We start from the raw sequence: 72,089 nt of genomic DNA on the forward strand, positions 1-72,089 counted from the left end.
ATGATGATAAAAATAATAATAATAACAATAATAATAATAATAATAATAATAATAATAATAATAATAATAATAATAATAATAATAATAATAATAATAATAATAATAATAATAATAATAATAATAATAATAATAATAGATAATAATAAAAAGCGACCGGGGTGGGGGCATTTTACAGACGGTCGAATGGGGGCGATTATATATAGCTGGCCTATAACAATTTTAGGCCCTAATTAAGCCTGCTTGAATTTCGGGAGAGGGCGATCGCGAGTGGGTAAAAGAGACATAGAAGAGTAAAAAAAAGAAAGAAAAAAAATCGCATTGCTATCTTTCCTATTTATAGGCTAAGGCCCGGGAGGGGGGGGGGCGACCGCGCCCTCGCCCTATTATCCACTCATACACGGTTGCACATAATCTAAATCCAGTATGAAATATGCTCAGCAATTTGCCAAAACATGCTGATCTCACGCTGATCTACCAGTGATAGGGTAGAGTGTGGGAGTTATTGTGTTGTTTATATCCCAGGATATATATGTCCACGATCTATTTATATACTCCTCATTAACATACACCCTTGAAAAGCAATAATGAAACCCGACACATGCCCACCTATGACCCTGTGACTCAGAAAAGCGACACCGCGCCCCATTGGTCACTTAGATATGGTAATTTTGTTTGTCTGACGTATTGTCCAATCAGCTTCTTTGTCATTGAAATTACCCTATTATACTCGGAACCTCGGAACCTGTCGACGGTGAGTGAAATGCCGAATAATATTTTCTGATAAATTTTAGGGGTTAAACGTGCTACAGCTCGACGAGCTGCTTGGTGGCACTTATTGATGGATTATTTTCACGAAAAAAGCATGATATGATGTAGATTTTTTTGTACTTTTTCTGTAGTGTAGAATATTGCCTTTCTGATGCACTTACGCACTTGTTCCCATTGACTCTGTGTAGAAACATACGGAGCCGTAAATAACACAAGAAGCCTATGCTTAGGATTTTTTTCAATCCGAAAATCCGACAATGATGTCGATGTTCTCACCCTCGAATTCTGTCCAAAATGTTGAAAATATGTATGTAATGTTCTTATATGTTGTAATTGAGATGAATATAATATCGCTGTTTGCTTTTCGTCGGTTTAAGCGGGGAAAATAATGGATGATAACCTCAAATTTATGTGTGCGAAATATAAAGAGTGTCAAAATCTTTCGTGTTGGAGCGGATGCCAAAGGTTTACCAGGCGGCCAGTGTCGGGCCGCAGACAGTGCTGTGTCCGCTCGTTTAAGTTAGTTGGGCTCGACCTATTGAATGCGTACACTGCAAGTGCAACAGTGCATGCATCATAACCGGACAGTTTCTGCAATGGCACTGCACTGGTGGCAGTCATGGCAGTAGTTTCACACAGTCGTGTCTCACTGACAAGTGAATGTGGCAGTGAGGCTGTGTAAACTTTTCACTCTTTTTAATATTTTTTAAACTCCTGATATGGGCCCCTTTCAAACTTGTTTGTTGTGCTGAACATGCTGAATTAATGTTGAAATCTAGTCATGGTTAAATTGATTCTTTGACTTTGTGCATTTTTTTTTGTAGAATGATTTTCTGTTTGAAACATCGGTTTCCATCAATGCAAAAGCTGGTTTCTGGGGTGGTATTCGGAAAATTATTTTTTAAAAAGTAAAATAAAAATTATCTTGTAACTTCTCTTGGTGAGATACGAATGTGTGTAGGCCCTACAAAGTTCTGAAATGGAAAAAAGTTTAATTGTTCTCTGGACAATACATTAAATTTCACCATGCAGGAACTAAATGTTAGATCTAACGTAAGGCCCATAATATTATCAAAAAAAAATTTAAAGAAATTTGAGGCAATAATATAATCAGATAATAGTATACCCGGTTGTTGTGTGTCCGGACAGGTTGTGTGTCCGAACGATCAATTTTAGAAAGTCTTTTTTGGAAAAGTTTTTGGAAAAAAATACAAGCAAAGTTTCATCAATTTTTAGTACAAAATGTTAGAAAATATATAGAACAAAATAGAAGATGATTGCAACTATTGAATTCATATTTTTAGTGTAATCCAAAGACAAAGAAGGCTTCAAAAATATAAAGTGTCCGGACACCCGACCCCCCATCCTAATATAAGCCACTAATTTTATTATGGTAGTATATCATGGTCTGTAGATTCAACCATATCAACAACAATATTTTCTTTAATGAATTCAATGAATTTTACCAACTATCTACACAAACGAATGAGGCCCTATAGATGCAATTATTGCTGAGATCAATTTTCTTGCAATATTCTGATCTCACCATTCTTGGCATGTGAATGTTTTTGATCACTTGAAAAATAAACGGATCGTATTTGGAATGTGTTTTCCCTGTGGAAAAAAAATTGGAAAATCAACAATATTGCTGATCTGTTTTTTAAATTTTTTTAAAACTTGTTATTTTGAGAAATTTCATAATGAAAATAATTGTTTATAGCTCCATAATTTTCATCATCTTTCTATTCAAATTCCTCGGGGAATGTTCAATGTCTGAGTTTGCTCAATCTCAACTATGCCTCTTCGCGATTAATCTTGAGATAAAAAAAAATACCCCATCTTCACCAGTGCAAGAAGAGCGATTTGTGTTTGAGCTAGGCATTGATGCACGCTATGAATAAATAATTCTGAGTTGAATCTAGAGTGCGTAGACCTGCACCTGCGAATTAGCAGGATAATTCGCAAATTTAAAGTTGACTTAATAAGTAAGATTTGCAATCTCAATATTAATCCAGCAAACTATCCTTATGATTGCATCTCCATTACATACATGTATAATCTTGAGATTGTTCAGATCAGATAATATGTTGGATCAGGGGGGCGTTTCATAAAAGGACTTGTCGGACATTTTATCCGACAAGTCCTGTTTTATCCGACAGTTACCATAGTAACAATGCTTCTCAGCCAATAAAAAGCAAGGAAAGTTGTCAGGTCTGACAACTTGTCGGACAGAAATGTTGATGAAACGCTCCCAAGAGCCATAATTTGGCACACATATATTTAATTTATCTTCTGAGACCAAATCTGTGACTTCCAGGTAGGGTTCTGAACTTGCACAATATCAAAGGAGAATGAAACCATTGGAACAAGATAGCTTGTGTGAAAACAGAAAAATCAAAGAAACAGATCAACAAAAGTTTGAGAAAAATCGGACAAATAATGACAAAGTTATGAGCATTTGAATATTGCGATCACTAATGCTATGGAGATAGCAAATTGGCAATGCGACAAAGATGTGTGATGTCACTTGTGAACAACTCTCCCATTACTTTAGTATATATTTCACTTGAATTGCCTCTTGTATCACATCTATCCATAGATCATGTGTTCTTTCTACATGAGGGCATGTAATACATATTTTTTAAGAATACATCTTGGATAAAGAGTTTGTATCATCATTAGAAAAAGTAAAAGAGACATTTTGAGGGTATTTTATAGTCCACCAAAGGGAAAGTTGTTCATCAGTGACATCACACATCCTTGTCGCATTGCCAATGGGAGGATCTCCATAGCATTAGTGATTGCAATATTCAAATGCTCATAACTTTCTCATTATTTGTCCGATTTTTCTCAAACTTTCTTTATTCTTATTCTTTGATTTTTCTGTTTCTACACAAGCCTCTTTGTTCCAAAGGTTTCATTCCCCTTTAAAGTGTTCCAGTATGTCAGACTCAAATTTGCTCAAAAATATGAATTCATGTACAAATCCAATGCAAATTATATTTGTAGCCAGTATTCACAAATGTTACCTATTTTTATACTTTCATGGTGTTGGCAAAATTTGTAAAATGATGAACATTCATTTTCAGTTATACCATGGTCACATTTGTTCTACGGCGGCCGTACGGGGAGTCAAAACCAGCCGTTTTAACATTTTTGTACCAGCTAAATGTAGGTGGTTTGAATAAAAATGAATAAAACGGCTGTTTTCGACTTGCCGTACGGCCGCCGTAGAGCAAATGTGACCATGCCATGGTATTAATATTGCAAGTTTAAGTTGCAACACCATGAAAGTAACATAAAACAACCTTTCAGAGACAAGAAAGAGGTGAATATTCTTCATATTTATGAGAGGTTCCAACTAAAAACAATTTTAATGATATGAAAAATAGATGGCCATTTCATGGATTTAAAGATGAAACTTTTTGTGAATTTTTTTTTGGTCAAGTCTCCTGCTTGTTAAACCTTATTAATAGCTTTAAACGTTTTTCAAAATAAACCTTGTCTCAGGTCTGCGTCATAGTTTTTAAATACACTGCAAGATAGGCATACAGTGCAAGATAGGCCTACACTGCACGGTACCATTTTTTTAATACATGCATATATGCAGTGTGAAATTCAGCAACTCATTTGGAAGGGTTCTTTTTTGTCCAGAACCATCTAATGTTCGTCAAAATAGGAAAACAAAGTTTTGCTATTGACTGTCACTTGAATGGCTTTTATATATTTTGACTTTGCTCTTATTCAAAAACAATTCTGTCAATGAAAGCACGCTCCATGCCTGCAGTGACATATACTGGTGTCTCAATGCCCATGTAAACTTTTGCAGAACTGGCTGAGTTAGAATTGACCCCCTCCATAAAAACTTTGTCTGCAAAAAAAATGGTTTGTATATATGTGTGCCTTTCATGAAAAATTCAGGGCCACGTCTTACAAAGAGTTACGATTGATCCAATCAATCACAACTATGGAAAGCTAGCAACATCATCTAAAATATGTTTTTCTTCAAAATATTTTTGAGATCTACATTTATGATGTATTCATTGTTTTCATGACAATTCATAATGCTTCTCTTTGTTTTCAAAGCTTATTGTGCAAATTTCCGATAGAAAAAAGTTATGATTCTAGTGGATTTCCATACATGTAGACTTGAGGTTGTTTGGATCAAGGACGTAAAGTCTCTTTGTAAGATGGGTCCCTGAATGAAAAAAATAATTTTATTTTGTTACAGAATTTACATGTGGAGTAAGAGAAAGAATCAAGAAACATGATGCTGGCCGGGGCTGCCGGATGATCACAAGATTCCGCCAAAGTGGCTTTTCAGGTAAAGATAAAGTTCAATTTTCATCATCCCTGTATACGTTACATGCCATCTAATGTTAAAGGTGAAGTTTACCTTTACCCTGAGGAAAAGTTTCTTGTAAAAACAGCAGAAAAAAAAATATTGGTGAAGGTTTGAGGAAAATCCATGAAGGATGAAAAAGTTAGAATTTCAAGTTTTTGGTTTGTGACGTCATATATCAGCAGATGCCACATCCAAGTATGTTACGTAAAAATACATGAATTCGATTTTTTTTATTGGTTCATGATGTCAAAAAGTATTGTGAAATGATTTGTCTTCTGATACATTGATACATGTACATGTTTGCTGAAGGTTATATGCCATTCATTGATATATTTTTTTTAATATTCCAGATACAGATCATACATGTATACAGGAAGCTGCTTGCATATGACGTTACAAATCAAAACATTTCAATTCTAATTAATATTTAAATCTTTGCTGGATTCTCAAAACTTTACGGTCAGCAATTTTTCTTGTTTTTTCTGTTATTTTAAAACAAAACTTTGTCAGGATGAACTTCCCCTTTAACCTTTTTGCAGTCCTTGATTTTGATTGGCTGTTGAGAAACATTTCGTTGGTAGATCAATTGGATGACAAGGTTGCCATTAAATGTTATGCAACGGGCTCCAGAAGCCCATCTAACAAAGAGTTGTGATTGATCCGATCAATCGCAACTATGAAAAGCCAGCAAAGTCAACATATGAAATGCATGTTTGTTATAAAAAAATCTAGATAATCATAATGAATGCATATTATATATCCATTGATTTCTTGACAATTTGGTGTGATCTCCTTTGTTTACAAAGGACATTTTGCAAATTTCCTGCAGAAAAAAAATTATGACACTGATGGATTTTCATAGAGTTGCGAGGGATTGGATCATGTAACTCTTTATAAGACACTGCCCAGAAGTGTCTCTTATTTGACAGTCATGTTTATGAAAACCTATTTTATTGGTAGTATAATTCAGTGTATATATTTTTTTCTACAGCCATTTCAGGACATGGATGATGGTAGATGCCTACTTGACGTGATAGAGTAAGTCCTCTCAATTCAATTTCAGAGATGTTGTGGCTCAGTGGATAAGTCTCTGGACTTTGAACCACAAGGTCTGGGGTTCGAATCCCACTGCAGCACTTGTGTCCTTTAGGAAGGTGTTTACCTTCATATGCCTCTCTCCACCCAGGTGTAATAAATGGGTACCTGGTAGGAATACATATTTTGAATGCTCGAGCGCCAGATAAGAGTAGCCGTGCTTAAGCGGGGCTATGCAACACTTTAAACATTAAAGTGCTGTGTTGCATATTATTATTATGATTACTGTATTATGATATCGAGTGCTGTCTGATTATCTTTTTTTTTAAAGAGCAGTATTCTCATCCTAAATTTGATTGGACTATGAGTCTTGACTCGGGGCAGGCCTAGATTTGATGCACTGATCTTTCCCGAAATTATTGAAAATATGAATGATATACATGTACACCACTAATATGGGATGTATATAGTTCATCAATTAGTAGGGACATTGACTTTCTAAAATTTTACAAAAAGAAATTACCGGTATTGTCTTTCCTATTTCTAAATTTTGGTGAACTTGTAACTTGATCTAAAATGGAAATTCCATTTGCAGTAGAAAATACAGCAAAACATGAATTTCCTTTTTCAAAGGTATTTTTAGTAAATTTTTAAATGAGAGTGAAGAACCAAATGTATTTGTCCATTTGATTTTACTGGGAAGTAGAAAATCACTGCTCTGAAATCGGAATTAAAACTTTTGTTAAGTAAAGATGGTAATTGAAGATAAATTGTCTTTGTACTGTAAAGTTGGAATTCTTTCCTTTCTCAATGCATTTGAATAGAAATGTTTGTATCTTGCTTGAGCACACTGCTAAAGTGGATTTACCTGTTACCTATCCTCCAGATGCCTAGTAGCACATTGGGCCTCCACCAAACATCTCCACCTTTGCCTATCAGAGGCAGCTGTGCTGGCTTCTGTCCATGTCCTCCATCCAGCCAGGGTCCTTTCTTTTTCCAATGTTCGCGGCCAAGTTGTTTTGGGCCTGTCCCTTTTCCTTTTCCCTTGTGCCTGTCCCTTTTCCTTTTCCCTTCTTGTGCCCAGGTCAGTGCTGTGTTACAGATGCTTGCAGATTCCCCCCTTATATTGTGTGCCCAATAAATTTTTATCTTCTCATTATTGTAGTGCTCAGTTTCTCCATTTTGGTCTTGTCTGAGAGCTCTTCATTGCTTATGTTTTCTTGTCATTTTATGTTCATTATTCTTCTTAAACTCTTCGTCTGGAAAGTATCGAGTTTCCTTTCATCTCCTTTTCATTTGTCATTTTCCATGTTTCAGATCTGTATATTGACACTGAGATTACCATAAGCTAAGTTTTGTTGATCGCTTGATTTTATTTAATACTGTTCCATATTTTGTTTGAGTATCAGGCCCCGTTTCCATGCCTGTATTTCTCTTTGTTCCATATCTTATCAATAAGTTTTTTAAATAATAATTGGCATTTATAATATAGCGCTTTATCATTCTACAAAGTCCTGTTTAAAGCGCTTCACAATTATTATTACTCGGTCACTGGATTCATAGCATTCCAAGCAGCCTGTTAAAACGCAAACCTGCTATTAAACAAACCACAATGACGGTTGTTGATGCCTTGCCAAAGGGTGCTAGGCCATGGTGGGATTCAAACACACGACCCTCTGATTACAAGGCGAAAGTCAGAACCGCTACACCACGGCACTTCCACTTTTTACTTTGTCTGAAAGTTCAATACTTCATGGGGTTCGGCTGTAATTGAATCAATTCCAGAGTGGATTTAGTGCATTCTAAATCATATCTTTTTTTTTTCTTTCAGTGACCCTGATGCATTGACATCATTTCTTGACAAACAAGATGAGTTTAGACTGGATAGTGCTGACTTGGAGGTAAGATCCTTTTCATGAAATGATTTGTCAGTGATTAATACCTCAGTCAAATTTCCTGTACGGTGAGTCGAAAACAGCCATTATAACATTTTTTGTACCAGCTAAATATTTGAGTGGTTTGGATAGAATGAGATAAAATGGTTGTTTTCGACAGCCAGCTACATATGGGTGGTTTGAATAAAACAAGATAAATCGGTTGTTTTCGACTCGCCATATGGCGGTCGTAGAAGAAATGTGACTGAGGACTGAGGTATAACTTATAGATAAAAAAAATAATGGATGGAGTTTAGTGTCTGCTGCTGTCGCACACAACCTTGAAGCTATAGGAAACGTACTCTGTGAAACTTTGCGTACCAAATTTGATTGGCATTTTTGGTTGTATTTAAGACCAAAGTAAGTAAATTGAAAAATATGCTACAAAAAAGGCTTGTTGCATTCCTTCACGTATATAATTTTGTGGAGCTCAATAAATCGCTCTCCTTATTTTTTTGAGGAGCTCAATTGAGCTCCTCGGAATTGCTCTCCATGAGGAGTTCAAATCAATTCATTACCATACATGTATGATAATTAGTAGATTTTTCTTAACGTTGTATATGCAATAGCTGTGTTAGCTATGAATTAATCTGTGGTGAAACTAGGCCTGGGTCACGTAAATACGTTTACAGGATGTCGTAAGCACTCCTAAAAAAAAAAAAAAATTGCTAAAATTTCACATTTTACATCCATAAAATGGCCTTTTTTCCATAATTCCTTGAAATTACTTTGATTTAGTTGAAAAATATCAGAGAAATGAAGAATATTCACATCTTTCCCGACTCTGATTTGAACTTACCTCGGTAAATTTTGTAGTCCCACATGTAGACTTTCATGGTGTTGCCATGAAAATCTACATATGGGACTACATGGGACTGCAATATTTACCGAATTTAAATTAAAATCAGAGTCGGGAAAGAGATGAATATTCTTAATTTTTCTGATAATTTTCAACTAAATCAAAGTAATTTCAAGAAATTATGGAAAAAAGAAGGCCATTCATGGATTTAAAGATGTGAAATGTGAAATTTTAGCAATTTTTTGTCTCACCTGCATAGCAGAGTGAGACTATAGGCGCCGCTTTTCCGACGGCGGCGGCGTCAACATCAAATCTTAACCTGAGGTTAAGTTTTTGAAATGACATAACTTAGAAAGTATATGGACCTAGTTCATGAAGCTTGGCCATAAGGTTGATCAAGTATTACTGAACATCCTATCAGAGTTTCATGTCACATGACCAAGGTCAAAGGTCATTTAGGGTCAATGAACTTAGACCATGTTGGAGGAATCAACATCAAAATCTTAACCTGAGGTTAAGTTTTTGAAATGACATCATAACTTGGAAAGTATATGGACCTAGTTCATGAAACTTGGACATAAGGTTAATCAAGTATCACTGAACATCCTGCATGATTTTTATGTCACATGACCAAGGTCAAAGGTCATTTAGGGTCAATGAACTTTGGCCGAATTGGGGGTATCTGTTGAATTACCATCATAACTTTGAAAGTTTATGGATCTGATTCATGAAACTTGGACATTAGAGTAATCAAGTATCACTGAACATCCTGTGCGCATTTCAGGTCACATGACCAAGGTCAAAGGTCAATGAACTTTGGCCGAATTGGGTGTATCTGTTGAATTACCATCATAACTTTGAAAGTTTATGGATCTGATTCATGAAACTTGGACATAAGAGTAATCAAGTATCACTGAACATCCTGTGCGAGTTTCAGGTCACATGATTAAGGTCAAAGGTCATGTAAGGTCAATGAACTTTGGCCATGTTGGGTTTTTTTTGTTGAATAACCATCATATCTCTGTAAGTTTATTGGTCTAGTTCATAAAAAGTGGACATAATAGTAACCATGTATCACTGAACATCTTGTGCGAGTTAGAGTAGTTTTCAAAGTCAGCACTGCTGCTATATTGAAATGCGTGATGCAGGTGAGACGGCCAGAGGCATTCCACTTGTTTATCTATTCAAAAAAATTTTTTTTAGGAGCGCGATCTTTTGCTTTCCTTATTTTTTTAGGAGCGCGGTAATCACGCGCTCCTAAAAATGAAGGTCTGTTGTTGTGTAGCAGTCTTTAAAGGATGTGGAGCAAATTGTGATGCGATACCAGGGCCCCATCTTACAACGATTACGATTGATCCAATCAATCGTAACTCTATGGAAATCCATCAGTGTAATAATTATTTCTTGCACAATATCTTTTGTAAACAAAGAGAAGCATAGTGAACTTTCAAGAAAACAATGAATGCATGAATATACATCATAGTTAGAAAATATTTTGAACAAACACTCGTAATAGATGTTGACGTTGCTGGCCGTCCATAGTTACATTTGATCAGATCAATCACAACTCTTTGTAAGACGGGGCCCAGGAGAATTATTTCCTGTATCAGTAACTGTATATTGGGCTATACCAACATGTAAGAATTAACATGTAAGAGAATAAGTGTGGAGATTTCTGTATGTTTGACCTTTTGGAGTACTTTTTAAAAGTGTTTTTGGTGGTCTTAAAGGAGTGTGTTGTTATATTCATTTTATATTTATATTGATTGATATGGATTAATTGTTATAAGCTATTGAAATCTTGGTATCTGATTGACTGAGAGCAAATTACATGTGAAAGTCACTGACCAAACTCCTCATGAAACGTTCTCCACTGTTGGCCAATGAAATTGAGATGGGGGTTTTATGAGTTTGCTGTCCAAACTCTGCACACAAGGAACTTTAGCCTAATGTCCAGGATATATATATTTTTTAATTTGGGGGTGCTGATTTAAGAACCTTTTGCATATATCTGCAACATTAGATAAGCTTCAAAGTTGCAGTAATTATTTTTCAGGGCTGTTCTGAGCATTTCGGGGTAAAATCACCTGAGCTCCAGTGTATTATTCAAGTTTTGTCTCACCTGCATAGCAGATTGAGACTATAGGCGCCGCTTTTACGACGGCGGGGATGATGCGGGTGGCAGCGTCAACACCAAATCTTAACTGAACGTTAAATTTTTGAAATGACAGCATAACTTAGAAAGTGGATCGACCTACATGTAGTTCATGAAACTTGGACATGAGGTTAATGAAGTATTACTGGACATCCTGCCTGAGTTTCAGGTCACATGACCAAGGTCAAAGGTCATTTTGGGTCAATGAACTTGGACCATGTTGGGGAATCAACATCAAAATCTTAACCTAAGGTCAAGTTTTTCAAGTGTCATCATAACTTAAAAAATATATGGACTTAGTTAATGAAACATGGACGTAAGGTTAAACAAGTATTACTGAACATTCCGCATGAGTTTCACCTCACATGACCAAGGTCAAAGTCATTTAGGGTCAATGAACTTGGAGGTTTCTGTTGAATTACCATCATAACTTAAGTTTATGGATCTGATTCATGAAACTTGGACATAAGAGTAATCAAGTATCTTTGAACATCCCGTTCTCAGGTCACATGAACAAGGTCAACTCTAGGTCATATAAGGTCAATGAACATTTGCCATGTTGGGGGGTATTCTTTGAATTAACCATGATATCTCTGTATGTGTATTGGTTAAATTCATTAAACGTGGACATAAGAGTAACCAAGTGTCACTGAACATCTTTTGCGAGTTTCAGGTCACATGATCAAGGTCAAATGTCAATGAACGTAGTATTGTATCATATGAATGTTGTGTTTTTGTGAATAATTAAATTGTATAGTAGTTTTCAAAGTCGGCACTGGTGCTATATTGAATCGTGTGATGCAGGTGAGACAGCCAGAGGCATTCCACTTGTTTATCCTACTGATGTTCTTGGCATTGACTTATGCTTAGAAGTAATAATCATTCAAAGTTTGCTTTTTCTCAAGTTTAGGTGCATAATAGTGGAAATGTCAATTGTATTTTTGCTATTCAGGTGTGATCAAGGATTTGTTGATCAAAGATTTTATAAGGGCCTGTGTCTGCAATTTAGGATTTTATAGCAGTCTGTACTCATGACTTTATTGCAAACCTGAAGCTCCAATTAAGATTTTCTTATGTTCTGAACCTAATGGGATTTTGTATCTTTTTCTTGATCTGATATGCAGGAGTTCTCCAGGTACCAGCAGCAATCTCTTCTCACCAATAACCAATATGCCATCGGACCAAACCCCAGCGCCTCCATGGCGCAGGAAACCCCATCCTCAGTACTGATGCGCCTTGAAAACATCTCACCCCCACCAATCCAAAATGACACTGTCCTCTCACTCCTGGGCGATCGGCCTTTCACACCGACCAGCCACAAGCCGCAGAACAACCAGGCTGCATCCAGGCCGATCATTGACCTTGGGTTTGGTGAGCAAGAAGGGGGTGAGATCAAAGAGATATTTCCTGACTTTATGATGGGTTCTAGTCAGATGCAGGCCAGCAACAACCAGGCCTTTTCAGCAGGTGATGATCTCTTCGGCAAGCTAGGGGTCAAGGGGAGTGTTGGAGGGTCCAACCAGACGCCATCTGCCAAAAATGACTTCTCCAGCATCTTTTCATTTGAGGAGGAAGGTGAGAAGTTACAGCATGCCGTCCCACCCAGCTCTGTCAGTTCAGGGAATGTCCAAGATGTGATTCAGCAGAGTCTGATGTTGTCAGGTGTAGGTGATCTCTCAGATGATGTTCCCAACCAACAAGAAGCTCTTACAGAGGTTTCAGCAGACAAAGGATCTGGAAGCACACATGCTGTACAGCCTGCTCATAGTATCCCGCAAAGTCATGCTTTACCCTCAAGTTTCATGGTCCAGGGAGGATCTGTCCAAAGTAGTAGTGCCCAAGACCATCAGAAGATGACAACAAAAAGCATTCCACAAGTAGCGGTTGTAAGGCCACAAACTCAACCGCAACCACAGCCCCAGACGCAAGTCCTTGCGACACAGCCTGTCATTGATGCCCAGGGGCAGGTCATCAACTCTCAGTTCCTCCAAACGCCAGGGAAAGTCATGGGTAGTGCACAGCAGACTGTTATGCCCATGCAGCAAACCTATGTCCTGAACACGAAGGCTCCTCTGAATATCCATCCCAAACTTGGAATCAGCCCTCCAGCTGCATCGAAACCACAACCCCAACAAGGCATTAGAATCATGCTGGCACCGCAAGCTGGTAATAATATTCAAACGATTGGAGGAGCACCAGCTGGACAAACCATCCAGTTGAATCATGGACAGGCTGGTGCAACAGGACAGCAAACAGTTGTTTTACACAATGTGCAAGGTGCTGTACAAGGAGCAGTTCAACCTGCTGGAGCTTCTTCTGTACCAGTCCTGCAACCAGTTATAACAATTGGTGCTACGCAAGGAAGCTTCATCTTTATGACAAGACCACCTGCAGTTCTTGCCCCTCAGCAGATTCAGCAACTCCAAACCAGCGGTTCTGGTCTTGCCACCATTCAGATGCCTGGACAGGCCATGGCACCCGTTGTTCAACCTGTCAATCAGCAACAAGGAGGTAAACAAGCCTTACCAGTGATGCAGCTTGTGCAGTCTGGCGTTTCTGCTGGAAAGGCCTACCAAACAATTGCCCTGCCGCAAGGTTATGTCACTGGTGGACAGACAATAGTGATCCAAAATCCACAAGGTTCATCAAATGTCCTACCAATTGCACAGAGCCAAGCCTCGATAGTTCAATCTGGCGCCAATCAAGTAAGCTTTGTGCAGAGTAAACAACCTGGAACCTATAACAAAGTTCAAACAACTCCACAGCTTATTCAGCCAAAGGTAGTAAGTTCAGCTCAAGCACAAACAAAAGTTGGACCCATTTCTTCGCAGTCTCTTATATCTTCCACTGCATATCGCACCAAAGACATTGTTGTATACAACCCGCCCTCAAAAGTGGATGTTGTATCATACCAATCTCCGGCTAATAGTGAGATGGTTACCTCTCCGGTAACATATACAAGCAGTATTGCCAATCAGAATGCTGCTAATATTGTTCAACCATATGCCCAGTCAGTATCCACTGCTAAAAATGAAGTGCAAGTAATCAAGTCGGACCTTTTGCCTGCATCCAAGGCAAAACCAGTAGAAACATTCCGTCATAAACTGTATGGAAAAATCTCCACAGTACAGTCGGATTCGAAGCACACTTCGCAATCTGATCCTCAGTCAAGTCAAGCTCAGATGGCTGCTGTTACTCTGGCAAACCAAACCTCGGGCTGCTTACAAACCATACTCCAGAAAGTACAACCCTGTGATGCTGGAACAGAGCAGAGTTCATCTTTACAGCTCAGCCAGGCTCTTAGCAGCACAACAGACCTGGGGACACAGTCTCAGCCAGTCTTCATTCAGCAGAACTCTCCTCCTGCAAACACCATTGTTACACCGAGCAATGTCAATGCTAAAGGCTTGCCAAACCAGACTCAAACCTTGCCAGGAAATAATGGCAGTGTCCCTGCCCTTGTCCAGCACTCTCAACTCGCCCAGCTGAACTTACAAAGTTCTCTTTCTTCTGCAGCTGTTTCCATTCAGACACCCACAGTAGTGAGTACACTACCTTCCAATACTAGCAGTTTACCAACCAAGAAGACTCAACTAAAAAAGCAAAACATGTTTGGTTCCCGACCTGTTGCTTCTGTTGACAGCAGCAATAATTTTCAAGGAGAGTTCTTGAAGACATTGCAAGGAAAGCATGTAGTTGCAAGTGGTACATCAGCCTCCACAATATCTACATTAGCCACTAGCAGTATTCTTACCACAACTCTGGCCTCTTCAACGGCTGGCTCCCAAATTAACCAAGGAGGACATCCAAATGAGTTTACCTCAGGCTCCCACATGCTAGGGAACAATACAAATGTTACAGCAAGTTTGGAAAATACCATTAGTAGTAGCGGAATGATGAGTAGTGCCGGAGGAGTTCTTTCCACTCCTGGTCTTATGAGTGCCCTTGAACTAAAAGCGAAGCAAATGCAAGAATCAGGTATGAAAAGCCTTGCCCTTAACCAGCAGCCTATGGTTAGTGCATTGCAGTTAAAGGCACAGCAGATGATGACTCCCCAAAGCACATCTTTCAACCAGCAGCCAATACGGCCAAATGCACCCATGATGAGTGCACTTCAGTTGAAGAATGCTGGCCACTTTCAAGGACAGGGTGTGAGTGTTGCAGGCACTACTAAACCACAGCCCATGATAAGTGCTTTAGAAGTACAACAGCAGATGCAAAGGCAAGGGCAAGGTATGAACGCAGCGCAACAGCCAGGCACTCAGAGTAGACCGATGGTAAGCGCTCTGCAGTTGCAGCAATTGAAGAGACAGATGGCCACTTCAAATCCTGGAACTGATAACACAGCACTGATGAACCAGCTCTTGCAACTCCAACAAAGGAAGAATGCAGCACAGGCAGGTGCCAATCCAGCTCAATCAAATCAAATGCAAGTTCAAGCAATTGTAAACCAGAGCCAAATATCTCATCCACCTAGTACTGGACAACCTTTACCAAGTCCACAGGGGGGTTCCAGACCACCAAGCATCGGTCAACCACTTCCAAGCCCCCAATCCAATCAAAGTCATCGCCCTCCAAGTGTGCCTTTGCCGAGTCCACAAGGGATGCCACCACATCGCCCACCAAGCGCAGGACAACCTGCACAGAGTCCTCAATCCATGCAGCCACACCGCCCGCCTAGTGCTGGTCAGCCATTGCCCAGCCCTCAGGGCAGACAAACATCTCGTCCACCCAGTGCTGGCCATCCTCTACCCAGCCCACAAGGTCAACCATTAGCAAGTCCACAAGGATTGTCAATGCCAACTCATCATAGCCAGCATGTCATGGGTTCTCAAGGATTGCAAAGTCCACAGAATGTGTTGAATAGTGGCGGCCAAGTGATCCAGAGCAACCAATCACCCTTTGCTCCAAATGCACATCATGTGATGCCGTCAAGTGCTCCTGTCCATCCAGCGCAGTCTGGGCAAGTTCCTAGTCAGCCTTCCACAAAGATGATGCCACAGCTTTTACAAGCTTTTGATCTTTTGAAGAAAGCTCAGGCAGCCCAAGCAAAGGGTCCATCAGGTGCCCAGGAGCAAGCTCATTACATGCAGCAGTTTCAGTTGCTCTTGCAGAAACATCCAGATTTGATGAAGCAATTGCAACTCCTGAAACAGAAACAGCAGCTTGCAAAACAGCAGCAGATGGCAAAACAGCAACAGATGGGAGCTTCAATGCCTGCTAGTTCATTCCAACAAATGCAACAATCTGGTGTCACCAATCAACAGCAGTTTCAACAGCAGCAGGTCCTTTCTGCGAGTGCGGATCAAGCACAACTGGTAGCATCGTCAATCTTACAAGCAACCCAGAATGCTAGTGCTGCTTATAACACAAGACATGGTGGAATAGCTTCGTCTACAGGAGAAACTGATGTACAGCAACTCATTAGACCTAGCTCAACTACCTTTAGCACCAACAGTATTCCAAAGGCACCAGATGGACTTCAAAATCAGAACCCTAATTACACACCCAATGTAACTATCCAGGCTGTGAATTCAGGGCAGAAGGATAGCACACCTAGCGGAGGGTCATTCTTACCAAATCAAGGTCAACAACCAGTGGTTTCGTCTTCAAAAAAGAAACTACCTCCAAATACATCAATGATGCCTCCACCCCCACCTGCTCCCCAGCAAGCTCCACCAAATGTGTCTATTCTGCCTTCACAGAAGCAGGCTCCACTTGGAACGATTCCTTCTGTTACCAAGGAGAAAGATGTGTTTGAGTTTGATGATGATGATCCAGTACCTGTCAAAGTAGAGAACAAGTTCAGTCGGAAGACATCAGGCGGAAAGACTGGCTCTGGAACAGTTCATCACCAACCCCTATCAATGCAGCAGAGAGCAACTCAGGGTCAGGCTGCTCTTCAGATCGACCCGACTGGGGTACCTCAAGAAGGTGCTCCTGTGCAGATGAACTTTGTTGGATCTCAAGCCAATCAACTGCCATCCCAATCTGGCCAGATGTCTAGGTCTCAGAGCAATGCCTCGCAGGGTAGCCATCTGAGTCGTATGCTGCAGAGTGCACCCCAAATGACACTGCCTTCAAACCAAATGAATAAGAAACCTGGTTTCGAAGCTGGGCAGCTCACCTCCCAGGGTTATCAACATGGACAAGTGCCACAGGAGAATATCCAGAGTAGTCCAGCAACATCATTAGTCTCACAGGGTGCTCAGTCACAGGTCACCACAACAAGGGTGTCTGCAACATCTATCAATGCTGGGGGAAGCTTACAGAAAGATACTAATGTTGCCAGCAGAAGACTGCAACAGCTACAGCAGAGTCAACAAGCAACCAGTACTGTTTTCAAGCCGAAAGCAGTGAGTATTTTATGATTTTATAATGTTATCATTTTAGGTTAATTTCTTTGTTTTGAAATCTTCTCCAAATCACTTGAAGACATTTTTTCGAATCTTGCCACTGGAGGTGGGGGGGGGGGGTGTTTCATTAATTTCTAAATTAATAATTAAATTATTTTTATTTAGAGGATTAGTTTAAGTTTACAAACATTTCTTCTGAGCTAATACCTAGTAAGGCCCTGAATTCTATTTGAAGGGAAAGTTGTTTTATCACAAGCTTTATAAGATTATATTGGTTGAAAGATAAGGTAACATCATCCAAACTAAATGCAACCAATCCATCTCTTGACTCTTCAGAAAGCCAAAACATCACACTTCAGCGTGCAGACCCAGCAGAGCCTCCACAGTGTCCAAGGGTTCATTCGGCAGCTAGAAGGCATCGTCAACCGCACTCCAAAGCAAGAGGCGATGCTTCAACAGCTCCTGGACTTACAGCAGAAGATCAATGACCAGGCCAGAGCTAAGCTGGAAGGGACAGGTACCCCAACACCCTCTGCCAAACCAGTAGGTGGTGCCAACGTTCCAAAGGTCCCTTCCACTGGCTTATCCAATGATGCTAAAGGAGAAGTCGCCACACCTGCAAGTAGTATCCAGGTAGATATTTTGTTTAATTTCATGTTTGGTGCAAAAAAAAACCCAACTTGTATCTAATAAAAGTACAATGATCTTGGCAGTGCTTTCATTTAGCGTTACATTGGATGTCACCTTTTTTTCCTTTTTTTTAGATTGTTCTTTGGGCCTGATGTTGCCATCATAAAATGATAAAAAGTGGCCCATGACTGCCACGTAAAAACCATAATTGAATTAAAAGTAAAAGGTTTACATCAAGCTTTTTAAATATGAATGAACACTATTCTTAAATCTGTCCATGTTGGGCGCTAAAGGGAATGTGTTGGAGGGGAGTGAATTCCACAGCTGAGCCATCCTTACCGGCTTTAGTTTTGAGGTACAGATTTTGGCAGCACCTCCAATAGAGTATCTCATCCTTAAAGCAAAAAAAATAATTCAGTCTATCAAAGTTAAGGGGAAATTACTATATCTCTTGTTTGATATTTAAGACTATTGTATCGTACGATCCTTTTCTGCTACTCTCAGAATACTGCCAGTTGTACATTTGCCGTGGCCAGCTCAAACTTGGGCGGATCAGGGACAACACCCCAGACTTACGGTTCTGTAACAGCAACAACAAACATTCCTAAACCAGCAGCAGGTACTCCCATGCCAAATCAACCTCCGTCAACAGGACAATATAAGGTAAGTTAAAAAAAAATAATACCTAACAAAAAGTTTGTCTCTTTTTGTTGCAATCTCACTAAGGCCCGAATTCCCAAAGGTGGCTTTGAAAACCCATGGTTGAATCCATGGTTTATGCAGATTTCCTGTATAAATAACCCTTGATTTTGCGCGTATCGGGCGTATGTATAAAAAATTCCAATGCTGATACGCGCTTATGTCACAGTGCGCCAAAATGACGCCTGTTACCATCAGCTTTGGACATTTTTAATATGCGCAGTAAAATAAGCGTAATTTGTACAGGAAATCTGCATAAACCATGGACTCAACCGTGGGTTCTCAAAACCACCTTTGTGAATTTGGGTCTTAATGTCTGGTTCCTATGATTCCTTTAGTTTCTTCATAGACAAGGCAAAGTAAAGGGGCCATTCTACTATTGATCTTGCTATGATTTTGCAAACCTACAGATTGAGCAGGATTGAGGGAAAATGAAACCTTTACCTTGAGTCAACTAAAAATGCTCTGCAGGAACAAACATTTTCAAGCGGAGCATCCAGGTTCCACTGATAGTAAAGACGTGGTTGTACTCATCCCACCATTCCCATGACTGGTCGGGAAGAACGGCAGGAAACTTGTTCAAGTTCATTTATTAAAACCAATATAAAATCAATTACAAAACATATATCATGAGATGGTTAGGACCAAAGTGAAGCCGAAGCTTGTAAATATTAGCCCTTTACATAAAATATATAAAATACATTATAAAAATAATGTCAACAGAATAGATTAACAAGTAATCGATCAAGAAATACTTACATACTTACACAACCTACAAACACCCATACACACACCCACACAGGGACACACATACAAACAAGGATCCTATATTTCATCAAGTAATTGTTTTTTACAGAGTTTTTTAAATCTAGATAAAGTAGTACTTTCCTGGATTGATTTATGTAAATTACTCCAATATTTGATACCATTGTAGGAAAGAGATGACGAGGTTAAACGTAATTTAGGAAGATGAAATTGATTTTTCTGGCGAGTTGAATAGGAATGGACATTATGATTATGAATGAATATATTGCAAAATTTTAGAGGAAACATTTTGTTTTTAATTAGATACATAAATATTAGTGAATTAAAAATAGTCATTTTCTGAATAGGCAAGATATTTAGTTCTTTAAATTGGAGCATGTTCAAACTTGCTCACCACTCATGCCGATCTGAGTAAATGCCCGCTTTTACCCTGTCATAATGCCGTTGCTTAGCTGTTCCAGATATCAACCGATTCCTATCCCTTGACCCTCCTATGATCGGGATAGATCAGGTTTCCGGATGGTAGTTGAAGTGCCCCTTTTATCAGGAAAGATTTCCTTTGAAATCAAACAAGTGGTGAAATGGGCACAACTTTCGTAATTTGATAGTTGATACATATTTGTGGACTGCATTGTTGAAAACCCAAGTGATTTTCAACTACACTTCACTGTTTTTGTTTTGATTAATCAATGTTTGTCTTTTGTTTTCAGATTGGTAACACAGATCAGCAGACTTCATCTTCCTTCGCTGCATCCGCTGCAGCGGCAGCAGCCGCTGCTGCTGCCGCCGCCCAGGCCTCGACCCAACCCTCCACGGCAGGGGCCCCAGCAAGCCAGGGGTCCACTCAACCTGTTGCTCCCATCACGTCCATACCAACGCCGGTGTCAGGGGTACAGGTCCCGTCCTCTACTAGCGTTCCCACCACCCTCCAACAGATCTTCACCACAAATATTGTGCAGTTAGTAGGCAAGGTAATGATGATGATGGTTATGATGAAGATAATTGAAGATGATGATTATGATGATGGAGATGATAATGATGATGATTTTGGTGATGATGATGATAGAGGTCATGGTGATGGTGATTGTAGTAGTGGTGATGATGTGATGTGGTGGTAGTGATGAGGAGGAGTAGGGTGGTTGTCGTGGTGTGTAGTGGTGTGTAGCCATATAAACAATAAAGGGCAAAGTTTTTTCATATTGGTAATTAACTGGGTGTAATCAGCTGCAGAAAAGTCTAAATGGTTATTGGTCGGCAGGAATGTATATTCTAGTGCTTATTGCAGAAAGGGATGCGTTTAAATGCAAGTTTAAGAAATCAAGCCAAAGTCCCAGAAGCGCATGTTTCAACCCTGGTCAAAAGTCAAAGTTGCGCTTGAATTTTTGAGTTGCGTTTGATCGCATCAATTTCTTCAGCAGGCCCCTGATCCAACCTGGGGACTGTTTCATGAATGTTGCCCTTCTGCAACTGTTACCATGGTAACATTCAGATGCCAGAGCTTCTGAGCTAATCAAAAGCAATGATTTCACCGGAAGTGTTGGCACTGAATTAACTAATACTGACTAATTTAATGAAATATTTACCCCCCTGCATGCAAATGAAGCAATGAAAAAAATATGAAAATGTGGAAACTATCATTCTACTCATTGTATACAAAATTACCCATAATATGTCACCCAAATATCTCCAAGACCTTATTTCCCTTTGTTCTTCCTCTTCTGTCAGATCCTTACGTTCATCATATTCCAATAATTTAATTCATGGCCTTCACACTAAGACCTGATATGGTGATTGTGCATTTTCTGAAATTGCTCCCACCCTCTGGAATAAACTCCAACTCATATCCAAAATGCTCCCTCCTTGGAAATTTTCAAATCATCACTTAAAACTCACCTTTTCTCAAAACTTGTTTTCTTTTTCTTTTTTCTTTTTTAATGTATTGACTGTACACCATTACAATCTGCCAACCTGTGCGCTTTGAAACACCAGTATAAATCGCCCTACAAAAGTTATTATTATTATTATCCTTGTATCCTTTTTCTTTAGAACCTGACTCCTCAGCAACAAGATGTCTTGAGGCGCCTCCAGGAGCAGCTGAAGAATATGACCCCACAGCAGCAACAAGAGTTCTACCGACAGCATCAGGTCAAGCTACAGCAGGGACAGAAAAAGGTTGGACCAATTCCTTACTTGACTTTCCATCCCAGCGCACACTATCCAATGGGTGATTTCAAGTGCGGTGTTGTTCAGAGATTGTAAAACTGATCCAGGGCCCCTTAACATAAAGATTAGCGATGAATAGCGAACATGAGAGAACTTCTGATTGGTTCCTGGTCAGAATTTTGCGCCAAATGCGCGTGTAATGTTGATCCTGATTGGTCAGTTCATTTAACGATTGATCACTCATCTTTGTGTTTTTTATGGAGCCCAGATCACATTGACATGTCGACAACTAGTGAAGGACTTTTCGGGACCATCTTCATTTTATGTTAGGTGCTATAATCGTGTAAAAATTGCCATAACACCAACATCAAAAGGTCAACACTGAATTTGAAATCACCCAATATGATTGCAATAAGATCCAATCGCTGCCAATCATATCCCGGTGCAGTCACATCACAGGCCAGTATACAGCTTTGCAATGGGCTGCATTTTAACGACACCAATGTGCTTATGTTGCTTACACAGCACAGCATATTGGTTGTGACGCCATCGTCTAGGACAAATCTGATTGGCTGAAATTATTGAAATCACAGGATGATGGACGTGTCAAACGTCTTTAATACAGGGGTCCGCTGCAGAAAGAGTTACGTTTAAATGCAAGTTAAAAAAAATCAATCGCAAGTGCCAAATGCTGCGCTGTTGATTGGTTTTGCACATGATTTTTAGAGTTGTGATTGATTGCAACTCTTTCTGCAACGAGCCCCAGATCGCAGTCGCTATGGGTTGCAGGTTAGCTGGGGTAATATAGGAGCGCCTAGAGCAACTAGCAAGGTGGATACGTGCACTATACAAATCCTATATTATTATTATCATTATTTAAATATTTGATGCAACAGGACCCAGGAAACAGTCGGTAAATGGCCTTTTATCAATTTCAATCTCCTTTTCTCTGTTCTTTGTAAAGGTTCAAGATACGTCAAGTTCAGCAGTACAACCTGTGCAGCAACCTTCCTCCAGTACTCCAACACCCAAGGTATGCTACTAAGTAGGATTTCATGTCATTTTTGTCTCACCTGCATAGCAGAGTGAGACTATAGGCGCCGCTTTTCCGACGGCGGCGGCGGCGTCAACATCAAATCTTAACCGGAGGTTTAGTTTTTGAAATGACATCATAACTTAGAAAGTATATGGACCTAGTTCATGAAACTTGGCCATAAGGTTAATCAAGTATTACTGAACATCCTGCATGAGTTTCACGTCACATGACCAAGGTCAAAGGTCATTTAGGGTCAATGAACTTTTGCCGAATCAGGGGTATCTGTTGAATTACCATCATATCTCTGTAAGTTTATTGGTCTAGTTCATAAAAAGTGGACATAAGAGTAACCATGTATCACTGAACATCTTGTGCGAGTTAGAGTAGTTTTCAAAGTCAGCACTGCTGCTATATTGAACTGCGCGATGCAGGTGAGACGGCCAGAGGCATTCCACTTGTTAAAAAGAAATAGGTAGTTTGAAGGGCACAGCCTGGGTTTCATTTCATAAACTCATGCTCAACAATAAATTTACTATCAGATGACCGGAATGTGCAATAATCCCTCAATGGTTTTTCTTTGAGGGCTCTCATGCCTCTGACTTTTACTTTTGCAAGCCCTGGCCCATGGAAAACCATTTTCTTACTCTTCTCTTTTCTTTCATTTCGGCTTTCCATCTTTCCTCACTCACTCACTATTTCTTTTGTATCTTTGTATACTACAATTTTTGTTGTTTTATGGCCAAATGAATAATAGTCGTAAACTGCATAACTTTTGTGTATGTCTGTTTTTAAAGAGCCATTTCTGTGAATTATGCCAGGATATTCATTGATGTGGCTTCGTTCTTTTTATCTATTCCTGAAAGATTTCATTGAATTCAGATCAATAATGGGAAAGTGATTTAGAAGTATGGGAGTAATTACAGACAATATGAAGCCTTCATTTAGGGTGTTGTATAATTTAAGTTTCATTACTTATTCTAATTCATTGTGGGGGGAATGGGCCTTCACTTATTCGAGACCGACTCAATGGAGTTCGCTTCCACAGAGCTTGAAAACCCAGACATCAGCGACTGTCTTCAGGGATGATTTGAAGACATACCTGTATAATTGTGCTTTTTGACAGAGATCCATTAACTCGTTCATTGCTGAAATTTTGAACTTGACTCGTTGAGCATCTAATGTAGAAAGTGCTATCTACATCTGACGTATTATTAATATTTTATGATCATTATTTCTTATTTGATCCTAGGCTCAGTTGTCTCCGGTGAGAGCTCCCAAGCCCAGCCGTAGCAAGGCCAAGAAGAAAGGGGCCAAGGCATCGCCCAAAGGAGATCGAATGGAGGATAAAGGGGGTAAGGAAGTGGAGATCATCTCCCCTCCACCGCCCCCGAAGGCCCCGACTCCACCACCGGCTGCAGCCGAATTGTAAGCATCAGACTTTGGCTTGGTCCTGTTTGAAACTTTGAGATGTTATAACTTTCTTGTTTTACAACCAATTTTAATGACATTTTCAGTGTTTCGCTTGTTGGATTTTTCTCTTTTATTTGGAATCAAGTTTCTGTAAATCCAACAAAAATGGGATTTTAATTTGATTTTGAATGTTACCATCCCATTCTATTCTCCAGCATCCGAGAGAGGCGTGACTTAGACAAGTACTGTGTGGAGAATATTCAGTTCAAGACGCCCTTTGCCTCGTACAGCGAGGCTATTCAGAGGCTGTTGCCCTACCACATAGCGCATGAAAAGATCCCCAGCAAGAAAAGTTTCAAAGAAAGTGAGTATAAGCAGTTATCCTTTGTTCATGGGGGGTGGCATCTTTTTTTTAGCTTCCCTCCAAAAAAATATACAAAAGATAATCCTTTGCTCTGACAATAACAATAATCGGAACGACGCATCTAAGCGCTTTACAGATATATTATTACCCCGGTCATCGGATTCAATCAGTCATTTCCGCACACAATGTGTATACATCCTCCACTCCCTGGGGAGTATCCAGTCAGTCGCCGGTGAGGCGCACACAGTACTGGACAAGCTACAATGACTTTCACATCCTACCGGGTATCCATTTAGCACCGGGGTCAAGAGTGGCAAAGTGTAGATTAATGCCTTGAAAAAGAGCCCCAGACCCTACGGGAGGAGTTCATCTCAGGACTTTTTTTTATATTCTGTCCAGGGGCCCGTTTCGTAAAGCTGTTTGTATGTTAAGAGTGACTTTAAGAACGACTGGTGATCCTTTCTTGTGGTAAATGACACAAAAACGTTCAGTGGCAAGGGTTTTGCGCGTAAGAAAGGATCACCAGTCGCTCTTACTTACGAACAGCTTTATGAAGCACCCACCAGATGTGGAGAGTGTTTCATGAAGTGTCTTGTCAGTGAGTTTCACTGACTAATTTGGATCTCGGCCAATCAGATGCAATGATTTCACAAGGCACGGTCTTTCCCGCAGAATTCTTGCAGCATGACCAGCATTTCATTACAAGTCATCGCAGTCACCATAGACAGAATGATGGTGAATGTGATGATGTCGGTAATGATAGTGATGGTGGTCGGTGTTTATCGTAGTTGTAATGGCATAGATGGAAGTGGTAATGACGGTGTTGGTGGTGAAGGGTGTGATGGGAAAGCTGGTGTTTGGTGTTTGCTGTGTCGATGGTGGGGCTATTGGTGGTAGTGGTAATAATGGATGTAAAGGCTGTGATAGTTGGGTGATGGTTGGGTTGTGATGTAACTGATGCCAATGATCATAATTAAAGTAGCACGGCTTCTAACCATAAATTATAGGTTATAAGAAAAATGATTGGAAATGACCCAGCCCATCCATCACTTATTTAAAGCGATAATTGCATTCCCGGCACCCGTTTCATAAAGTGTTGTAACTTTGCCATTATAGCAATTACCATGGTAACCATGATTTTGATTGGCTACTAAGCCCTGTTACCATGGTAGTTGCCATGAAGACAAAGTTACAATTGTTGTAAATCTTCATAAAAACGGGCCCCCTGATCAGTTATATCGATAAATGGAAGCAAACGAGCGTAGCAACTACGAAGTGTTTCATGAAAATTCTTGCCAGGGGAGCGTTTCATGAAAGGACTTGTCAGACATTTTATCCGACAAGTCCTGTTTTATCCGACAGTTACTATGGTAACAGTGCCTCTCAGCCAATCATAATCAACTTTTCATCCGACAAGTTGTCAGTTCTGACATCTTTCTTTGATGTTGATTGACTGAGAAGTACTGTTACTATGGTAACTGTTGGATAAAATGGGACTTGTCGGACGTTTCGACAAAACGTCCGACAAGTCCTTTCATGAAACGCCCCCCAGATGTTTCATCCGACAAGTCCTGTTTTAACTGACAGTTACCATAGTAACAGTGTTTCTCTTCATTTGAAATCAAAGAAAGGTTTCAGATCTGACAATTTGACAACAAATGCCGATGAAACATTTCCATGATTTCACAAGATTTTTCTTGATTTATTTTTGACGACTTGTCTTTTCCGTTTTCATTAGCTGAGAGTTCTTTTTATGAGATCAGTAACCAGCTGATGACAAAGAAGAAGAAGATGTTGGATAAATTCCAATACCTCCTCTATCAAGAAAGTATGGTGAGTTAAAAACATAGAACATTTCTGTTATGACATTGACAACCATTTTTCCATATGGAAAGAAGAACAAAACGTACCCCCTAAAAGTTGCTGAAATTTCACATTTTATTTTTTTACATCCTTGAAATAGCCATCTAATTTTTGTTTTAGATTAACATTATGTTAGTAGATTAATTTTTTTACGATTTAATTTTTGTTTACCCCCACCAGTTTACCCATACCGCCCATTCATTATTAGCGTGGAAACATTTTTCTAAAGAAAAATCTGTAGTACTTATAAACACACTACACCCTACCTTTTAAAAAGAATGATAGATTCTGTAACATGTGCACTGGCAGTTTACTGCTCAATAGATTATCAGTTTAAAAGAGAGTTGTGTTCTTGTTCAAGTATTAACAATTTTTATTTCGGTGTGAAAGCCCAAGTGTATCACATTTCTTGTCCGTTCATTTCATCAAAGATTGAAGTGCCGTCGTCAGAGGTTGTCATGCTGGGACGTTTATTTCACCAAGACGAGACGGCTGCGCTCCAAGAAGAACGCAGTAGAGTCGAGGCTAACAGAGGTAAATAAGCTGTGCTATTCTTCAAACTGAATATCTGAATTTTAAGTCCTCCTTTTCATTTCTTATATTATTACTTTACACAGGCCTAATTATACCCGAATATCATTGTCTTTATTTTCAGTTGTTTTTGCATGTTTACATTTTAAATTATATATTTGAATTGAATTTTTGATGTATATCTTTACTATTTTTTTTTATGAATAAATGAACTAAACTGAACTAAGTACATTCATACTGCAATAATTATTTTACCAAGTAGCAAAACTGTACCTTTCTTTTCAAACTATTGCATTTTTTTCTATGTAGGAGTATAATTGTTTGCCAAGTTATTCACTGTATTATTAATAGTCAACTCAAGGTAAATTTCAAGACCCTCTATCTTTGATACTGTTATTGAGAGGCCACGCACAGTGCTGGTCAGTTCATTCTTGCCTGATAAATGAAAGTAGTTGCATTAAACGATATGAGAAAGTTTGTAAACCAAGGTTAATTGCCACCATATCCTAGATCTAGATCCGGTATAGCTACGTAAACTCTGCTTTGTGAAATCATTAATCTAAGTGGAAAAAACTATCATATTGAAGATCACTAACACAGATAAGCACATGTGGGACAGCATTTTTATTGCTTGGAAAAAGACCCAATATTGTGATGGAATACCATACTCATTTCGCCAATATCTAAACAACAGCATATTTTCTTTTGGTATATATTCTTACTCGTACGTACTGATGCTTGGTCATTTTCTTGGATTCTGTACAAATTCATTTCTAAATCATTACCACAGCTGACATATATCGTTAATTGTTGCGTTCTTCTCTGCCTTTCCGATCAGGACTAGTAGAATCATTGATGCCAAAGATAGAATCCAGTCAGGACCAAGAAACAGCCGGTGCTCAGGTAAGCAACTCATCAAGTTTCAAGCTTATTTCCACTTCTAGAAAGACAAAATATGAAATAAAATGAATACAGATAAATCTCCTGGGACCAAAAGTCAAATTTTGAGTTATGAGTTGATATGAAATGAGAAAATTAAACAAAATGAAATCTTTATTGTGATGTTCGAAATCTGAAATAGGATTACTCAGAAAATTTATTTTGCCCGATTGGTAGCCATTGTGCAGCGCCAGATTGACACTGCTCTATCCCTTATACATCATTGAACGCTAAACAGGGTAGCAGCATCTTCCATCTTTTGAAGTCTTTTTGGGCTGACACGGCCAGGGCTTGAACTCCTAAGCTCCCGGTTGTGAGATGGACACTTAACCATCTGTTACTGATCCAATGCAATAGTTATATATCGATACATATTTTGCATATTCTGGGCCCCATAACATGTGCTGCAGTCACAGTTCCCCTATGGCTGCCGTATGGCGAGTCGAAAACAGCAGTTTTAGCAATTCTTTGTACCAGCTACATATGGGTGGTGTGAATGATAATTGATAAAACGACTGTTTTCGACTTGCTGTACGGCATCCGTAGGGAAAAGTGTGACCTCAGCATTAATAATAATAATATAGGATATTTATATTGCGCACATTTGCACCTTGTTAGGTGCTCAAGGCGCTCCTATATTACCTGGCTAAGCTAGGCGTTCATAGCGCACACAGCTTCTTAAGGAATTACTTCCTACCGGTACCCATTTACCTCACCTGGGTCGAGTGCAGCACATCGTGGATCAGTTTCTTGCTGAAGGGAATTACGCCATGGCTGGGATTCGAACATTAGCGATTGATTGTGGGCCAGAGTTCTATGATTGAATGCACATTTGCTTATTATGTGTAATCAGTCTTAAAAATCTGCCATGATTAGTTGCGAAGTTTTATGTCAGAGGGCCCTGGGTTCTGTTGCAGAAAGAGTTGCGTTTAAACGCAAGTCAAAAAATCAATCGCAAGTCCCAAATGCGTGATTGGTTTAAAATCAAGTTGCGCTTGATTTTTAGAGTTACGATTGATCCAATCAATCTCCAGTGAATGTAAATCCATTGACGTCATCAATGTCAAGAAATTTGCACAATGTCCTTTGCAAAGAAAGAGAAGCACCGCGAATTTTCAAGAAAACTATGGATGTATGAACATAAAGCTTATCTAGGAATTATTTTGAATAAGCATGTATTATAGATGTTGGCGTTGCTGGCTTTCCATAGTTGTGATTTATTTGATCAATCGTAAGTTATACGATTTGAATGTGGCATCACAATGATAAATTTCCATCTTTCGATATGTTTTTTTTTCAACAATTTTGTTACATTTCTACAGTGTGAATCACACTTTCACATAGTCCAGTATGTGAACTCACTATGTGACTCTATGTTCTTTCCAGGTGGTTATGTATATACAGGAGTTGCACTATTTAATGGCCTTGAGTAATATTATAATCAAATAGACTTCTAACTTTAATTTTGCAGGCTGCCCATGTAGAGGCACCCTCTGAGCATTCGTTCGCCCAACCTGCCAAGGTCCCCCCTACCAAAGCTGAACCCCGCCACAAGACCAACCACGACAGAATACGAAAAAGTCCCGAGATGAACCCCTCCCGTAGGTCCGGTGGGCAGGGAGCCACCCTGCAGCGTCAAAGACAGGTGAGCGGTGACGGAGACACATCCTCGAGCTCCGAAGGACAGTATCAGTCTTCGATCGTGTCCAAGTACGGGAGCAGCGACGAGGAGGATGGTTCGAAAGGAGCGTCGTCCGGGGGTGGCATTCGGTTACGGTTGACCAAAAGTTTATTGGTGGAGTCCAAGGTCAAGTCCCGCGATCGGTCCATTACAAGTGAGAGCGATGACTCAGTACTATCCTCCCCGACCAAGCCGAAGCGGCGGAAAAGCCAACTCGAGGCGCTTCTTAGTTCTGATTCCTTAGACAGTAGCGACTACTCGCCATCAATCGATTACAGGACTAGGGGCAGTGTGTGGAAGGTTAGTGAGAAAAATAAAGATTCTTTTGCATTCCAAGAAAGCGACGCAAGTACCCGCGACACGGTCGGCTCGCAGTCTCATGACCGGAACCCCTCCGGAAATCAGTTTGATGCAATAATGGACGAGGATAGTGAGAGCAAAGACGTGCTTCAGGAGCAGATGGACAGTGCAGTCAACAGTATTCTTTTTCTACAGAACCCGGGTCCCAGTGATAACATGCGCCATGCCAGCCTTGCCGATATTAGTTTTGATCAGGACGATGTGTTCGACAGCGCCGATGACTCTGCAGTGTTTAATCTCGAAGACTATGCCAATACGAGTTTCCTGGAAGAGAACAGCGCTGTCGCTGGGCTTGAGACCGAACTCAATACGATGGATAGCGATGTTGAAGAAGCGGTCAGGAGCATTTTGTGATCAACAAGCAAGAGATGCTAGCAATAATTTTGCCAATGAAGAGCATTGCTGGTTCAGAGGTGATCGCCGAAGCTGTCACATGGACGAAGCAGTCGTGCCGCTCTGTAGAGTCCGACAGAACTGCTCAGAAACCTTGGAAGGATATCACTTACGTACAGGTATCCTGTACAGAAATAATTGTGTGTGAATACATTCTAGTATTCAAAATAGTCTACTCATATCATAAAGAACATGCAAATTATTTGTAGTAATGTCCACGCAAAATTATCTCGCAACGTACATTAAAGACAGTTTGGAGGGTTTTTATTTACACAACACGCTTCCTTCATTCCGAAACTCAATGTACTGTGCCAAACTTAGCCTACGTAAGCAGCACTACTTATTTGTTTTCTTAACATCAGTTTTGGGGTACTGAAAGCGAACCAAACTGTTGGTTTGGACACCACACATAGATTTGTACGCACTCGCTTGTGTTTAAAAGTTAATGGATGTGGAAATACGGAACCAGTACGTGTGACTTAACAAAGCGCTGCTATGCAAAGTGAACAGTGGTTCCTTATTTTACGTCGTGTTCTTTTAAGCTGCATTGTCATTCGAATATTAAAATGTAATTCAATGCACTTTAAATACATGGAAACTGAACTGAAATCAGAGCATTGATGGAAATGGATTTGTACCAAGGTTACTGATACAGGTGGGCATTTCATAAAGCTGTACCTAATTTAAGAGTGACTTAAAGAACGACTGATGATCCTTGTGGTAAATGGTATACACCAAGTTGTTCATTAGCGAGTAAGAAAGGATCACCAGTCGCTCTTAACTTGCGAACAGCTTTATGAAACGCCTACCAGTTGTATGATGTTGAGCTATCTAATGGCCAAAGAGGAAACACAAGTAATAATAATGATAGTATGCAGTTATATAGCGCCATCTATCGAGAAATATTTTATTCCCTGGCTTGGCTCGAGCTGCCTTTCAGCGCTCATCTGGCAGGAGTTAATCCTGCCAGGTACCGATTTACCTCACCTGGGTTGAGGGCAGCACAATGTGGATAACTTTCTTGCTGAAGGAAATCACGCCATGGCTGGGATTCAAACCCTCGACCCTCTGTTTCAAAGTCAGAAGAGTTATCCACTGGGCCACAACAAATTTAGCACTTTAATTTTTGACAGTGCGTTTTGTGATATAATCGATTGCAATATTTTTGTTCATTCTTGCAAATGTGTAAGTGACATCGTTGTCATGCCATTTCTTATTTTTAGACATTGTTAACACTGTCTTCTTGCAAACAATGTGCCAAATCTCCCCCCCCCCCCTCCCCCTTGAGATCACAGCCTTTGACTCTACATATACATGTTCATTGCAGAAATGTGCACATCACGTATTATGTAATCTACAAAATTGAGCAGTCAGTTTCTCTGATATATTTGAAGAACAATATTTCAAAATTTATTTTTATGGTATATTTCAATTTAATTCTGAATAATTCTTTGAAATTTTGATTTTGATGTACGAATCATGTGGCATAAAAATGATGGGAAAAGTAATATCTTTAGTATGATGTAAAGAGAAGACATATAGAATTATTTGTACCCTTTGTTGAAATGATAGGTCTATTGACCTGATTTTTTTCATTTAATTGCAGCAGAAATTGGCAATACCACCATTTTGTTTTTATTTATCACAAGTTTTACTACATTTTTGCAACTGACATAGTGTTTGCCATTGAATTGTAGCTGTGTCTGTATAGATATGGAAAAAGCCCCAACAGATTATGATTTTGGCAACATGTGTAATGTGGGCAATTCCCCCAAATTATCAACCATTTTTATTTTATGCTGAATCCCTGTTTTTCTCAAATTGTGCTTTGCATCATGATTTACTCAAGCAAAGATATGTGTGGCCAGGGTCCTGTCTTACAAAGTGTTACGATTGATCCAATCAACCTCAACTAAATGGAAATCCATCGTCATTTTTCCTACAGGAAATTTGCGCATTGTCATTCATAAAAAAAGAGGAAGCCGTGGGAAATGATTTTTATTTCAAATTTTTTTTCTCCACTTTGGGGGCTATTCCGGAAGTTTGGGCTATTTCTTTCATTTTATTGGCTACTTTGTAGGGGTAACCGATAAGCATTTTATGCAGCAAAAGTAAATCATTATTCTGCCGTAGTTGAAATTATGATTTTCTATATAATCTTTGTGTTTGGGACAGATATTTGAGTGAATCTAGAAAGAATGGTCGCCCTAAAAGCATGCATTTTTTTTTTGGGGGGGGGATTCTAGGGGCGATCCGGGCATTGCCCTCTGAAGCACACTGAATTATCTAGACAACAATGAACATTGGCAGCATATCTAGAAAGCATTTTGATCAAACGTGCATTTTAGATGTTGACATTGCTGGCTTTCCATAGCTGTGTTTGATCAGATCAAAGTAATCACGCATATCTATATTCTATAGAAAGAAACTAATCTTACATATGAAAAAGAGCAATTAAGGAATTGTGTTTAACACCCTCTCATCTTCTTTCTTCTTGTTGGTAGTCTGCTGGCACAGACCCTGATTGAAACTTAAATTGATGGATCTTGAGACAAGACTACATTGTAGATAAAATGTGGAACTTCGATATAAATGTCCCAGTCAGGACCCTTAGGCTACAAGTTCAGACTTCTTTTTGTCAGTGAAAGGGTAGGGGGATGAGAAAGATTATGTTAGAATAAGCAAATTGATCATTATTTTCTTAGGAAAGCAGGTTATATTTCTCCTGAAGTAATATGTTGAATTGCCTCTTAATCGATTGAAATATGTGAGAGCAACATCGGTGTTGCGTCAATTTGATTACTTTATCCACGAAAGTTGGAATAGAACATTTGACGATGTATGTTTTTCATAGATCTGTTTCAACTGTTGTAAGGGGAGAAAATGCATCAAGAGAGATGCCTAACCCTTTTTTTTATGTTACAGATCTGAAGGTTCCATGACATTTGCTCCTGTGACAATTAGGGTGCGTTTATGCTTCGATTGCGAGGACAGAATCAGCGTTTTCAAACGTCGATTCAAAATGCCGATCGTAAATGTGGGTCTGGGAGTGCTGTTTATGCTTAACTTTTCAGAGGCGAAATCACGATCTCCAGCTGACTTCGCATTGTTATTTTCATTGAGCAGGGAAGCGGGGTCAAATTGGGCGCGCCTTTTTTCGAAAGTTTTTTTCGGAGTGTTGTTGTTAAGTAGAGATAACATGGAGCAATGCGACTGTAATTGCCCGCAGATTTTCATGTCACCAGAAGCATGCAAAGGAATTAATTTAAACACGGTTTTGTTTATACTTCCCCAGAAAGCCTGATTCTGGTCAAACAACGTTTACGAAAGCACCTTTTTGTGAGTTTACGATTGGTATTCTGAAACAGCGTTTAAATGAAAGTAAGAATGGACGCAACTATGTTTTGGACTAATCACGTTTGGAAACGCTGATTCTGGCCTGAAGAGTGGAAGCATAAACAAGGCCTTTGCTGTAAATTTCACACAAGTGGAATGACCAGCTGTCACCTTGGATTTAAACTATACCCTTCCCTAAACACATGGACCTACTAGGTCCATGCTAAATAATAATAATAATATGCATTTATATAGCGCCATCTATTGAGAAATATTCTATTCCGAGGCGCGTTGTTATCATTTTTACCCTGGCTTTAGCTCGAGCTGCCTTTCAGCGCTCATGCATTCAAGGAATTAATCCTGCCTGGTACCCATTCACCTCACCTGGGTCGAGTGCAGCACAATGTTGATAAATTTCTTGCTGAAGGAAATTACGCCATGGCTGGGATTCGAACCCACGACCCTCTGTTTCAAAGTCAGAAGACTTATCCACTGGGCCACAACGCTCCACACTAAACCTAACATATAATAATAATTGGCATTTATATAGCGCTTTATCAATCTAGGACTGTTCACAGCTCTTCACAATTATTATTACCCAGTCACTGGATTCATAGCTTTCTAAGCAGCCTGTTAGGCGCACACTTGCTAAACCAACCTCAATGATGGTTGTTTCCTACCAGTACCCAATTAGCACCTGGGTGAGAGTGGCAGTGTGGATTGACGTCTTGCCAAAAGGCACTAGGCCATAGTGGATTCGAACACACGACCCTTTGATTACAAGGCGAGAGTCAGAACCGCTACACGACGGCGCTTCCATAATATTATTAAATAATGTTATTTCAATCCTAACCCTACGTCTTGGACGAAAGAAAGCCTGGAGCAATTGTCGCCGGAGCAAATGTGTCACCTACAGATGAATGATGATGATGTTTATTTTTAATTTGTTGAATTTGAATTTCTTAAAATTATTTTTGGAGGCAGTGTGGTGGAGAGAATACCAAATATTGGTATGAAGCCAGACCTTGGCAGATTTTGCAACCGTGTTATATATTATTTTGAGAAAGTTTATATTTTGCTACTCGCACTGCAGAAAAGGTCTGTATTGTTTCTTGTGCATTTTGTGGTCTACGTATATGTGTTCGTCATAGGTCTGTTCTCATTGTTTGTAAGGTATTTTTATGTTTCTGTTTTTCTTTTCGTGGTGGACAAAAGGAAAGAAAGAAATATTAAAAAAGTTACAAAGTGTAGGATTATAGGCTGTTGTTTTACTTCATCATGTGTATGATTTATAGTTGCTTGCCAAGTAATCATGTAAGTTGAGTATTACAATTCCCTTTTTACACAGGCTAAAATTTCCTTAACCCCGTACTATAGGTGGGGCTAAATTGCCATTTAGCCCCACCTATAGTATGGGGTTAAGCTTAGCCCACGTTCTTTTTACACAGCATTTTTTGCAAAGTGGGCTAACCCCACCTTTAGTACGGGATTATTTGGCCCTGCAAAAAAGCAGGGTTATCCCAGCAATTGCGGTGCTAAGAGCGATAGTACTGGGTTAAGATCGCTAGTGTAAAACGAAAGTGGGCTAAGCTTAACCCCGTACTATAGGTGGGGCTAAATAGCAATTTAGCCCCACCTATAGTACGGGGTTAAGGAAATTTTAGCGTGTGTAAACATTGTACGAGTGAAGTACTTGTACTACGAATGATCGACAAAAACCGCTAGTCCAAGGGTTAGCGAGTTTCGTGTGTAAAAAGCAAGCATTCCTTATCCGGGGTTAGCAATAACAATTTGGCATGTGTGAAAAGGAAAAAAAAATAGTACGGGGTTAGCGATAGTCCGGGGTTAAGAAAATCCTGTGTAAAAAGGGTACAAGTGACTTTGCGCAAGTCGTATCTTTTCGGGATCACAGCTATCCGTTTGACTTGAAAAGAATTTAATTTGGAAGAGGTGTATGATAGGATGGGGGTGGGGTGTCCGGACACTTAACTTTTGAAGCCTTCATTTTTGGCTTTGGATTACACAAAAAATATGCAGGGATGCCAGATTTCAGGTGAAAACCTGAAAATCCAGGCTCTGGCCATTTATTATCAGGCCATAGTTTTAGCACTTTTGGGTACAAAATATTCTAGGTGATTTTTATGCCCTCTGATCAATTCCAACTGGCATCCCTCAATATGAATTCATCAATAGTTTGTCAGTTTTTGTTCTCTATATTGCTTAACAGTTTACATTTATACTAAACATTGATGGAACCTTTCTATAGCTGTCCAGCAGTACTGACTTTCAGTATTTAGTTAGTACTGAAAATTGAGAAGAATACTGATGGGTTCATGCAAAATGCTGATCTCTAAAGTGTCAGTCTTGTGTTCCATGGAATTTCTTGGAAAATACTGCATCCCTTCACCAAAATACAGATTTTCAGCTTTTAAAATAATGAAATATTCTTGGTCAGGTTGGCAGCTCTGCCTTTTCTCGTTAACTTTTTCCAAATGGCTGTTTAAATTCAATTGTCCAGACATACAACTGACTATATACATGATATCAAAGAAATTGCTCTGATTTGGGCGAATATGTGATCTATAAAATGACAGAGGGAAGTAGAGAGAGTAGTGAGAGATGAAGAGAAAAGGTTGAAGAAGGTCAAAGGAAGGGAGAAATGTTGGAAGAGAGTCAGAGAAAGAAAATCTGAGTGAAGAGACAAGATAGGAGTGGGGTGAGAAGGCGAAAGTGAGTGTGAAAGAGAATAGAGGGGAGAGAAGGAATGTTATGGAGGAGAGATACAGGGGGAGAAAAAAAAGAGTAGATCTCTTGAAATTCAAGAGTGATTGCAGAAATTTCTGAGTAGCACTGAACAGGGGCCCGTTGCAGAAAGAGTTGCGTTTAAACTCAAGTAAAAAATCAATCGCAAGTCCAAATGCGCGCTGGTTGAAAATCAAGTTGCATATGATTTTTAGAGTTGCGATTGATTGCAACTTTTTCTGCAACGGACCCCTGGACAGTCAATTTCCATTTCTAGTACGTCGTTTTTGGCCGTTGCTTATTTTATCTCTCACTCTCTGTCATTCTTTTCTCTTCTTCTTTAATCCTTTTTGTCTTCTTTATTCTATATTTCTTTTTTCTTCTCCTTCCTCCAGACCTCTGTCTTCATTCTTCCCTGGTACATGATTTGATCTCTCTCCCTCATTATCTGTCTGTCCCTTTCTCCTACATGTATTGCACACCCTTATCTCCCTACCCCTCTCTCAATTCTCACTCTTTGCCTACTCTCTCTCTTCCCCTCCCTCTCACCCTCATCTCTCTCCCTGGCCTTGTCATTGATTCTTCCTGCTTTCTCCATCTCCCTCTTCATCCCTTTTCCTCCTTCCCTCACTCAAATTGCTTTGCATCTCGTTACTAATTTGGACACAGTCACACTAACAAAACCTACACCCAATTGACCAAAGATATCCCATTTGTCATACCATAACTTTGATCTGTCTGGGCCCTGTTGTACAAAGAGTTACGATTGATCCGACCAATCGTAACTATGGAAATCCATCAGTGTCATAATTTTTTCTACGAAAAATTTGCACGATTTCCTTTTTTTTATGCAAAGAGAAGCGCAGTGAATTTTCAAGAAAACAATGAATGCATGAATATACATCACAGCTAGAGAATATTTTGAACAAACATGCATAATATATGTTGACGTTGCTGGCCGCCCATAGTTGCGATTGATCGGATCAATTGCAACTCTTTGTACAACAGGGCCCATGGAGTAGATTTCATTGGGTGTGGCTGCAGTAAGAAATAACACAATTAACTTGAAATAAACATTCCAAAACTATTTTTATCCTGAGAGCAAACATATTTTTTTTTTACTTTTTTTTTTTCTCTCCAAACACCTGTATGTTATACATCATTCATATATTAACATCTTCAAAAAATGTCAAAATTTACAGATCAAAACTCCAGAAAAACAGCAGAGAAAAAACAACGGTTCCACAAGCATGGCCAAATGCACAGGGAAACGTGACCAAAAATGACATAAAATAGAGAAGAAATAATACAAAGCAAGCAGAAAGACAACTTTCTGTGCCAAACTTAATACAATCCTTACGCTTGCAAATATACCTTGCACGCATATTTCTATGGCACATGAACATACACTGTGCAAATAGGGGAGAGAATTATAAACAGATTACTGTCATAAATTCATAAAAGTTATAAGCCTGTAACCCTTTTACTTCGACATATAATTCCTTACTCTGGGCCACAAATAATGGGCAATAACCTCATGAATTAAAGTTTCCTCTTCACCTAGCCCGAGACATTTAGTAACTGTGGCAAAAAAAACCTCAACGACACGACATTGAAGTAAGTTGAGTAATCCTATTAAAAAAAAACAAATATGAATATGATATACCCAACAAGAATTAAAGGCACAACCAAATAGAAAATAGTGAAAATATGATTGTCATGATTATAAGGGGGGTGGGGTGGAGTAGGCTTAACAGAAAATCATAAGTCAATCACCTCTAATCTCTGCCCCTATGGCAAAATAAATTAAATTCAATAAAAGAATAAATGAATGAATAATCAGATGAATTACATTCTAGAGTAATACATTTATCTGGGAATTGTTGGTGAAAAACTCCCTGAATTAATTAATGAAGTATTGTAGATTAAACCAGGTCAAAAACTCTGATAAAATGAAAGTTTTTTATCAATTTAATTCAGCTCTTTCCTGTCATATCGACAGGTTTTTTAGGCAAAATATGGTCACGATGGAAATGATATACACCCAAGTTCATACTTCTCACAAACAAAACAAAAATGTGTGAAACATCATAAATATATAATGCTTAATTGCTAACCTAAGATTGTCTAGAAAATGACATTACCCCCCCCCCACCCTACTGCACGTAAATTTTAAGAAATGTGTGCAAAAAAGCAAGTCAATATTAACCAACACTTGCTCAGCTCATATTTCAAACAAACTTGTAATATTAAACTAACTTTTATACTTGTGAGGAATGAAATACAATAAAGCGATTGCAACAAATAACACCTTTCCTTGTCAAAAGACAAATATTGGGAATACATTTAGAAAAAAAAGTACACAAACAAAAAGTGAAAATTCAGAAAATAGAGAATGGCATTCGAAAGCACTGGAAATACTGTGTGTATATACACAATTCATATTGCACAAAAAAACTCACGCACGCACACTGATTAATTTGGTTGATGGTAAAAAAAATTTCGCATTAATTGGGTAAACTCCAACTAAGATAACTATATATACAAATCATGATCTCTGTTATATACCATTTACATTAACAATAAAATGGACCCAATCACATTGTCAAACCAAGACCAATAATATAATCAACAATGAACTTGCTTTAGAAAATGACCCTGCATTAACTTAAATGGCAATGTATTTATGATTGGCTGTCACAAATCAAAATTTCACTAATTTTATTTTTTAAAAAGACTATAAAGGAAAAATAGAATTAACAAACTTTGAATTAATTCTTTGACATTTGAGGGGAGAAAGGGTAACATTATATCTTTATCACGAAGGACATATCATTTGTCTCTTCTTGTTTAAAACGAGCAGAAGCTACCATGGGACTAAATCATTTCAATGGACAAAAAAAAAACGTATTGAAAGACAAAATTCCAAATGGAAAGAGAAATTTGATTTGCTACAACTCTATGCTGCCCAGTCATCACAAAAATGAAACATCATTTATAAATTCATTAAGAAATTAAGTGGCATTTTAAAAAACATACATGCAATAATAATTGATGGCACATGGAATTCACTGTACTTTACACACAGGCAAAATAGAAAAATATCTACTTCGAGTATGCAAATGTAAAATTTGTATGTTTTTTATGTAATTCTATTCATTTAATTGGTTTTCATAGACAGTCAGTGGAATGGAATAGAAAATAAATCCTGTAAAAAACAGGAAATACTCAAATGACGAATAATAACTGCAATATAACTGGCCTAGCTGGACCCAACTCTCTATAAACATGTATCTCATTTGGACAAAGAAAGGTACTTTCTTAATTACAGATATTTGGATGTGTTCAGTAACGGGGGGGGGAGGGGCATTTCAGAAAGTTTCTTAATCACTTCGATTTTCGCTTGCTACTTATTGGCCAATCACATGCTCTGATTTCAGTAGCTTATAACAATAGTCAATGGATATCACCGACTAAAGATTTGGTCCAGGAAACGCTCCCTTTTTAAATTCATTTTGAACCCGGAAGATTTACTTTTGAATCTCAAATGATTTGGAAATGGTTTATATTGGGAAAGAGATAAAAAGGCAAGAATTATGTTTTTCCCCCCGAATATCATCAATAGAGGGCCTGGGTCGGGGAAACCGGACAATCCAAGTACTGGCCAAAAGATTGAATGAACAACTTAAGAATTGACTTATGAATGTACAATTGATGTTAATGATTAATTGTACATTGTGGTCGATGCAATCATTAAAACTTGTTTTAGGTTTGATTGCTATGTTACATTTAGGTGTAGCAGAATCCTCGCTGTAATAACACTGGCTTAGGCAAAAAGTATCTGTAATTGAATACAGTACCTTCTTTTCCATGGGAAGATTCATCTAAAATCTACAAAGGAATTAATTTTGTCTTACAAAGATATCCTGATTTGATACAAGTTGGCAATATGGTCTTGTTATCATTGATGTGGAATGAAATTATGGATGCTCAATATTAACGTTCCCTAAAAATATTACAATATGCAGCAACATGGTCTGGAATATAGAGTAATGATTTCACACTGGCAAATAGCATGAAATAAAAATGCAATAATAAATTATATAACTGATGCAGAGGTCACTGGCTAAAACTATCTCATCTATGAACTAAAAGGTATCAAACTGCACTGCACGAATGTGTATGAACATAACATCTAAACCCGGTAACACTAAAGAGATGCAATCAATTTTAGGAACGACAATTGGTCGTCAGTGTAAGCCTATGGAAATCTGTGTACACAAAGTTACAATTGTAGTTACATATTGATTGCATCTTTTTATGTCACTGTGTCGTGGAATGGTGTAGGAAAAAAATAATACTTCAATACTTATCTCATCAAATAATTGCCCCGTGTAGAGTTTTAAAATCGAATCTCTAACTTTGCACAGCACACAAAATGTATGAACAACATAAATACAGCGAATAAATAATATTTCAAAATCATCCTTTTCTCACAGAGCAAATATACATATAATAAAGATTTCAATACTTAATGGAATGTGAAAGAAATATGGTATTTAGAAATACTTCAAATTCTATACGAGATTTCCATTTTTGATACAAGTACATAAAATATATAGTACGCACATCTTAGGGTTTTGTATTAACACAGAATAGGGTTAAAATTGGAGATAATGAATATAGTCCAGAATGTCAGAAGCTTATATTTGTCTCAAATTAATATTTTGACTGAGAAAGTCCTGAATTTACAATTTAAAAATATTTCAGCCTTTACGCAAATATTATAAATATCTCTCGGTCAAAAATACATTATTTTATTGCAAAAAAATTAATAATTAAATTACATTCGTAACACAAATGTAATGTGAAAGGGGCTTTAGATTTTAGACTTGAATTTTGAAGGAAAAAAAAATTTATAATGGGAAATTAATCTTATGTTTTTTCCAATCTTCTGTATTAGGATGTACAACTATTTAAAACAGAAATAGCCAAGATCAACTCAATACCACATAGACTATACTCTCTCCATGCAAATAGATAATGAATATTCATAATCTATTTATCTATTTCTAATCTGAATACATTTACATATCATTATCTTTTTCTGTAACATGTAGAGGTAGACATGAAAAACTTAGAAAACATCCAGATTTATTGCAGAAGATTTTTTTGTCTCCAGTTTTCAAAGAGCACACATTCTTGAGTTACTTCCTCCCTTCCTAAGTGCTATGGCTCCCTCTGTTGGTCAATAAGCTTTAGCTTTTTAATACCACAGCCAAATGCAACAGATTTTTTTCTATTCCACTCTCTCCAATAAATAACATGTCCCAATAAACAACTTTTGAATAGCATTATACTTATTTCAACATGGTGTAAAACCTATTGCGCTTGTAAAATTTCAGCCTTAAAATTTTCATTTTCAGTTACCAGTAACTTTATTTTTTCAGCCAGGATAGTGTTTTTTCTACATCCGATTTAATTTCATAAAAAAGTGGTGTCAGCAAAATTGTGCGATATAAACTTGCTTTAAGAAATGGCGACATCACATGAACAAGTTGGTGTTGTTCTTTTCTTGTCCTCCTTACTGATGCAAGAGGATGTATAGCTCAGCAAAAAAGAATAGATAAGCCCCACCCATTTTGCACACTGCACTTAAAACCTGAAGACTGACAAGAAACCCTTTTTGCACACAGCACACTGAAGTGAAAACATCATTAAACCCTGTTAAGAAGAGACTTTGATAGATTCAAATGGAGAATAAATAATTATCCTGCCTTCGATTGTTAATCAAGACAACAGCATGAAGATATGAGTGCGCAGCATCATTGCCATGGCAACCGGAGACCCAATCAGCCTTATTTCTCTCACTCGTACTGGTACTTTGGATCTTCAAGATAGACTACAGAGTGACAAGAACTTGACTTGATTTTTTTCTGAAGCAGCTCGATACCGGTTGATGCAATTGTTGCAAGTCCAGGATTTGGTCTAATGCTGATGTTGATACCGAGTCGTTTAGCAATCCCATTTTCATTTAGGCTCGGAAAAGGGATTAACGCTCACACACTCTTCCTCAAAATGAATGCTAGCAGGGGATGACGGGCAACACCGCTCTTTAGTCACGAGAAACACTTGGGACACACCCAGCCTCGTCCTACAACATGCCCCGCCCATCCGTCATCACAGCTACGCCTTGTACTCCGACTTGGGTGTCAGCGAGCCCTGGTTCGGATGCACTGCCCCCGGTCCGCCTCCTCCGGGTGCCCCTCCCACATTCCCACCGACCCCGCCCATCTCGTCCTGCCATTTGTCCTGACTCCGCCTCCGGGCGTTCATGAAGAAGTTACTGACCGTGCTCAGCTCCAGACCCAGCTGTTGGGAGATAGTTATCTGCATCTCCTTGGAGGGGCGTTTGTTCTCCTTAAAGATCGCATGGAGGGTGCGTCGTTGGAGGTCGGTGAAGACAAGGCGTGGTTTCTTGATGTGGCTGTTCTGTGACGGGCTCTTCGCATCGTCTTCCTTCTTTTTGCAGGCTGTAGCATAAAGATACAAAAACGAAACGCAAATGAATTGTTGGCTTAAACTGAAAAGGGTCAAGTACATGTATGAAGTATAACAATGACTAAACTCCGTGATAGATTTATTTCAGGTAAATCAAGAAAAAGTGAATGATTTTGGTGGAGGTGCACTGAGAATTTTAGGTCAGTTTTTATTAATTTTGGGCACATATTGACAGAATTTCAAAATATAACTTATATTACACACTAGAAGGGCTGACACTTCAGCAACAATATCCCAGTTTAACTCAATTTCTCGAAGAGATGGACTAGGATCATTCATTCTTTGCTTTGTCTGTATACTCATATACATGAACATTTTTGGTAAATGATGAATGAAATATGTATGAAAAAAGAACAAATCATTATTAGTGACAATGGATTATTCAGACATTCATTGAATCAGATTTGAAAAAATGCTTGAACTGAATTAAAAACCTCAATTCAAATGCATTTGCTTAAATGCATGCGCCATTCAAAAGCTTTTCAGAAACATTTTTATTATGTGAAAGCAATGCACGTAAATTCACACGGCGTGCTGAATTATAACCAAACCATTAGTTAAAAACTTAAACCTAGATCAAAAGTGGGATAAGAGTACAATGGAATATGGAAACAAAACATTTGTCCATTAATAAAAGAGAAGAAAAATAGGTTAGTCAAAATATGAAAATGAAAGCATGGGAAGAAAGCCAGTTAGTATCCATGATTTACCTCAGTTTTCCCACCGCTTTGATAAATTTTTGTTTTGTGTTTGTCCTTTGTTTGCTACCATCCCTCAACCTTGTTTGCCATTGTCAATGAGTAGATCTTCTCATTCATAATTCAAATATATAACCCTGAATTGTAAGATGTGTATTCAAATTCATCTCTCTGTCTCATCTCTTTCCTTTATCTTTGTCTTCTCCTCCCCCCCCCCCTCCTCTCCCCCTCCTCACCTCCCCCTCTCTCTTTCCTCACCCCTCTTTCCCCCCCTCTCTCCTCTCCTCATTTAATATCCCTCTTTTTCCATTTATCTTTTTGTCCTTTCGCCTTATTATACTCTTTTCTTTTTCTCCTACCCCATTCCCCTTACAAATTCAAAATTTCTCCTGAGTTTTCTTTTCTTCTCTTTTCTTCTTCTTTCTGATTTTCTTCAATATCTTATTTTCTTGCTTGTTCACTATCTCACTATTTGCTCTTCCCTCTCTCCACCATTCTTCTCTCTCTTTAACCATGGGCCTACTACCTTTTTCCTAGAACCTTCCCCCTTCTTTATTTTACCTCTCTTTTCCTATCCCCCCCACCCTTCCCTCTTTCACTCTCATACCCCCCCCCTCTCTCTCAACACTATTTGCTTGAAAAGTATATTTTGGAAACAAAAAGGCTATGAGAATTCAACAGATGATGTAGTAGACTTGCAGACACTGTGTCCATATCGGAAAGTGTAATATAACAATACAATGAATATATTTATACTACTGAAGGCCATGCAGTAACACAATAAAAGTGGCATATAACATAATATACTATAGGGAATAGATTGATATATATCTCAACCTGGAAATCTTATTTCAGATATATTCAGAATGATTTATAGAACTGCCCCAAATCTATCTTTTCTCTATTATACTTCTTTGATGTAACAATAGGAGTTTCAATATCTTAGTTTTACATAATAAAATGCAAGCCTGAAAACTTTCATTTTGAACTAGATTTCTTCCTCCCCACAGCTCTCTTTTTCTACAATGTATATTGTTCTAAGGTGCATACAGTTTATCTAAAACTGTATCGTGCCACAGATATACTGTATGTTGATGAATATTGTCCTAATTGTTCCTCTTTTCTCTATCTTCCTAAAACATTAGTTTCTGAAGGATAAATATTGCATGATTTGAAAAATTCAAGCTCATACATGCTTGTACACACACTTCTCTGCATAATCAGTAGATTTCATGATGAGAAGCAAAGTTATCCTGTTTAGTGTCTGTTAATTAGCCCCCAAAAATATGTATATTGTCAAGCTGAGGTTGCTAATACCCTTAATCCATGTGTAATCCCTTTAATCCTCTTCCCCCCTCCCCAGTTGTGGGCAAGGGATCTAACTCTAGGGGTCCATGTTGGTACCAGATGGGCTAACAATGGCTTACAGAGGGGGGCAATTCTACCCCCCATTGTCCAAAATGGTGCTCCTTCGTTCATAGCTCCATGTACTCTGTATCATAATAATAGGTGTAAAAAATAGCTTTTGGTCTCATTCCAATCCCTGTCCATCACTATACTTCAACAAAAAGGGAATTTAAAAGGCTGAGGGCTGGTATATCTCAATGGTTAAGTTTACAAAACAGGTCTTTAATCTATCACCACTGTCACATCTTGCGGGCTCTTTTCATATGCCAGTCTTTAAAAGACTACAACTTTAATTGACAGAACATTTTCTAGGTAGGCACTCAACCCAGGTGAGGTGAATGGGTACCAGGTGGGTGTTTCATAAAGCTGTTCGTAAGTTAAGAGCGACTTTGAGAACGACTGGTGATCCTTTCTTGTGGTAAATGATATTTTCATTGGCGGGCAATGGCCAAGCGCGTAAGAAAGGATCACCAGTCGTTCTCAAAGTCGCACTTAACTTACGAACAGTTTTATGAAATGGCCCCCTGACACAAAGGTTATCAATTAACCGCTAAATTGGAAGAACAATTCTGATCTTTCTCTCTCTCTCCCTCTTTCTCTGATTCTCTTACTTTCTTAGTGATGACTAACGCCCCCACCCCCTCTCCCCCATATACCAAAACCAATAACCAACTTGTGGGAACTTCAGCCTCAAATACCATCTGTGTAAATTACATTCCAGTCAGCCAGTCAAAATTGCATGCCATTATCCTTTCTCTCCCCCCAAAAAACATATTGCAAATTTACATCATGTACAACTTAAGCTTGCCTAGGCCTCAAACCCATGCATGCCGCTAGCAAACAAATTATCGATTCATAAGAATCAATATTGTTCTTTTCTAATTAAAATAACTTTTTTTTCCTTGCCAAAAGCGGGGAATAATCTAATTAAACACGATGGGGCTAAGTTGGCGAGATATTGCAAGGAAAAGTCGTGGGGGGGGGGGAACCATTGAGAATAACGCGGCCGGAGAAATTCATAAACCTCCCTCGAAGAATCAAAAGCGATGCTATTTGTTTTGTTTATCTTATTTCTTATCATTAGATAAGATAATAATCACAGATCTCGCACAACTTGAGAAGTTGACTTGAGAATGCTATATAGCCAGGACCAGTCGTGGGTTCAGAGCATGAAGGATCTAAGTGTATGTACTAAGTCCTTCTTCTACTAATACCATCCAAGTATGTCAGGAACTCATTGTAAAAGTCGCGGTTCCTCAACCAACTTCATCAATATACCAGTAGCATTATCATGTCCTCTCAAATTTCATATTGAATTGTGAGCTTAAAATCATGAAAATACAATAATGAAACAATGACTTTTCGATCGATTGTATACTCAATTGTGAACCAAATATTATCTTAAATACACATTGCAAAAATTAAATGCCATATCAGCATTTTCTGGGACAAAAATTAATAATTTTTCAACAATTTGCACTTAGTTGCTTCGTTTTCTCATTGCAATGACTGAGATAGAATTCAAAGTTTATTCATTTATCATGATATTGATATTTGTTAATATAATAAATATAATTATTAAAAATAGTTCTACATTTACAAATAAAATGATACCACTTTTAAGACGGCATCCCATATCAATCTGTAATTCCATCTTCCACTGTGTTCTTAATGAAGTAACCTGTTCAAGCCCAATTTCCACATACCCACAAAAGACGATACACATTTTGCCTTGCTAATAGCTCACCCTCGGGGGCAGTGCATGTAATCCGAGATTTCACTTACAAATATTCACTTTCTAAAGATATTCTGTGGCAGGCCGCCACCAAATTTTGGAGAAAATGGCGGTGATATATTAAGTGGTGTAAAAGCGTTTTCGCCTCAGGTCGTGGTAGGGGGGATTGGGACAATGCGGAGTCTTATTGAATTAATGGTGGAAAACTAGATCCAGTACCAATTTAATTGATTTTGTAATTTGTAGCTGGTTTTGCATTTTGATCGAGAGCTGAAGTGCAAGTGAATAAAGTGATGATTTCAGAAGAATTGTTTTATGTAAATAATAAAGTATGCCACAAAAGATAAAATAATAAAATATGCCACAAAGAAAAACATTACATGTAGGAATGAGAACAAAGAAGGACAAATAATGTGGAATAAAATTCTATTTTAAACATAAAAAAATCTATTCTATAGGGAAATATCGGTTAAAAACAACAATATCTGCTTTTGTTCGATAACAAAAAAAAGAACCTCTGCAGATGTGCTCAAAATACATTGTCCCACCTTTTGTTGCAAATGAGTGCTTAGAAGGGTGTTCAGAATCCTTGAAAAGAGTTCAAATTCTCACTTATTACAGTCCCACTCTGCTTTCTATACATGCGCTGCATGACACTGCCACAGGGATAAACCTGTAACAGAGCCCCCCTTTAACACAAAGGTAAATTTTATCTGCCCATTTCCCGTTCAGAGGCGTTCCAAAAGTACGAACCGAATTTGGAGAATGTACTTTTGGCCTGGAGACAGTAACGGGAATCCGCAATCACTTCACGTGAAGTATTTGAAAACCGAGAAACTATTACTCACCCTCGTACCGTCTTTATTGCCCTTTTAACCGGTATTTTAAACAGTGCTTGGGTATGATAGCCTCGCTGGTTCAACTGGTTTTTAATTTGCTCAGTATTAACTAGCAATTTGTTAGTGCAGGGTTGAAACAAAAGTGCCTTTTAAATGTTATAATTGATATTATTATTAGAAATATCGCTAACTGCTAAAAATAACTGAAATAAGAAATTGATTAAATAAATTCTGAAAAAATTGATGAAGTGCTTGAAAATAAGAACTAAGTAACTATTTGCTTTTGCTACTTGTAAACTAAGTTGCTTAAAAACTTTACCATATGATTAAAAAGCAATCAATATAATGATATGAAATTTAAATTGCAAAGATCAGAAAATATAACAAAGCTTATCGCAATGTTAAATCAACTCCCAACTTTGTGTAAATAAAAAAAACCACAAAATGAAAAAGCGGACTATAAGATTTTCCTAACTCACTGATATTTATGAAAGAGCTTCAAAATAATGAAATTACATCATCAAATATTTATAATGAAAAAATAATGATAGGCATTTATATAGTACCATCTATCTAGAAATATTCTATTCCGAGTTTATTATTACCCGCCTTTAGCTCGAGCTGCCTTTCAGCGCTCATGCATTCAAGGAATCAATCCTGCCGGGTACCCATTCACCTCACCTGGGTTGAGTGCAGCACAGTGTGGATAAATTTCTTGCTGAAGGAAATAGCGCCACGGCTGGGATTCGAACCCACGACCCTCTGTTTCAAAGTCAGAAGACTGATCCACTGGGCCACAACGCTCCACATTAGTAATTGACACAAACACTAGTGCAAAATTCAGTTTACTCCTAACATTGCCTAAAATGAACTGAAATAAAAGCAGAATTTTAGATCATCCTCAACCAATGATCTTTTCCTCTCTGCCTGTTTGCTGGCCCTGATCAAAGATCAAGAACTGCCAACGCGCTACTCTCTTTCCGCGCCTGATTGTGCAGGGGGGCATAATCCATTTTTCTCACAGCTGAAAAATGACAACAGCGCCCCTGCGAGTATACACAGGGTGTATTTAATTTGGTAATTGAATTGGTTTAAAGTAGATAGTATTGTAGGGAGATGGAGATGATGTTTTGGATGATATTTCTCCAGGGGGCCGCTTGATTTAAGCTCGTTTAAAAAAATCTGATTGTTGAGCGGATGATGGCTAATACAATGCTATCCACCTTGCTAACTTCCTTTTTCAGCTCTTCATTTCTCTACAATCACAGTTTATTTCATTCTCTTGTCTTTTCACTCACAAGGATGTATTTCGCCCTTTCTCATCTGCAAGTGTGCTATCCTACTTTTAATATCATATCTTTATTACAATTCTGCGTATTATTTTGCATTACTGTCTTTATAAAGTATTATGTGTGTCACTGTAGTTTGCATTTCTGTTCAACTAATCATGTTCCAATTATCATATTGCATTTACATGTATATTATGTGAGGGTATGGGTAACCTAAAATGAAAGTAGCTGAAATTATGCTTTTATTCTTTTGTACAAAGTACAGAGAAGTTGAAGATAAAATAAAATTTAAAAAAATCAGCCAGAAAGCTGAACTTATAACCCTGCTTACTACTTTGATCATAGACATTAATAATACACTGACCTTAATAGTTTTCTTTCTTTAATTAGGGGGAGGGGGATATCAAATTGTTCGATATCCTTGTTTCTCTCTCTCTTTCTTTCTTTCTATCTTTCTTTTCTTCTCCCTCCTCGGTAATTTTCATTCCTATTCTTTAACCTTCACTCAGCTCTATCTTGCCAAGCATAATACATTTTTCAAGAGTACTAACTTAATCCTTTTCTCATCTCTCTCTTTCTTTCTTTCTTTCTTTCTCTCTCTCTCTATCCCAGCTCCTCCTCCCCCTCTCTTCTCCTCTCTCTCTCTTGATCCCCCATCCATTTTGCCCTCCTCCCCAAGGAAGGGGCACTTTGTTTGCATAATCAATTAATGCACAATTCGGCTCCGGCTCCCAGGCATTGTAGGGCATATGGTCGGCTAATCCCAAGGGCTTCCTGTGCAATAAATTATGCATGTTTGCCAAAGAGGGGATGGGGAGCAAGACTAATCCATCATTTGTTTAGCCATGATTCATAAATCAATCAAATTTATGAAGTGAAGAGGGCTTCGGGACCCAAATAACTCTGCATGACTCTGATTGAAGACAGTAGGATAGGAATAAAATCTATTATTATATTTCTTCTCAATCTCTGTTTTTTAATTCAATGTTATTTGTTGTTTTATTCTATTTCTTAAATTCATGCATGGTGGAATGTATGAGGCCTCTCTAATATCATGTTATTTTATATTTAAAAATTGCTATAATTTAGCTATCCATTAACTTTAATTCTTTTCAAGTATCTACAATTTTATTCAAATAACTTCAAAAATTCTAACATTTCTAATCATTAATGATTGATTCATTTTTTTGTCAATATTGTATAAGCATAAATGTTTTTGTTTTTATTTAACGTGGTATGAATCATAATTGGCAATTAAGAATTTTAACTTCCTTGTCTGGATATAGTGTATAACTAGAATGAAATACATTCATATCAGCATAAGATAAGCTATATGCTCTTTTTCTTTATAAATCACAAAGAACCAGCCCTTTTTATTCCTATTGATACCATTCAAATTTTGTACAGCATATTCTATTATCTCTTACCATTTTATCATTTAAGTAATAATTCCTAAGGTAAACAAAGAAACTAACATGTGTATTATTTCAAGTCTATGTGATTCTAACACAATGTGAACTGACTACATTCACATAAATCAGGTATAAACAGAGTAATTATATAGAAATCACAGAATTTTGGGCTTTAAATTGTATAGGACTATGAGTATTCTAACAATGGTCAATAGAAGGTGTAAGGTATAATAAGCAAACATGCATTAACCCATTGGGCATACAATTTTGTATATAAATGCCTGTATCATATACATTCTTTTGTACACACTAGTCAGAGCATAAGCCGCAATGAGTTAACTAATCATTCACCAAGCTACACCAATGCCTGTTTAGCACTGAAGCTATGAAATGTTTCAATGTACATATACATTGAACAAAGCAAGGTTCTCGTAATAGATCGATTTCAATATCATACACATTTTCCATAGACCCTAAAATATATCTACTACTTTTTATAGATTAATGTACCATTTATCCTTTTAACACTAGAGTGCCTAAAGTGCTTCAATGTATTTTGAATGGGCCTGTTAACGGTCAATTCCTTAACTTTGCTTCTCAGAGTCGCATTTTTCAATCACTTCTGAAATCTGGCAAGAGAAAAAAAACCTGACTCGTATAGGTGAGCATCCCTTGATAAGGAGCTAAGAAGCCGATCGATTAATGACAATTCTCCCTCGCTTGTCCAACGAGTGGCTAAGAGTTTTCCTAGTGTAATGCGAGATGCCATTGAAAGCGGTTTGACACACGGGTGGAGTGGGCTGGGAGAGCGCTCGCAGCGCCGCAACCGGAAAACTCGACAGTCGGGGGGAGAAGAGTGGCGAGCATCCCGAGACTCATTGTCAGTCAAGCGCGTAGAAGGGGTATTCTCAATGGGGATGAATCTGTTATAAAGGCATTGGTAAAACATATTTTTGGTCATTCAATGAATTTTTGGCCAGGTATTGATTCCTTGAATGAAAAATTGAAAACAAATACACCTTTTCTTTCAAAAAAATTGTGATGTGTGGATCAGTGGTCAAGCACCTACCATGTGAACAGATTCTAGGTTCAATAGACAATCAATCTGAACATTTGTCCACTCTTGGTGGCCAGGTGGTCAAGCATGCACCCGCAATATCAACAGAAAGTTGTTGGTTCAACAAACAATCCATCTGAAAATGTGTCCACAGATGGTGGCCCGGATGACAACACCAGCCACATGAACAAGAAGTTTCAGGTTCAAAGATTAATACCCTTCTTCATGTAAAAAGTATCCATAGATGGTGGTTCAGTGGTCAAGCACTTTTTTGCAATAACATGATTGTTTCAAAGTTCTTGCTAATACATGTATAGTTAAATGATTTTGGTTGAGGTATGATATTGTCCCACTTATGTTTTGCACAATGATTTTCAGATGCAATTGTTTTCAGGGTTTTATTTTTACAACAAATAGTACCTTGCAGCCTAGATTTTTTTTGAAAGTCAAATCAATGTTAACCATTGCCATTAAGACAACATTGCTCCATTATTTGTAAAATATGGTTTTGGGCAAGGAAGCCTTTATCCCCACTTACAGCAAACATTATATCACTCAACAGTCTACACACTATACCGTTTGTACAGGAAAAATATGCAAATTCGGAGGAAGGTGACCCGACACAGGCAGCGACAACCGCCATTCGGTTGTATTCTAGTAGAAGTAGCAGGGGTAGATAGTGAATACTATTGCACGGCACACGGTGGAGGAAAACGAACCCGGTGCAGGAGCGGAAGAGGAAATAGTACGACTTTAGAACACTAATGGGTCCATTCTCGTCTCCCTTGCATGGCAAACAAGGTGACAGTAGCTCCAAAAGCAGAGAAGAGAACTTGATATGGGCAGGCTTTTCCCTGTCGACTCCCGTCTCGAATACCAGTAGGAATGACTGCCCCGCGACGTGGGATCGAGAGGAAGCGCTGACTAAGAGAGGGAGAGGTGTCGCTTTCAGCACACAAGTAATGTCAAATATTCGCTATCATGAGAGAAACGTATGCCAGGGACTCAAACGGCAGACAAAGATTTCTCAAAAGCTCCATTAACTGTTGGTCCAATTTCTCCTAAAGATATTGTACATGCTACTTAGTACATGGGCCGGTATACAGAATACAATTTTGAAAGGAATAAAGAGTAAAGGCATAGGGAGAAAAGTTTCAATTGATTGTCCTTTAAAAAAGTCATTTCAAATCAATTATTTGGTATTGAACTAAAAAAGATAAATTAATATTCAATGTTGCATAATTCGTTGAATAGGTGTAGTAGAATGAACTTGCCACTTTGTTAGTATAGTCTGTTTGTGTCACTGACGCAAGAAGTTTAAATGTTGAAATAAATGTATGAATGAATAAATGAGGTTAAATATGGAGTGACTTCTGCTAACCCTATATTATACTTCAAAAACATGCATACATAATTGTGTTAACACATCAAGGTCCTTCACACATGGTCAAAAGATGATTACACGATAAAAAAAGCATAAAATCTTCCATCACATGATACCTCTAAAAACAGCATGCACGTACCCTACATCTATTCTCCATGATTCACTATCATATTATATTTAAAGAAACTGGAATAGATGTTGGTGTAAACACACTGAAGAGGTACTTGAATGAGAAAACTCTCATAAATCCTGCTATATACACTGAAAGAAACGTGATAAAATTTTGATGCAAACACACCTGGAATGTTGTTAGCCAGGCCAAACGTGTTTGGTCATCGATACCCTTTGTCAGGTGAAGTTAAGTGCTCTTTAGTGCGGCACCACTTCCGAGAGCCCACACTCTTCCTCCAAAAGATGTTTGATTATTAGGCCTGTTTCCTTGCGCAGAATCCCAATAGAATAGCTTTTTAAGGAAGGTATGACTGGCTGAGAGCATCTTGATGCTCCACTTCAGTAGTGGTATCATACCATGATGATGTGAATTCATTTGACTCATTTGGTCTAGTGTTTTTTCTTAATTTTGTCTTTCAATCATCAGGTCGTGGGTTCAGATCCCGGCCTTTCTATGTTTTCCATCAGCAAGAACTTTACCCAGATGAAAGGAGTACAACTATTGTTAATATGGTAGGAAATAATGGGAAAGAACTAGGAAATAACTACAGAGCTATTGAAAGGAAATATTGGTTTTTAGAGGGATACTTGAAGTTCATCTCAGCACAACTGAAGAAAAGGAAAAAATCAAGGAAAAGGTTATCTTCTAACAAACAGACAAGGAATTGCTCGGTTGAAGAATACTTTGCATTTTGCAATTGATTCCTAGCTTTCTATTACAGCCTAACCCTAACCGAATACTTTCCATTTCGGAAATTGTACCTGAATTAACGTTTCTTCCCACAGATAATTATGACGCCTGTATTTACTCTCCACTCCAGGTTCCCTCAGGGTGCGGTATGCTCTCCTGTTTCATTCTAACTTTCATTGGTGAGGAATCTAGGCCTCATTTTGGTCGCTAACTTCATTACGGTCATTTCGGTGATAATGTTACCCCATCACAGTCCTTAAAAAGAAAACCCTGAATTTTATCCACGCCGCCATTCTTCTCGCTCTCTCGGTTTTCTCTAATTCAGTTCCGAAGATACATTGTTTGTTGATTTCTGCCATTGGGTGTGTGGAAGGATCTTTAACAAATGCTTCTTTTTTACCATAAACACTCCTCTTCCCTCGCTCCTTAATTTTCGTTAAATTTTGCAAGAAATCCAGTTCGCGTTTCGGTCCCGAAGCACTTACAAGTTGCGGAATTGATTTCGCCTAAAACAAATTCCCACTTGAGGAAATAAAAGAGATCACAGGACACCTGTGTTTCTAGAGTTCTTTCCAAGCAAGTGACAATTAAGACATTTCATAGATTTTCATTCCTGTGTATGTCCAACAAGCCCTAAAATAGATTTGTCTAAAATCTGCAATATTATGCAATAAAATGTTTGATAACCACACTATTGATAATCATTGATATCATGATAGGCCACCTTATTATAATAATAATAATAGGCATTTATATAGCGCCATCTATCTAGAAATATTCTATTCCGAGGCGCGTTGTTATTATTACCCCGGCTTTAGCTCGAGCTGCCTTTCAGCGCTCATGCATTCAAGGAATTAATCTTGCCGGGTACCCATTCACCTCACCTGGGTCTCGTGCAGCACAATGTGGATAAATTTCTTGCTGAAGGAAATTACGCCACGGCTGGGATTCGAACCCACGACCATCTGTTTCAAAGTCAGAAGACCACTGGGCCACAATGCTCCACATTATGATATTAACTATATCATGACAATGTTTCTCTGTTTAGTTGGTAAATTTTCCACTTTCAATATACGCACAGGTGCTGCAGAAACAAATTTCAGGTAATATATGTATAAATCATAAATATCAAGAAGAAATAGGCCTACATGACAAATCTACAAATGTTTAAATCATGGGATAGTAATGTTTGGAACTTAAAACATACTTCTTTGAAGATTTCAAAAGTGCGCGCAACTAAAAAGCATCTCATGTAATGAATAATATGATTTGGTCCTAAATAAAAAGGCAATATCATGTAAAGACCTTAAAAGCAAATTACGTGTTGATTGCTAAAGTGATTTTAAACCTGTAGTTTTGGGGAATAAAGAGGGAACTATTTTGCCAGTCATTTAACATCTACTAAAGATAGTGGTGTTTTTTCATGAAATGCTCTCTCAGTTGTTTCTAGCCCTTTGACGGTTGGTAATATAAGAACTGGAGAGAAAGAAAGACAAAAGAAAAAAAACAAAGCAAGAAAAGGAAAGAAAATGCTATAAAAGGCTAGGACCTTTATAAAGGGGAAACAATCTTTTTTCAAATGTTTAGGTTATATTTCTTTTTCAAAGCAGATAGAGGGGTAAAAATACAGAAAAGCTTTCATAAAGAAAAAGAAAAACTAAGTAAAAAACCAAAAATCTGTGGTAGTTTAGGTCTTCCAGAATACAATATGGAACTTGTTTCAACACACAGAATCTGCACATAATTATAACTGATTTCAAATTTCATTATCTAAAACAGAAAATTTGAATTTATTCAAATTAATTTTCAAATTTTAGACCACCATCTTGAAAGACACCATAGCAACTGTCCTCAAAGTTAATCAACCCTGAGACCTTACATCCCCTCAAAGCACACCATCTCACTATAGATACGGATGAAGCAAGCAAGCAAGCAAGCAAACGATGGAGCAATCTCGAACTCTGGGAGTAGGGGAAAAAATCACTAGTGATTCTTAGGGTCCGTATTGATAAATCAATGCTAATCTCGTTTGTTGCGTCGGAATCGATGCACCTTAACAATCCCTGATAGATCTTAAAGATGAGGACATCCCATCACTCTCCTCAGACAGAGAGAGATCGAAACATTCCACAGTCAATTTACACTCGTTTAACAAGTGCTTACCCAGAGATCAATATAGTCTAACCGACTTATCTTCCAATATATACTCTTTAAAGGCGACTAAATATCCTCCAATATGTTCACTTTAAAGACGTCCTATCTGAAAATATACAGGACAATGCCTTGAAGGCAGGTTGTTTTCTAAAAAGCATCCCAAAAAAGACAATTTTCTTATTTCTTCACCTTAAAGGCAACTTTGATTCTTACACCCACACATTAAGGCGACTTATCTTCTTTTGTATACACAACTTAAAACCAACTTATATCCCAACAATGATGACTTATCTTCCAATATGTAAACATTAAACTCAACTTATTGTCTTATATGCACCCAAACGGGGACTTGTCTTCCATTACACCTTAAAAGCAACTTATCGTCCAATATAGACCTTAAAGCTGACTTATATCCCAATATATTCAAACCTTATTGGTGACTTATTTGGCAATATACATACCTTACAGGCAACTTTAATCTTAGCTTTAGATTAATTCATTTCATTTTGGGGATATTTGATCAAATATTCATTCCTCATAATAATCACAAACATTTTTCTTACCAAATAACAAAAAAAAATGGACACAAAGCATTCAAGAAGAAAGAAAATGCATTAAAATTTATCAGTCTACTGAGTTGTTCATTTATACCTATTCCATCTGGCATTTTCAGATTCACATCTATAACCCATAGGGACTGGTTCACGCTATTCTTATTTGTTGAACAGTTGACAACTCCATAATCAATGGTTGTGGATGTCCTGAAAGCAAGAGGTAACAAATTCTACTAAAGGTATGGTACATGGGCGGAAATCCCAGGGGGGACAGGGGGGACGTGTCCCCCCTACTCAAAATAGTAGGGGGGACATTTGATATTGGGTCTTTAGTGATGCTAAGAAATATATCACTCAAAATGGGAATAAAACGTGCGTTTTGGGGACGAGATGACCTTTTTTTTTTTGCTTGTCAAATTTTCCAGACCCTTGTCCCCCCTCGGGTCCCCCTACCTTTTGGGAGAGATTTTCCGCCCCTGGTATGGTAGTGTTATCTAAGGCACTAAATCCATTTTGAAAATTTGACAACGTAGTAATGCACATAGTAATGGAAAGGTAAATACATGAATATGATCAACATTCTCATGACTGTAACAAAAGTCCTTTTTGCAACACGTACAATGGAAAGCATGCTAGCCTCCAGACCAATATATCGGCATCGCATTGAAAATGGAGTTGAGACCCTTTGGCAGTCGACCCATTAGCACTATGGATATCAAATACACTATCAATCAAGTGCCTGTTTCCACTCGTGCCATTTTTCCTTGATTTAATCTCAATTTTCAGGGGTAACGAGGTCTCCTCCGAAATAGGTTTGTGTCTGTTCACCTGTGCTACTGTACACACAAGTTACTCAGAGAGTTGATATATTAGTGAAACCATATAGAGAGGGAGAGAGAGAGGAGGACATGAAAGAGAGAGGGGAAGGGGTATAGGGGAGGGGGATGGGGTAGGGATGAAGAGGGAAGATGACTGAGCAAGTGAGGGGAGCAAGAGAGAGAGAGACAGACAGAGAGGGGGTGAATGAGAAAGGACAAACAGGAAGGCAAAATAAAGTACCGGTATATAAAGTAGGATGGAAGAAATAGAAAGAAAGCAACAGATGATGAGAAGGTAAATGAAAGGATGAGGAAGAAGAGTGATATTGGGAGTGGTTCCAGGATTTTCTAAAGGGGGGGGCACAATTTTCTGAGGAAAATTTTTCATCCCAAAACAAAATTGACATGAAAAAAAAGGTCTTCACTTTAAAGGGGGGGGGGCACACTTCTGTTTCAACGGCATTTTTGCATTACAAACTTTCATTTTGCTTCCCGTAACGAGAGGAGGGAGGGGCACTGCCATCCCGTGCCCCCCCATGGATCCACCAGAGATAGAGACGGAGGTTGGGGTGAGGTGATGTAAAAGTAAGGAAGAGAGAATGAGTGAAAGAAGAAAGCAAGAGGCGGAGAGGGGAATTTAGTCAAAGAGACAGAAAACAAGAAAGAGAGAATAACTTGGTGTGTGTGGAGTTTGCACTAGATGAGAGTGTAAGGACAATCTGGTCCTTTTCTTGAATGAGAAGGGGGGGGGGGAGGGGTGTTAAAGAACGCGAGTGTGTGACTAAATACATTAGACGATAACAATGAAACTAAGTATTCAACCTATCAACAACAAAAAATGTTTCTCAAGAGTAAATTTAAAGATTCCTCAAATAGTACCATCCTCCGACACTAAGAATGTTTGCCTTATTGGCTATGACAATAAATAGTGTTTAAAAAGTGATATTACCATATAATTACAATATATCGAAAACAGTATTAGACCAAACATGCTTGGACAAAGTGGGATAAGTTCATTAGACCAAGTGGCATTTCACTTATTGGTCAATATAGCCCTACAATGTAATATGACACTATCACTGGGCTGAGATAGTACCATGGAATGGTATTCTATTATCGCCCCCTGGCTTCTAAACACACATGTGTCTTTAATTAGGGTTGTTCTTCATGCATATTCCTTCCCCCTTCTCCCCGATTAAGTGGACGATGATCGCGCCCGAGGCCGCAAGGTGTACAGAACGTTTTACCCCCTCGCGAGTTCGCCTCATCAACGACGCTCTCCCCGGTCCGTGCCTCATCTTCGCTGGGGGGAGGTAAACGACGTGGTGGAAGCTGCACACCGGTCTCTACGGTACCAAGAAGCGACCGGCGCATAACTTGACGGAAAACGTTCTAACCCGCAAAGGCATGTAGGGGGACCCAAGAGATGCGGTAAACAGTGCCATTTTTGCAAGGTCACCCCCTAAATAATTTAGATCTTCAATGACGTGTTATTTCCCTGATTTCAAAATAGTAGATCGGATTTTCAGACATACACCATACAAGGAAATACTTATCTTGCTCTCATTACGCATGTAGGCTAAACAGTGTAGAAGCAAAACATTTGAAACACGGTCTTATGGAAAGGCATTGACTACCTGTATTGTAACAAAAATAAAAAAATTTAACCTGCTGACTACTATATCTTGTAATTCCTATAGGCTATAATGTGATTTATTCTGTAAATAAAAGAAACTAAAATTGTTCCAAGGTAAAGGTTAAAAAGGGTTATTTATCAAATTCTACGATTATCTTTGCATGAATTGTATTAGCTTTAATATGTAATACAAGCAATACCTTCTAGTTTGTATTGAGTGATTTCACTCAAATTTCACCCAGACACTTAATTGGCAAGTTAGAGTATTCATGTATAGTATAGTACCGTACAAAATAAATGTACAACATGATTTAAGACTATAACCATAATGGAATTTAATTTCAAACTATGAGGTCAAATTCCAACTAGAAATACTATGTATATCCCTACGTAGGGCTACCCATCATGAGCGGTTGGATGCTGCGTACGTATCAAGCTTGATTTTCATGACAAATTAAATATAAGAAGAGCTCAGAGATGAGACACCACAATGAAACATGATGGCTGCACTGTCACTCATTGCGTATTCGGGCCCGGGGCCGAGCAAGGAACACCTGCTCGCGAGCGGGAATAATCGCGGTGTTCAAAATTCAGATGAGCGCCGTTATTTGGGTCCGTGGGAGCCTGCGCCCCTCCGGGCTATGCAGGGGGGAATACTAGCTGCAGAAGGGGTCATTGTGGTACCTCATATTGAGAGGATGCGCTTTATAATCCCTGCTCAGATCAAAAGACATATACCACTTAATCATCATCATCTGCCCACTAAAGAGGGGATAAGATTTCCTGGAAAGGGGGATAGGAACCTTGTCCAAACTCATCGACGACAACCCAAGATGGATAAAGGATTAAATCTGTATTACCTCAAATTGGCAAAGCAATTGTGCTAAACAAAAAACAAAATAAAATGCTCTAGATTGTCAGATGGCTTATTATTGTTTTAGGCTTTGGGTTGTCTTTTCCAACTTTAAGTTGTTCATTTAATATCTTTAATCGAATAAAGAAATAGCAAATCCAACGAGATATATATATTGGTATATTAGGCCCACATCAAGCTGAGTTGGAAAATATGCTGTTGTTAAAGCAGGTCGAAAGAAGGAAAATTAACTTATAATATATATACAAATCATCTAATTCCATCTACACTGACACATAAATAAATCTTCAATGAAACAATATTCTCACACACTTTGTTGAAGGGGATGTCGACCCCTTTAAAAATTGTCTGGACTTTGCCGTGGAGCTGACTGGCTCGCGAACGACCAAACCTTGTTTGCCCAGAGCTCGTATGACTGTGCTGATAGTACAAATGAGCGGCGCATGCAGCCCGTGTTTTCCCACAACATCCTCTGACGGTGGGCAAGCTGCTGCTGGGGGGTGCGCGGGGAGACCATGTAGTATATTATTGGGGGAGAGGGGGGGGGGAAGGAGGAGGAGAAAGAGAATATAGGGACAAAAAAGTGAGTAGTTTCGGAGGATATGCGCTATTCCCTTTACAATGGGAAGAAATGAAAAAAAGTGAGCCAGAAGTGATAATGTAGACAATAAAGATACAAAAATGATGCATTATACAAGAAAAGAAATTTGGTAGAAAGGTAACCCAATACAGATCACAAGTGTAAGTAGAGAGAGAAGAAGAGAGAGAGAGCCACATACACATGACTGTGATTAAGCATACAACATTAAAACAAGCATGAGGAGAGAAGAAAACTAAAAATGAATTACATATCAAGTTCCCATGTAGTACATCATATCTGCATGAAATCAAATATAAAAAAGCAAGTAGGAGAAATAATATCAAATGCCCAAACAAAGTTACTGATACAAGTACTAGCTGCAATATCAACCACAAAAACAAAGTAGTCCCTTTTTACAATTTTTTTAAAATGGGGAAGAGAAAAGGCACATGCAGGAGGACTACAGTATCAAAACAAATGGTAACAAAGCACATGTACATGTATACAATTTGAGAACAAAAAACATGGTTGCAAAAGTGAGGAAGAGAGAAAGGAAAAGAGAAGGGTATTAAATAAAATGAAGAAAGGGGGTGACTATGGTCTGAATTAAAGGCACGTGGCTTGTGTTTGCACGAGGCATGGAAAGCTTTCACACCGACGACGGACGCTCAATATTTACTCACGGGCTCTGAGTTTACTCAGCACGTTGAAATGCTTTTTTTGGTCTACGTATGTGTGTTTTCTTCTTCTCTCTCTCCTTCTCCCTTTCTATCAGTGTGTGTGTGTGTGTGTGTGTGTATGTTTTGTATATAGAGATTTCACACAGAACTGTCTTACTGTGTCTTTTAATCTCCTCTCTTTCCCTTTCTCCCCTCATTCCTTCTCATAACCCCATTTTGAAATGCTTTTTTTGGTCTGTTTGTTCTCTTCTTCTCTCTCTCCTTCTCCCTTTCTATCAGTGTGTGTGTGTATGCTTTGCATATGGAGATTTCACACACACAGAACTATCTTACTGTGTCTCTCAATCTCCTGCCTCTTTTCCCTCTCATTCCTTCTTTTCTATTAACAGTTCACACACAACAACTACAACACACTGCATTCTTCACTCACCCCCCCCCCCCTCTCTTTCTCTATCTCCCTCTCTCTTTAACAGTTCACAAAGAAATAAAACACTTACTTTGTCTCTAACTCACTTACATCCTCTCTCTTCCTCCCTTTCCCTTCAATCATTAAAAAAAATCTATTTCAATACGCTGGACATGTCCAAGCTGGTCTGCTCCTTTCAACAAGAAGAACTTTCCTGCAACTGAAATTGCAAAATTGCAGCAGAACTATGCAGGATGGCCACAATTTTCTTGCAACACCCCTGTAACTGCTATTTCTATGATATCATCTCTTCTTTCTCTCTCTCTCTCCCTCTATCACCTCCATTCACTAAAATAGGACAGTACCTTTACCTCATCACAGTGTTTTCTTTTATGGTATCCCCAAAGAGGAAACGTAATTCTATTTGCTTGTCCGACCGTGAAGCTAGAAGCTTAAATTCACCATCCCCTTTCCTCCATGTACACTGCATCTAATAGGAGTGACATTGTACTGTGTTTATCTCTGAGACATCATGTATTGTCTAAGTATTCTGCGATGTTGTGTACAAATGGAATTACTACACACATATCTTAGCCCAATATTTCCTGTTGAAACTGCGCTATAGAACGTATAGGCCTACAGATGTTTTTTGTTTATAGTACATCCAGTTGTACACTGAAAGAGAAGTATGTAGATGGGTCCTTATAGTGACTCTATTTTTGTAACTATAACATATATAAAGGGACTTATGCTGATATACTTAGACAAGAAAGGTTTCATTTCTAACAAATTTTAAGCAAAAGGCAAGAATTTGCTCTTAAACAGAAGTAATTCCTAAATGTTTCTTTATTTTCAGTCTTTATCATTTAATTTCTCATCAATCTATTCATCTTTTTTAAAATATGAATACAAAATTTTATGGGGAATTACTTTCCAGAAAAGTAACATTGACTCATGAAATGAAAAAAAAAAAGAAATACCACTGTTTCATCAATAAGGAAAACAGTTGGAAAAAAATCTTTTAGAATCTCTCCCCAACCTTTCCTGTTTTATAGAGATAACAGATAACAATCATGGGAAAATACTCGTCTGGGTACAAAAGTCATATATTCATGGGAAATTACATACTTTTTCACTAATGATTGGCCAAGCATTTAATTGTATTTTAGAAGATCGGATTTAAAATGTGACAAACAATATGATGACTTCATAAATAGATTAAATTGATGAGAAAAAATATTTGATTGTAGATTGTATAGCCCCCTGCATGGCAAGAATAAGCCTTGAATATATATTTATCCAGAATTTAACCAAGTCATGAAATGGAAATAGTAGAATCCACTTACAGATTGTCCATGTTTTTATTTAAATAGAATTACAACAAACTTAACTCATTATGGTCTAATAAGTTAATTTATAACTTGTTTTGTAACAATCACCCATTTTTTCATCATCTCAAGGAAGTGTAACACAATATTATTTCAAATTGTATTAGAAAGCTATAAATATAGAAAAGGCCATATAATTTTTCTAAAGACGTATATATTAAAGAGCTAAAAACTAGTGAACAATTAGACATTCTTTATATCAAGCTTTAAAAAAATAATAGCATTAGTTTTCCTCAAACAGCTGAACTGGTTTTGCATCAAACCATATTAAAAAAAATCTTCATTGGCCTTTTAATACTGGGATTAAAAATTACATGTACAGCATAACAGGTCAAGCAGGGGTTTAACTTTAAAATAAAAGGCAAGCTGAGTTCTTGGTAATGAATCCTAAAAAGTGGCTAAATGTCTTATATTGCTTGAATGCTTCACAGAATTAATTATATTCAGTAAAGAGGCAGTATCATGACTATTCTTAGGCATTCATGGCAGGCCTACAAGTAGGTTATGACAGGTCATTGCAATATGCAATACTATGGGACATTGTGTTCAGAGACATTTTGCTGAAAGTTTTCTTTAGTGCCCCAATGTATGTTTCACCATTGAACTACCACCAAATATTGATGTAATAAGAAGTTCCCCCCAAAAGTCTTGTTTTCTTGACAGTTAATGTTTATTATGTTGGAAGATTATGTTTGTAAATATGCCCCACTACTGGGGTCATCCAGCCAGCCATATACAAATTTAAAAGAAATATAAAAAAAAATTACACAATGGAAATATATAAAGCAGAAAGCAAGATGAAGAGAGATAGATGGGTGAAGAGGAAAAAAAGAATGAAAAAAAAATATTTCAAGAAATCCTCGATACAGCAAGAGAAGTGCAGAAATAAGATGAAAAGACCCAAGAAATTAAAAACAAACAAAAAAAGGCATGGAAAGAGAGAGAGATTGAAAATAATTACAATTTAAGGGAGATGGGAACTTGAAATACCAAAGACTGCAAAAATGAAAGTAAAAAAAAAATAATACCATCTCCTCCATAGAAATCTATGCTTAACCAAGGCAAGCGGTCGGAACTTAATGAATGTTAATTGTTTGCAATAGGGGACTACGGCAGGCATTTAATTAAAGATTCCTGGCATCGGGCTATTCCTCCATTCATGAATGCCTCGCACTGGATCTGTGTATAGTCCCACGTGGAGTCTTTTCAGCTGGGTTTTATATTGTGAGTTACAGACAGGTGCATGTGTATTATCTGTTGGACAATGGACGTGTCTGGCTGTGGGGGTGCCCATTGAGAAGGCATGGCAGGGCTTCTTTATTTAACTTCCTATAGGGCTTATTATCCAGCAAAAGAGGGAAAATTTAATCTTGTTATATACTACCCACTGCATTAAATGAGCTTTATCTTGGTTGAAATGGTCAATGAAATTGAAGTAGCACCATAAGAAAATATGGTTGCGCATAAATGAAAGAAAATACTTTGTTTAAATCAATCTGTAATTTAAATTTCATGAAAAAATACACATTTTATCATTTCCATTACATAACACCTTCAAGGTCTATTCATTTAATGAAAATGTTATTTTTCTGTATAGATTTGATATAAAAGACACCCCTTAAAATTCACAAAAAATGTTAAGCTGTTTGGGGGAGGGGATACTGTTTGATATTAGAGTTGATAATTCCCCCCCCCAACAAATGATCTTATGATAAAAATGTGTTACACTACAATTACATGTACCCTTCTGCAAGAATGTTAACAACATAGCTTTCTACCATAGTCATATTCATTTAAAAAATATCAGATGTGAAGCATTAAAATTGTAAAAAAATATACCAAAGCCCCACAATGAGCCACCCTAAATTCAGGTAAAATTTCTGAATACTGTTCCTAAGTATAATTTCGATGTAAAGCTGCCAGAGACAGACTTTTGCTCCAACTTATAATCTAAAAATGTACAATACATACTTAAATTATGGTTAACCAAAAGTGTCAATTTCTCCATCAATTGTTCTTTGTCTGTACTTGAATTTCCACCAGAAGAAACATTATGATACCCAAGCCTCAAAGAGGATCATTAATAATAAACCAGCACCACCCCCCCCCCCTCAAACCATGCACCACCACCATCACCACGAAACACAAAGGAGAGCCAAAAAGCATTTAACAGAGCAATTACCCATTTTAATAGTCTATTGAATAGCCACAATGGGGTTAGAATTTGCTTCGATGCATGTCATGTAATGTCTAATAATGGCAAGGTCTCATTTTATGAAATATTTGTAGCAATTAGTGATCCAAAATAGAATGAACGAGCAGCACCTGAAATTGAAATATTTTGATTGTTTGGTAGAATGAAAGGGGGATTAAAAATTCATTGATTATGAATAGTTAACCAATCACTTACGAAAATGTACATCAATAATTTATTGGTCAGTTGAATGCAAGCGACAATGATAGAATCAATTAATTTCCAGTTATTCAAATGAACTTTTCTATCATTGCCTCTCTTTGGCTCTCTCTCTCACCATTGTATTCTAACATTCTAATAAGATTCTAAAAAGTATTGTATTGTCATTTCATTTCTTTATTTCTCTCTCTCCTCTCTCCCTTTCTGTCTCTCTCTCTCTTTCTCTCTTGAACTCGCTGCCTGTCTCTCTTTCTCACTCACAGCCATATATATTTCCTATCCCTCAATGATGAAATGTTACACATTCCAAGTTTTAAACCTTATGCAGGCCTCAAAATATCAATGTGAAGGCTGTATCTTCATTATTGTACAATGGAGGAATAAAACTAAAAATATCAAAGTTGTTTAAAAAAAACTGATCTGTGATCAATAAAGTATATTTGACAACATAATAACAAATAAAATGGAGTTGAGTGTTAGTCAGTCATGCAACAAGCAGCCATTTTTTGGTTAGTGAACCTTGCGTACCGGTACGTAGTTATTTTACCAACAAGCCCTGTATCCGTAAGCAAAGTAGTTGGTTAATAATCCCCGCAGTATAACTATGGTGGATGATTATATATGATTTATTCTCTTTGGGAAGAGACAGAAGTATATTATGATATAGATGAAAAGAAAAATGCCTTTGAACTTCGTCCTAATGTTCATTTTTTTTAAGAAGCATGCTGATGATGGTGTATGGATAGCCATGAAGTGCCTGCAATAAAGACATAAGTGCCATGCATCGACTGCAAAGTATCTGCAAAAGGTTGTAACTCTGCTAACACTTACAGGTCTATGTAACTGTATCTGTAGCGGAAAGGATATCGATACAACCTTTTGCCAGGTAACTTAGCAGCAAGGTGCAGAGCACTTATGCCCTTTTGCCAGACAATGAAAATGATGAAGTATTGCTGAATAGGGTACTCACACTTGAGATTCTGAGGTATTTGAGATCCGGCCATGGACGAGCCTACAGGATTTGGGGAGAACAATAGCGAAATGAGCAATTTGGAGCTTTAAAAAAAATGTTAGTAGTAATAATAATTATAATGATATCATCTAGATTCATAATTTCTATTTCAAAATGAGGCTTAAAGGAGTTCTGATCTAGCACAGCGACATTAAGAGCATGCATGCACAAAATGGCCGTATCAGGTATCCATTTCTACTCCCGGGTGGAGAGTGGCCACAGTTTAAAAGTAATCATTTTAGATCCAGCACAGTGACGTAATGAGCATGCAAGTACTACATTCTACCAGGTATCCATTTCTACTCCCGGGTGGAGAGTGACTTAAGTGTACTGATTTGAGATGTATTACAGTAATGCTACATTAAGCATGCAAGTACTACATTCTATCAGGTATCCATTTCTACTCCCGGGTGGAGAGTGGCAAAAGATTCATGCATTGACAAAGAACATTCATAAGGCCTACATGGCATAAACCTAGGTGAACAAATTAACAATGAAGACAATAAATAGTTGATATATCCCTTCAAGTTTAACAGGATGAGGAGATAGACCTGGGCTGTCACGTATCCGAAGCTCAACCTCGTTACTATAGCGATACCCATCCCATCATCCCTGTTTCTCAACCTGTGGATTGGTTAAATATGGCGGCTCAATCGTCGCCGAGCCATCAGAGTCAATTCCTATCCCCTCCTTACGAGTGCATGGGCCAATTAGCTTAATTATAAAATTGAGCGGTTTCACCTAAATCTTTTGAATGCAGGATGGTAATTCAAATGTAGGACAGGTACCAGATAGAGGTTTCAGTATTACACCTGTTCCCTATTACAATTTTTTGGATTATTTGGGGTTTTGGTGATTTTTAAATCATTATTATATATATTTCCATCAATTCATTCATTCACATTTGTTACCAAGTAATCATTCATCTATTCACTCATTCATTGGGCAATTGTCTCATTCATCCATTAAACCTGCATCAATGCATCCATATATTCATGTATTTATATGATATTGCAGTCATTTCTTTATCTATTTACATAATTACACAGGCATAATATATAGCATTACTGGTAATGAATTTCTGTATCTTGTAATACATTGTCATTATATTGTATCATCCATGCACTTGTTCATTGATGTATTGATCAACATATTTATGTCTATTTATCAACCTTTCATCGATTTCACAAAACTTGAAAACATACCTAAATTGAAAAAGTTCATTAATCTAAATTAAATGTATTCTGGATAAGATATAGGCCTAAACCTTCCTCCCACCCCCTGGATCTATCTCACAAGTCCTACCTAACCATAGCATATATATTGATCATAAATGCATGAATATGCAAAAAAGATGAGAATATGCCAAAATGAGGACAATAAATATAGAAAATAGTAACCCCTGGATTAAAAAATAAATAGATTCTGAAGTAAGCATCTTTAGGCCTACATCTGATCTAAATGTGACAAGGCAGGATTTACAGTACATGTACGGGACCGATGCAGACACTGAACGTATGGAAGATTACTGGGCAACATTGGGTGAACATCTTGGATTTTATGAAATGCTCAGGCATGTGCGATGGATGGGCACGGAGTTTAAAGGAAGAGCGTACATAACTGATAATAATTGGGGTCATGCGCCGACTGGGGAGGTAAACACAGTCGCTAAACACAGGCCGTGCAAAATTAGCGTGTTTGTCGCTTCCACATGCACGGCACACAGGAACGTGTGGACGAGGAGGACGCGGGCGGAATTTGCGACGAGCAAACTCTCGGAGGATGCCAACAGTATAGGGTATTGCTTGCAGAGTGTAGTCTACCCATCACAGACCTTCCTTTATAGAGTACTAAATTTACATCACATATGCCCATGCACTGTCCCTCCATAGCGTTTAATTCAGGTATGCATATATATACTCATTCTCTCCTTAAAGTGATTGGTTAACATTGGTTTGACTTTTAAAAAATCTGAGCTAGAAGGTCACACTTGTCACCTGTGTCTGTGATATGTTACAAAAATGAAGCCCAGAAAAAATTGCGTTCAAAAATAATTATTTAGTGCTTCAAAAATTGAAATATAAAGTGACCGGAAACACCATCTTAATTTCATCCCATACACTTATGTGTACTATTTAGGCGTCTATAAGACGCCTATTTACAAAATCGGGGTTTGCCTTGTAGTTTTAGCTTTTCATTCTCAATAATAGTTGTTTTCAGGGTTTATTAGTTCTAACACATGCACTTGTACACATGTTTCATCTTGGTTTGAGAATTTTTTAAATCGGCTGCTCACAAAGTTAAACAATACCTTTAAGCACCCCTTTACAGTAGGCTGTTGCTATGTCAGATTACTTGCAGTAATAGCTGTTTAACAGACACATCCATTCCATTTTTCCCTCAATTTTGGAATACATATTATCAAACAGCAACAGGACAAAGTGTCAGATAAATCCATTAATAATAATCAAATTTTGAATAGTGTCCAATACATTCATCATAATATTGCCTCTGACTCCAAGTGCATCATCACAACTGCTATTAGATTATGCCTTGCCTGTACGCAAGTTATGCACTTTCACCACTCCCTGGGGAACCTTTGAACTAGATTTACCTATAATCAATTGCTTAAATACTACCTGACATGCACCAGTTCAGATAACCTTGAAAATTCTTGTTAGAAACTGGTCTAATTGACAAGACTAGATGCGCAGAGTCTAGGGATAAAGCATATTTGCTCCCATTTTTACGCGCCTTATGGTGAGGAAAGGTACCGAGATAGAAATACTAGGTAAATGAATTGATTTCCTCCAGTCTCAATGACTTAAAGGAAACGTTTCCACTTAAATATGCTAATCAATTTTTTATACTTTACCACATTCACTTTTAAGTTGTTTTTTTGTCTCATAAGCCTACCCTGGCTACTGGAGTGAATTGCATCTATAGAAAATCTATGTCATTAGTATAAAATTATGTGAAAAAATTGCTAACACACAATTAATAGAATATTCAGATGTGTAGAGATATTTTTAAAAGATCTACAAGTATTTTTTTAGATATTCAAAATCTCCCCACCCGCCACTCTTAGTTTCCCTAATGATAATAACATGCACTATTTATATAGCACTTACTACAAATGTTTCAAGCTGCACACTACTACCCCGGCTTTAGAACAGCTACCTTGATCTTACGCACAAGCATTCAAGGCATTCCTTCATTAAGAGTACTGGTACCCATTTACTACACCTGGATAAAGAGTGGCAAATGTAGATAAATGCCTTGCCAAAGGACGTGAGGGCTGCAATGGGATTTGAACCCGGACCTTGTGGTACAAAGTCCGGAGACTTATCCACTGAGCCACAACACCTCAACTACCCCATTTATTCCTTTCTTTGAAGTCACAGTATGTCATCCTTGCTCCCCCTACTCCAACCCCCCCCCCCACTATGACAACATATCAATTCTTCATCTTCTATAGATTTGCTTCACATCAAAAATTATTTTATCCTCTAATCTCTCTCACCAAATAAATGCACTCCTTCATACACAGTCATAACTGTCTTAGCAGCAACCAGTTTTTTGTAAAAACCGGTCCCCAGTGGCCATCAAGTATAGGTTCACCCGTCAAGTATCTCCCATTTGAAAGGAATGCATGTCTGCAGAGGGCAACATGTCTTATCGTAGGAGACCTTAATAGACAGGTTTGATTGAATATTCTCCTCTCTTATCATCCCGTAAACAATTCTCACCATCAAATTCTTTTTTCCAAATTTATCTCTTCCATCCTCGATTAGAACCACTTCCTTCATCCACCTCTTTCAGTCTCTGAACCCGTTCCACCACCCCCTGCCCACCCGTGCACTGCAAACCAACCAGCCAGAAAACACAAGCAATGGACGCATGGTAGTGCACGACCACTGGACCGTACAAACCAAAATTCCATGGCAGCGAGCGACTCGGCAGAGAGCAAAAGTACCAAAATGATCAGCGCCGAGGCCATCTTTTCCCCTTGTCTCCGAATCAGCGTGGCTAGCGACGTTAATTATAGGCCTGGTTTTCTAAAATGCAACATATTACATGGTCAACTGTGCATGTAATGTCGCTTATCACCGCGAGAGAAGAGGACTTGATTTTTTTTCATAGTATAGGGGAGGAAGCATAAAAGCAGTGCATTTTTCTTTTATTATTTCATTACATTGACAAGCAAGGCTGCTTTACTCTAGAGATTCCTTTTAGAGTCCTGGAGAGAAACACAGTAGAAAGTTTTCTTTGATTTCTTGAAGCTGGGGAGAAATACACTTTACATTACCCCGACATATGCCTTAAAAACCATGTCAAGGTTCATTTTGAACAATCATTCTTGGGAAAGTTATTCTCCAATCTGCATGTCTATGGCATAATCATCCTGTGGTGATTCCAAGGCTTATTCCAAATTTTTTTTTTTTTGGGGGGGGGGTGATGGAAAACAGTAATTGATCATAGTTATTGGTCTAACAAAAAGAGGGGTTAAGACAGAAACGACCAAGTCATATCTTTTCAATTGTACCGTTAAAAAAAAATGGTCCTGTCCTAGCTAGGAATGTTCCCCAGGGAGCAGAAAATGAGCACATTTCATGTGGATATTGAAATGAATGCAATGGCTGGGGTAATAATATTATCCGTAAAGCACTGAGTTACTAAATGCATAAAAACTAGCTACATGTAATATCATCGTCCTCATTTCTACCTATCACTTGCAAAATCATGGCGACAGGGGGGGACACCTCACCTCTGTTCATATACTTCATCCTTGGACAGCAGAACACATTCATTGTGGAGAATTAGAACAAAACCATAAGTCATGAGTTCAGTGCGAGTCACTCCATGAGTGCAAGGATCGACTTCTGTGGCAATCGGTTTCTTATTGACAATTCATACACAATAGTGTATCAAGAATCATGAAATTAATTGATTTGTATTCATCTATTTTCATTCAATGTACAGCACATGTTCATGAATCTAACAGAATAGAATTAATCTGAATCAATTGTAATTGACTTTCTCTGGAAGAAAAATTCATTTTCCACCCAGGCAATCAAAAGACACTACTGCAGGGATTTTGACATACACTAAGAAAATAATTAATATGTAAGTTTTTTAATATAATGTTCATATTTCAATACAGGTACATCTTACAGCTTGGGGCTACATCAAGAAATATAGTGCTAAAGTAAGATACAGAAAGCTAAACCATGTATACATACACTCCCGCATAAAGCAGGGACAGATATACCTATATATTTCCCAAGATTGAAAAACTAATCATTCTATGATAGACATAATTTCTCCGATAAATAAGAACCCCCTCCTCTTGAAACCAAAGAAAAACAAACCTGTCCACTATCTAACGAGGTTACAATCCCATGGTCAAAAATTGCGGTTTTAGGGGTACAATATCCCCTTCTCAAATCTCATTAAAATATTACGAAGCACATCCCCCGCCCTGACAGGCTGGTTCTTTAATCTAATCAGTACGGTTTAAATTTGAAATGAAAACAAACCGTTATCTACTACAGATGTTGACATAGGATAATCATCCCTGCGTATAACTTCTCTTGTGTAAAGATAATGTATAGCCCTATGGCTATGGGCAAATTCTACATATGAGTAACCCCATGCTAAGATTTAAATATATATATATTCAATTTAATTTAATTAAAATAATAAATTTAAAGCTATTTTAATTACTCTGTTGCTGTTCTTGTATCTTTGGACACTTGGGAAAAGAAATTGATATTAAGGTGCAAAATATTTCTTATCCAGAAATGATAGTCAGGCCACCAAAATTCTGTAAATGCCAACCCTCGGTGGCCCTTTCGGGCTACCAAAGTTTTGATAAATTGTAATTTTTTCTAATGTGTTAGGGCCACTAGATTTGCTTTGCGAGCCACCAAAAATATGAAATTGATGATCATGGTGAACCGATTGGGCCACCAAGAAAAATTGTTAGTGTGGAGCCTTGATATGACTATATAGTGAAAAGCTGT

General features: G+C 38.1%; 2 protein-coding genes across 2 annotated transcripts in view; one reads left to right on the top strand and one right to left on the bottom strand.

Moving 5' to 3' along the window:
- Positions 1-652: 652 nt before the first annotated feature.
- LOC121416943 lies at positions 653-30,679 on the top strand. Its single transcript, XM_041610474.1, has 16 exons — positions 653-751; positions 5,000-5,092; positions 6,105-6,151; positions 7,980-8,049; positions 12,161-17,392; positions 17,729-18,025; positions 18,527-18,685; positions 20,197-20,457; positions 21,533-21,658; positions 22,614-22,682; positions 23,935-24,110; positions 24,311-24,459; positions 26,198-26,292; positions 26,754-26,856; positions 27,692-27,756; positions 29,264-30,679. Exons 3-16 carry the CDS (start codon positions 6,117-6,119, stop codon positions 30,185-30,187), a joined length of 7,761 nt encoding a protein of 2,586 aa, XP_041466408.1. The 5' UTR covers positions 653-751; positions 5,000-5,092; positions 6,105-6,116; the 3' UTR covers positions 30,188-30,679.
- Positions 30,680-37,442: 6,763 nt separating this feature from the next.
- The window catches only part of LOC121416944 (one cut domain family member 2-like), a 49,126-nt gene continuing 14,479 nt past the window's right edge, over positions 37,443-72,089 (bottom strand). Inside the window, exons 2-3 of the mRNA XM_041610475.1 lie at positions 66,022-66,063; positions 37,443-42,837 (exon numbers count right to left, since the gene is read on the bottom strand). Coding sequence (XP_041466409.1) covers positions 42,491-42,837; positions 66,022-66,063 — 389 coding nt within the window. The 3' untranslated portion in view covers positions 37,443-42,490. The remainder of the gene's footprint in view (positions 42,838-66,021; positions 66,064-72,089) is intronic.

Source organism: Lytechinus variegatus, chromosome 6 (assembly GCF_018143015.1).
Source record: "Lytechinus variegatus isolate NC3 chromosome 6, Lvar_3.0, whole genome shotgun sequence".
Lineage (NCBI taxonomy): Eukaryota > Metazoa > Echinodermata > Echinoidea > Temnopleuroida > Toxopneustidae > Lytechinus > Lytechinus variegatus.

Excerpts from the sequence above, each read along its gene's own strand:
- LOC121416943 (XM_041610474.1), top strand. The coding sequence starts at position 6,117 with ATGGATGATGGTAGATGCCTACTTGACGTGATAGA. Across the intron at positions 18,026-18,526 it reads CACCTGCAAGTAGTATCCAG|AATACTGCCAGTTGTACATT; the intron begins GTAGATATTTTG and ends TGCTACTCTCAG. Across the intron at positions 27,757-29,263 it reads AAGAAACAGCCGGTGCTCAG|GCTGCCCATGTAGAGGCACC; the intron begins GTAAGCAACTCA and ends TTAATTTTGCAG.